Here is a 59,711-nt window from a genome sequence, read left to right as displayed (position 1 = left end):
CCCGAGGGAAGGGGAAGCAGATTGTAGGAAATATCCTGGATCGGGAGAGGTGTGGTTGGGAAGTGTCCCCTCCTCCTCCCTAGCAGTGGCCCACCCCTGACCTCTCTGCACCTAGCTGAACCACTATTGAATCCTGATTATCCAGAAATCATTATGCTCTGTCTTCCCCACTGCCTGAGGAGAGAGCTCAGCTTCTTGGTGATGGGTTACGCCAGGGCAAAGCAGGGTTGGGGTGCAGTGGAGCCTCTTCCAAGAATCAGGCATTGTGAGAGGTCTAGCACCCTTTGTGCTCCTCTTGCTCATTTATGTCAGTCAGCAGCCTCCTACCCTCCTGGTTCTGCTGGCTGGGCCAGGAGCAGGTGGGAGACCAGGAGGCCAGCAGATGCTTGTGTGTAATAGGGAGGGAATACTCTGAGCTCTAGCTCAGGAGTCCCACTCTTCCTGGCTGGAGAAGGGATGTGGGAGGAAGGCAGACGGAGGTCTCTCTCTTTTGCCTCTTGTCAATTACTTTGCCTCTCCTCAGCCTTACCCTCTGGACCACCAGCCTGAGAGGGGAGAAACAGGAGGTCACAGCCCAGAAAACTGGCCTGTGACAGCTTCATTCCTTTCCACCAATGTAAGCCATCTTGAGATGTCTGTAGGAGAAAAACCAAATCAAATGGGAGCCTTGGGTTGCCCATGTGCAGGGGATGGGAGCGGGGTGGGAAGAAGAGATCTCTGTCTGTCAATTCCCTCCCCCTCTGTCTCACTAGGGACTCCACAGATCCAATCCATCCCTGCTAGGTGAGCCTTTCCTAGAAACAAGCACAAACAGGATCTAGAAGGAAAACAAGCACTGAAGGAGGGAGCGAGATGGGCTACCAAGAGAGGAGAGGAAACAAAACATCAATAATGAAAAGGAACAGGTCCTCATAATTAAATCTTCTATTTTAATAAAGGCATTTATTACCATATATATGTAGCAAAGAACCTGGGATTATATGAAAAATGAATTTTATTAGGTAATTGATGATATAAAAATTAATTTAGAAGGTTTACTATAAATGTAGCATGGCACTCTATGTAGCACACGGTAGGTCTGTGTCTACAGGGAGGGCTCAAATTGGTCTCTCAGGACAAGGCAGGCAGGTGTCAGAGTCTTCGAGGTCAGAGGAGTAGCAGGAACAGGTAGGTAGGTTTGAGGCTGGGGCTACTCGTGCCTGACCCCAGGCTCTCTGGCCATTGGCCACAGGGGTCTAAGAGGAGATAGATGGGGGGGAATTTCCTAATACTTGCCCATCCTTGGAAGGAAGGTCTGATTTTCCTGTCAGCAGCACACTCTTCTGCAACAGGGGCATGTGAGCCCTTCCCCTATTCTGGGGGATCAACCTCATGTTGTCCAGGCTCCCATAGTAAGCACCATACCCACCAAGGCATCTTGCCAGCTCTCTTTTACCTTAAAGATCATATTTTGGAATGGGGAGGGGGGACACACCTTTAAGCACTTGGGAAGGCAGAAGGCAGAACTCTGTAAATTCAAGACCAATCTGGTCTGTGGAGCTAGTTCAACCACATTCAAGTCTACACAAAGAAACTTTGTCTCAGAAAACAAAAATGAAACAAAAAGATCTTATCTTTTTTATGGTTAGTGAAGGTTTAAAGTCACTTATTGGGTTTAGCTGTTAGGATAAGATAATTCTTTGAAGAGGATCTATGGGCCTTTTTTCTGGTTAAAGCTTTTCTTCTTGATTGTTTTCAAGCATGAGGAACACTTGTTGAATCATGACAACTCATATAACACATGCTTGTAGTCCCAGCACTGGGGAGCGAAGCTAGAAGAAACCCTAGGACTTACCAACTAGCCAGCCTACCCTAAACTTTAAACCCAGGGCCCCAGTAAGGAAGCCTATCTCAAGACAAGGTGGCAAGCACCTAAGAAATAACACTTGAGAATGACTACTGGCACACATGTGAACAGACACATGCATACATATACACACATGTGCAATAGATATTTTTAAACTGGTAAAGGTAATTAATAAGTAAAATGTCAAACCCATTTGGGGGGGCATGGAGATGAAATCCTAAACAAAACTTTAGCAAACCAAATCCAAAGGTAATCAAAGTAGGGGGTGAAAGGAGGATTATGAGACCATAATAATTTGGGGGAAAGAAATAAATGACATTCACAGGGCTGGAGACTCAGTTTACTTAAAAGCACCGACTGCTCTCCTAGAGGACCCAGGTTTGACTCCCAACAACTACATGGTGACTCACAACCATTCATAACTCCATTCTGGGGAATGAGACACACCCTGCTGGTCCTTGCAGGCACTGAACAGGTATGCTCATATGGTACTTGCATGCCACACACACACACACACACACACACACACACACACACGCACGCACGCACGCACGCACATGCATGTACACAAACACATGCATGTACACACATACACACACGCACACACACACACACACACACACACACACACAAGCAAAACACCCATGGACATCTAAAAAAGACATTGAAACCAAGCACTTGTGTTAAGTTTACAAAGGCCTCTCACCTGACCCCAGGTGGGACTGGTTAAGCATCACATAAAAGGGAACCACAGCTTCATTCTGAGACCAATAACAGAAGGTATCCTGCCAGCTCTAACAGTTTCAGCTACACAGAACACTTACTAGAGCTCTCTCACCAGTGCGACCAAGGGGGGGGGGGGAAGGAATGTTCAAATGGACTGGCTATGAAAAAAGCAGTCACCAATCATAGAATAAATTATTCGAGTCTGGACACAAGAAAAGTTGTGGACAAAAGGACAATTTGACAATATCAAACTGCAATTGGGGAAATGGCAAATTGGATATTTCCCCAACTAATCTATAAACTTGTGCAATCCCAAACAAATTCCAACAGGTATGTTTTTGGTGACATGCGGTAAACATACAAAGAAGTGTGTTTAAAAAAATAGAGAAAATAACTAAGGTGCAAGGGCTAATTCTAGTAAATGTAAAACTTACTGCTTAGAGCAAGAGCAGAGAGGTCAATGGGACATAAGAAATCTAAAACAGGTTAACAAAGTATAAAATAAAAAATAACAAAATTGGCAGAGTGGAGCAAAGGGGAAAGACTTCTGGTGGCACAGGACTGTAATTCCAGCACTCAGGAGGCCAATGCAGGAAAATCACAAGTTCAAGGCTGACTGACCTGGGTACCTTATCATCAAGGGCAAACATATATGAAGGCAAAACACTCATATACATAAAATTTAAAAATACATCCTTTGATGAGGTTGGAGTGATAGCAGTTAAGAGCACTGGTTACCCTTCCAGAGGACCAGAGTTCAATTTCCAACACCCACAGGGCAGCTCACAACTAATGCCAGTTTCCAAGGATCTGGCACAGACATGCAGGCAGAACACCAATGCATATAAAATAAACCTTTAAAAAATCCTTTGGGGGGTTTCTATTGATTAGTTCAACCGTAAAGTGCATGTTTAGCATGCTAGAGGCCTGGGTCATTCCCCAGAGTCTACGAAAACAAACCAAAATATTTTTAGTAAAGCACAGAGAGAAAGCACATCTTAACTCCAAGTGAAAACAACTCAAGTGTCCAAGGGCAAAGTACGTTGTGGTTTCATTCATAAAGGACGGTAACAGGAGCCCCAGCTATGCTCAGTACAAACAACTCTCAAAAACATGTTTAGTGAAAGACACCAAATACTCAGGAATACATTGAGTAACTCCATTTACGTTCATCTTAAACATCAAAACAGGGAAATTTTCATGAGGACGCCTGTTAAGACTACAAAGAAAGGCAAAGAGTAAATATGGAAAAGCTGGGGCACAGTTCCTTCTGGAGGACAGAAAGAAGGCCTGGCTCTGCTCTCTGGACCTCGGAAGTGATTCGTGCCAATAACCATGCTTGGCTACTTTCTTTTGTGTGGTTGCAAATCTTTAAAGCTCAAAAATAAACAGCAGACAGCTAGGAATTTATCTCAGTTGGTAGAGAATCTGCCTAGCATGGTCACAGCCCCGAAAAAGTATAAACCAGGCATGGTAGCACGCAGTTGTAATTCTAGCAAAGAAAAGTAAAAGGGAGTGGACCGAAAACTCAAGTCAAACTGAGTGGAGGGTTGCACATCTTTGAGGCAGAGGCAGGTGGATCTCTGTGAGTGCCAGGCCAGATAGGGCTGCACAGTGAGACTTACTTTCTTCAAACATAACATAGTTCAAGGTTCTCCTCTCCTACACTTGCTATGGAATGTAGGATCCACATGCTGAAAGAGAACTGCTTCTTGCTCTGCACACACATGTACACATGCAATCTCTCTCCCTCTGCTTCTCCCCGTCAACAATGTTAAAATAACAAAAAAAGGCTTATGAAAAGCCTGGTTAAGGAGGACAAGAGTGAGTAGGCACATGGACATCTAAGTTTCACATTCTTACCTCATGAAATCCTCACAGCAGGCTCAAATAATGAGTCCTGCATCAATGAGCAAAGGATCACAGCTCATCAGAACCCTCAGGACCTCTTATGAAAATGTAAATTGGAATGGGAGTGCTAAATAATCAGCTCAAGGGAAGAATTACTTCTGGGAAGTCCAAACAGCTATTTCCTCAGTAATGCTTTATTTCTGCCTGAAGTGTGTTAGCCTTAGTTTTGCTGTTCATAGCCCAGGCCAGCCCTGAGCCCCTAATCCTCCTGCTTACATTCCCTAAGTCCTGGAGTCACAGAGGTATGCTATATATATATCCCTGACCTTGTGGGCTTTAATTTCCTATCCTCCTGCCTCAGCCTATGGAGTGCTGAGATCACAGGAGTATGCTACCATGCCTGGCTAATTGGTTTTAAGTCTAAAGCAAGCATTATAAATGTTAAGAGAAACAAAAACAGATGTTGACTAGATATATTTTTAAAGATGGTTGGCTGTAATTAATTAAAGGAGGTAAAATAAATGTTGCCCAAACATTTCATCTCTCAAAATAAAAATCCTATTTCTGCCCTTCCAAGTCATAAATTTAGCATTGTAGGAGAAAAAAGGTATTTGAAAATAGCTCTTACCACACTACTAAATCTACCATTATTCTTCTCCAAGTCATTTTTTTATACTCTTCCAACCATTCTGGTGTGGGTTACATCTCTCACAAATGAAGTATAATATCACAAGTCTTCTGCCGTGCTAGCACGAGACCTGAGTTCTCTTCCTCATCCCCCATGTAAAAGCCAGGTAAAACAGTGACATCTACCGTCAGCTTGGGATAGGAGAACAGAGACAGAGCCTCAAGTTTGCTGGCAAACCAGCCAGGAAGTCGAGCTCTGGTTTAATCAGAGATCTTATCTCAAAAATAAGGTGACTAACAACAGGAAAATTCCTGATGCTGACCTCTGGCTTCCACACCCCCCGCACACACACCCCCCCACACACACCCACACCCACACACACACACACACACACACACACACACAGACATGCACACATGCACACACACACACTCACACACACACACACTCACACACACACACTCCCCCCACACCCACACACACACAAACACGCACACGCACACACACACACGCACACACACACGCACACACGCACACACACACACGCACACACACCCACACACACACAAACACGCACACGCACACACACACACACGCACACACACACACGCGCACACACACACACATGCACACACACACGCACACACACACACATGCACACACACACGCACACATACACACACACACACACACACACACACACACACACACACATGCATTTAGAAGGAAGTGGAACATGATAAAGCTCATCAGGTAACTTTTAACCCAGAATAACTCAGTAGGTAGGAATCGCTTGTTTCTCTTTAAGCCAACTCATGTACGGAGCTTCCCAAAGAAAGAGCTCGAGTAACAGACAGGCACTGGGTTTCTACCAACAACATCTCTTCAAACCAAGCCCAACTTGATTCAAGCCTGCTCCATTCTCCTCCATGGCAGGTCCTAGGGACCTGAGACATTGACGTGGGACTATCCCTCCTCCACAGAGGAGCCTCGCATTGGCCAGAGTCTTGTGCCACCCGACTAGGAAGTGTTTCCTCAACACAAAAGGAGATATACAAAGCAATGTGCTCTTCCTGTGGGCATTACCATCCTCAGAGAAGTGAGTCTCAGGAAGGCCAACTGAAAAGGTTGGTGGTGAGCTGCTCAATTAATAAGCTAGCCTTACTGCTGTCCCTTATCAAAATCTAAGTAACTTTTTTTCTGAACCTCAGTCTACTAATTACACAGCACATGATGAAGATTTGTAAAAATCTGGCAGCCTTTTCTCAGAATAATGGCATAACCCCAATTCTGATACAACCCCCGACATGGGATTATGTCTTAGTTATTTTCTTATTGTTAGAATACAAAGATAAGGGCTGAAGGAATACAAAGGCTAGGACCAGAGTTCAGTGGTTAAGGGCACTGGCTGCTTTTCTAGCGTTTCTGAGTTCAATTCCCAGAAACAGCATGGTGGCTCACAATCATCTATAATGGGATCTGATGCCCTCTTGTCATGCAGGCATACATGCAAACAGAGAACATAGATAGATAAGTAAATAAATCTTTAAAAACACAAAGATAAAACGAGCTTTCTATTAAAGGACGCTTGTACTAAAAGATCTTTATAATCAGTGGAAAATGTAATGTGGTACAGTCTTCAGTACTGTGACAATGACTTCAAAGAGGTAAGTTTGGTGTGAACCAGGCCATAACATAAATTGATTGAATTTACAGAAACCTACAGCCAATAACAACAGGAGACTCCCTGAGAAGAATGAAAAGAGCAGTGAACTTGGAATAAGACAGATTCATCTACTGGCGCACTTTTTGGGGGCAGTAAGAACAACTATTTCATCAGACTACCCTGGTGTGGGAGCAACACTCCTCTGCTAGTTTCTTCTCTATACCTCAGGAGCCTGAGGGGCTTTTGGAAACAGCATCCCTGATGCGGCCACTGAAATCCTTAGTCACATGGAGTACACCTGGCAGCAGGAAGCAACCGCTGCAGCTTCCACCGCTGCACCATTTGGCATTCTGTACTGAACCAATAAGGTTAGCACTAGCTGGACAAATAGGAAATGAACCATCAGCTTCCTAATCTCCCTTTTTAAAATAGGTTACAGGGGCTGGAGAGGTGACTCGTGGTTAATTAAGAGCATTGGTCACTCTTCGGGAGGACCCAGGTTCAATACCTAGCACACACAGAGTGACGCACAGCCACCCAGTTCCCAGGGATCTGGCACCCTAATGTGGCATCTTCGGGTACAGGAGCACATGTGGTACAGACATTCATTCAGGCACTACCATACACACATAGCAATAGTAATAATAATAAAAACAGTAGATTACAGTCATATTTAAGACAACCTCAATTTAAAAACAGCTTCAGCTAGAGATGCACATGAGGAGTAGAATGCTTCTTTAGTATGTTTTTACATATTCTTAAGATACTTCTAGGCTGGCTGTAGTAGCATGCCTTCAGACAGAGCTCTGGGAGTTTAAGGCCAGCCTGGTCTACATAGCAAGGCTCCGGCCTAGCCAAAGCTATACGGTACATAGTGAGAACCTGCCTCAAAAACAAAAACAAAAAAAAAAAAAACTCACTTCTCAAAACAAAAGGACAGAAAAGAAATTGTTTGTTATGCTTGATGTACAGGACTGGAATCCCTTCTATCTGAAGCTACATGGTCTACTTTCCAATTTAAGCTATAAATCAAGGTCCAGTATACTAAACTCAATTAGGTTTTCAAGTGATCTAGTTTATCTCACTAAAAAACAACATGAAAATTGAATTACAGGCGATTTAGAATCCTCTTCTCAACTGGTCCCTCCATAGCAACTGCAATCTGAACTAAGATTCGCCCCTGCTTTGATTCACACAGAAATGTTATTTTCTGTGAGTAGTTCATTTTAAGAGAATTAACAAGTGGTGATATCGGCATCAATACACAGTGTGTGCCACTTTTACAAAACTTCTACACATCCTACATCTGGAAATTGAAGCCTCACCAGAATGTTGTCCAGGCCTCTTTGAATGATATAATTTCAAGCTATTTCTCATTTATTTTTGTTTTGTTTTTTACATCTTACAATGACTATGCATTACCTACACAATTTCTCTTGTGTTCCTTTCAAAGGGAAAAGATGCAAGCCGGTTGTGGTGACAGGCTGGCAGTCCCAGCACTCAGCAGCCCCAAGTGGGGTTGGGGTGGTAGAAAAAACCATGACATTAGCCCAGCCTGGTATACAAGACCCCACATCTCAAATACGCAAGAAGTGTGACATCCTGAGAACTCAGTACATTAAGAATCTTGAAAAGTTATGTTTTGATTTTCTAAAGTTGAAACTATCAGGTAATTAAAAAATCTGATCTTTATATTTGGAAAAATTACATAACCTTTCACATACTAATGCCAATAGCTCAAAAGCATATTACTTTTTTTTTTTTTTTACAAAATGGACAAGATCAACTAACTGACTGATCCACAGACACAACACAGAATAATCTATCAATATTAAATCTCCCAGATCATAACTGTCCTGATGTTACATAAGAGAATGCCTTTGCTGTGGGTCTTCAGGGGCAACGAGGGTGGTATACACAACTGACTTCCAGGCAGATCAGCAACAAATACAATAATGGTAACGGAGCAAATGATTAATGCTTTCCCCACTCCAGGGTGCTGGGCACTCTGCACTGAGTATACCCCAGACACGTAGAAGCCAATTCTAAACATTCAAATGTCAATGCTGAGTGGAGGGAAATGCCACCAGAGTCGTTTCAACAGCTTTGCATTTCTGTAGGCTTGAAATCATTTCTAAAACAATTTGAACTGAAGAAAAAGCTAACAAGGAAAAAATAACATTAAAAACTGAGCTTTAAGCGGGGGGAAGACCTCCGGTACCCTTCACCTCTTCTCACCTAAAAAATAACACAAACAAAATTAGGCCTCATGTCAACAACTTGAAGCCAGACTGTTGGGGGGAAACATGACAGTATAACATGTCAGTATACTCAAAAATGGTGCTAACGATGCATGTAGGACCGCCAGTGAGCAAATGTGTGCCCGAGAAATACAAAGGCTTACATAGGTGGTGCTTATTCAATTCTCTAGCAGACAGACCAGAGCACAAAGAGACTGAAAAATAATATAAAGGCATGGTAGCCAGTGCACTAATATAAAAGTTAAGGTCCTTTATTTTTTCATACTATCTTCACATCCTGCTGTGTATGGTACACTTCATAGCACATCTCAATTCAGAAGCCATGTTTTCAAAGAACAATACTTGATTGACACTTAATCTAAAAAAAAAATAGACTTTAAAAAAAGATTCTGGACTGGTTGGTGGCATGTACCCTTAGGCCCTGCACTAAGGAGGCAGAGGTGGGTGGCTCTCTGAGTTTCAGGCAGCCTGGTCTACAGAGAATCCCTGTCTGCAAAACAAAACAAAACAAAGCACACAAAACAGACTCAAAAGCTTAAGTTACTTCAGAGTTTGTTTCCCCAGCGGTGCGATGGACAAAGGCACTGTTGCCATGCCTGACCCCTTGAGTTTGCTCTACAGGGCCTACAGGGTGGAAGGAGAGAAGTGACTCGATGCTTTATACTTTGTCCATGACCACCACAGTGGCCTCGACATACAAATAAATAAAGGAATATATCTTTAAACTATTTTACAGAGGGAGCTGGAGAGGCTCAGTGTTTGAAAGCTCTTCCCACTCTTCCAAAGTGAGACCTGAGTCTGGAGCCCATAATCTACATCTAGTGGCTCACAGTCCCTTGCAGTTCCAGCTCCAGAGAATCCAAAACCTCTTATGGCTCCGAGGGCACACACATGCCATACACTCAACACAGATATACACACACGCACAGATAATAAAATACATCTTTTAAAATATTTTAAAGGCTTTCCCCCAACTTTCAAATATAAACGTCAATGAAGAATTTCTTCCTCAACCATTTAAGTCCCATTATGCTGACTGCTTAGTTTAGATGGGAGTGAAAGAAATTCTTCTACAGAAGAGGACCAGACTGGTAACACTTAGTTTAGTTTCTCTGTTGCCAGCAGTGTCTTTTAAAATGCACTTGTAATAGAAACATTACTCCAACACAACTCTACCTTTCACAAGGATCTCAGAAAGCAGTTTCCACCTCAGTTGTCACTCTTGAGCTTCCTGGATACTGACCATCAAAAGATCACTTTCAGACATAGCAGAGGAGATTCAAGTTCTGCCTTTCAGAAGCTTAAACATCCTTAGGAAACTGAGCAGTTTAGGCACACACTTGGGACTTGCACACAAGAGAAAAGGCCCTGGAAGTGCCCAGAGCAGAGAGGTGTTTTAAAAAAAAAAAGGTGCAAAAGATTAATTTAGTCAACACTAAAGATCCACCAATCAATAATTCTGTGCCAAGCAACTTGATCAGGGATTTCTCCAGAATCCCCTTGGCTAATGTCAATAAAGCCTTCTCGAAGACATCATGATTTAAGCCATTCTCATCTGAATTACGGCTTTAGCAATCCTTTGCTTGACAGCAAATAAACAAAGAGTACACATGTGAATAATTTTCTGCCACTCAGCAAAAGGAAAGAGCACTTGAGACAATGACAATGTGAACAAAAATACTGTTCCAAGGAAGTGAGGTGTCCACAAAACTCCATTTTAAAAGAATATGGCAAAAAATTTTTTCATGTTGTTTAGCCAAACTTTTCAATTGTACAGTGTGGCAAACGGTCAAAATTAATCCATAACAACTAATTCTGATATTGGTAGTTCCCCACCTGGAGGCATTAAATGTTAAATGGATTCTTCAAAACTGAAGAATCCTTTGTTGTGAATTTACTAGCACCTAACTCTCTCACACCACTGGGAAGTGAGGTTGAGTGTGAACAATGGTTTTTGACATTGACCCATTAAGTCCCACCCAATAAATAAAACTCAGTTTCCCCACTTCAGTCCCTTCTCTTCTTATCCTGCTCAATGTAGCTATTTCCCAGCATCATCTTACCAGGGGTCACAGACACTGCCCTACCGACTGTGTGGAAGGTGAAAGAATCTAAAAGTTCAGGTATAAACATTCGCTGTTTCTACTAAGGACTGACCTTTTTTCCCACCTCAGTCAAAAAGTTTAAAGCAAGACAAGTACTAAGATTGTTTTGAGCTGTTCCATCCAGAGAATTTTTTTCCTCATTAGATCCTCTTACCAGAAAAAATATTTACATATTCTGTAGAAATTAATTCATTCTAAGCAAGGAATTTTTTTTTAACGGGAACATTCTCAGGTAATGTCTATTTAATCAAATGCAATCTCTGAACAAGCTCAATCTACAGAAAGCCACGGTGCTTTTTTTCTTTTTTAATAGGAGCAGGCACAAGAAGAAATAAACTATACCAGAAACACACATTCCAGTCTTACAGTTCAAGCACTATTTCGAGAAAAGTGAAAATAAAGTCCCACGTCTCCCTAGGCAACAGAGGGTTCTTGAGGGGAGGCTAGGTGCAGAGTATGCCCCAATACATGTTCAACACCCAACATTCTGCCTCTTCCAGTTGCCTGAATTCCTGCCACCCACCAGCGACACTGGACAACTTCACCAGGTTAACACGGGTGGGATGGGGGGGGGCGTGACCTCTGGTGCAGAGAAACCACTGTGATCCTGACGCAAGTAAAATACCCCTGAAAGTTTTCCAAATGTACTGGTGCATAGCTTCCCTAAAGGCTGAACGTTCCTCGGGAGCAGGAAAGCCGGGTTCCCTAGTTTGCCAGACTTGTGCAAAGGGCTGGGAGGCAGAGGAGGGTGCAGAGCGCCCAGCTGCCCTGGCGGCCCCTCCTCTCCCGTCTCTCTTGGCATCTCTGCCACTCGCCAGGGCTGGAGCTGCAACCCTGCTGCCAAATCCACTGGGCAAAGAAGGCTGCAAGCCAACCGTCAGGTGAACCTGAAGCCCAGGCCCCCGACCGCTGCAGGCAAGAGGGACCCTGTGCGGACCCGCCCACTTAGAGCGCCACAGGACCGCAGGGCGCACGGCCTTGGCGAGCAGGGACACGGTGGAGGGAGGGCGCGCAGTGCGGTGTCCTAGAGGATGAAGCCGCGCCGCTGCGCCGCCACAGGTAGGGGACTTGGGTGGCCTCGCAGCCCCGACACCCACACGCCTTTCATTTGGCCTCTCAGGCAACTGAGTCAGCCCGACCTCAGGGCTAAGCTCTGTGCAAAGCTGAGGCGCATGGGAAGGTTGAAGGAGAGGCCACGTGCCTCTGTGCCTAACTTCAAGCCGCACCCCCGACCACGGTCTCATGCTTGCCCACAGATGGTGCTTCCGGACTATGGGAGGCGACCTCGCACTGGAGCTCGCCTGGTTCTCACCTTGATGTAGCCAGCCAGAAGAACAACGGGCGCCCAGAGCCTGAGTAGCAGCAAGACAAGAAGCTTGCCGGTGGCTGCCATCCCTGGCCTGGTCGCCGTGGCCTGGGCTCTCCTACACTCATGCACAGCCAGACCAGAGCATCTCCCTATCAGCATCAAAAACCTTCTGAAGCCGGCTCACCGCCACTCTGGTGGGTTTTAACCGACTTCAACAGACTTCACAAAACCACGCCCTTCTTCAACAGGATCCAATACAAGCAGGCATAAGTAGCCTAACTTGCCGCCCCTTGTTTAACCAAGGCCCAATCAGAGCATGGATGCACAGTCTCCCCTCCCCGTCCAGCGCGTGCCCCCGCATGGCCCCGCCCCAAGACACGACAGCCCCGCCCCCGCTCTGGACTCGAGGCTGGGGAATCAGGAGTATTGGGGGCAGACCATGGGCCGCTGTTCCTAAGGCCTGAGGCTCCTGCGTGGTTATCTATTGGGGTGGCTCTACATCATCCACCTTCAGCCTAGGGATTCAGGCACGCCCCACTCCCCCGTCCCTGCGGGATATTTTCCGATTCCTTTGGGTACAGCTCTCTTTGGAGCTTCTGGAAAATGTTTTAATTAAAAAACAGGATGAATTGTTGGGAGGTCCGGACAGTTAGGAGGGGCTTAGTGAATCAGTTTCAAGGATATCCTGAAATTGTTTTAAATTGCTGAAGGAGCTTTCCCAAAGGATACAATGTTTCAATCTACCCTCCTGTTACCCTACAGGGGGGAAGGCTCCATCTACACTGCTACAGCTTTTTCAGGGAAGCATTACTTTTTTGGGGGGTGAAAGGTCTCCAATTGTAGCCTGCTGGGGAAAGAGCTCACACACCACCGGTTAGTAACCCCTTTTCTACCCTCTGTAAGGAAGTGCAATAAACTCCCTGAGGCCCCACAGTGAACTCTAGCCTCATACCTCAGTTTGTCACTGTGACTTTGGGAATGGAGAATAGACCTTGTTTACCACGACCCAAGGGAAGGAATTTTAGCTACATGTGTTTAGCTCAGTACACAGTCCTTAAGTAAGTGCCTGGTTCAGAATGGTAGGATCATTGTTTAGAAGATTAGAAAAAAGGGACCAGAGATGGCAATAGGACAATAGTAGCTCACTATTGAGCAGCGATTTTTAAATTTACAAATTTCTTTTGTATACATTCTCTGGTTTCATATTCATATGGACCCTGTACAGCTCAGTTACTTCATTCCTAGGAAAATAACCTAGGCTGAGAATAAATATTTTAAATGCATTTGAGGGATTAGTTATTTACTTACATACTTTGAAGTTGAAGACACAGCCCAGAGATCAGCATGCCCTATGCGAGTCCACCGCCTTCTTCATAGTCCTTGGTTTCCCTGAGACACAAGTCCTGCTGTGGAACCAGGCTGTCCCTGAGTTTACTATAAAACTCAAGCTGTCTGTTCCTCCTGCTTCTGCCTATTAGTGCTATGGTTATAGGAGTAGTCACCATATCAAGAAAGATAAGACAAATTCTTTTAAAATATAATGTAAATTGCAAACATATAGTAATTTTAATTGTGCGTTTAAAGTAGACTAGAAGAAAATAAGCCAACATGTTAATTTTTCTGGATAATAGGATTAAAACAGTTGCTTTAGTCTTCTCAATATATTATATTTTCTATAAGAAGCATGTATTCCTCTTATAATGCAGGGAGTAATGGATCCCTCCTCTTTTGTCTTTCTGTGTCTTATTAACAGTCCATCGTTAAGTAGATATGGTACCTGCTATACTCTCACTTAAATGACTAATGCTTCCAGCAATGTAATAGCTATAACACTTTTAAAACTTTCTCAGGCTAGTCATTATAATTTTTTTTAGAATGAATTCCTTAAAATCATAGCTAGCCCTGCCTCATATATACATATATATGTACTGTTTCAGTATAAAGAGAAAAGTCTGCTCAAACTGACTTAAACAGGACTACATGCTGCAGTGTAGCTCATTGGTTCAATCATGGGTTCAGTCCTTGGTACTGGAGAAAAATAAAAAGAAATCCTATTTATAGACTTACTTGCTGAAAAAGTCTTACCTGAAGGGGAAGAAAACAGGCTTGATTCCCATCAGCATGTTTGTTTACATCTAAAAAAAATAAAATTATTACAGGGACTGGAGAGAGGGCTCAGCAGTTAAGAGTACTGGCTGCTCTTCCAGGGGACCCAGGCTCAGTGGGCCCAGCACCTACATCAAGGCCCACAACTGTGAGGAGCTGTCCGAGGAGCTGTCCTCACAAACTCCATTACAAGATGGCACCGGCATCCAGCAGAACGCACCTAGTAAAAAGGGCAATACGCAGGCGCCTGGTAACTTCCCTACTCAAAGGGACACGTACGTTTTGGTACGTCATCTGGCATAATTGGCAGCGACCAGTCAGAGAGTGACACATCCTAGGCGAGGATAGTTTCCTATATAAGGGACAGTTATTCCTCACTCTCCGTCTCCGCATTGTAAGCTTATGCTCTCCCTCTCAAGACGCATTAAAGCTTTTCTGTAGTAGGATCCTGTGTGTGTCGCGTCGTTCCTGCTGGCGAGACGTAGCGCGGGACATCTGGTGCCGAAACCCGGGATCGAACCAGGGACCTTTACATGCCAGCAACAGTGCAGGGCAAGCTACGATGGGGAATAATGTCAACCTTTCCACTCCCGATGCCGGTGATGTACCACTAACAGGGATTTAGGGTTGGCCTATTTACCTAAGGATCCACAGGTTGAACGACTAAAAGAAAATAGGACTATTCCCCTTAAGGGCAGCCTTTGTTTTGGCATATTCAACAAAACATCTTTTGATCTCCCTTGCATTATGTTATGTAATCAATCTTCTGCTTGGTTAAGGGAGGCCACATGGGAAACTGGTGAGGAGGATATTTATAAACATTTTATAAACGGTGTATACGGATGGGTCAAAAACAGGGGTGGGAGCATATGTGGTAAACTCCCAAGTATTCTCACGACAATATTTTGAAACCTCACCCCAAGTGGTAGAATGCCTAGTGGTCATGGAGGTCATTGAAAAATTCCAGGTTCCTCTAAATATTGTTTCAGATTCCTCCTATGTGGTTAATGCTGTTAATATTCTTGAAACCGCCGGTATAATTAAAACCACTAGTAAGGTGGCAGATATTTTCTGAAAAATCCAAATTATCCTATTAAATAGAAGATTCCCTGTATACATTACTCATATACGGGCCCATTCTGGACTCCCTGGCCCAATGAGTTCAGAGAATGATTTGGCTGACAAAGCCACAAAAATGATAGCTGTGGCCCTGGCCTCTCCTTTAGAGGCCGCTAAAGCCTTTCATGGCAATTTCCATGTCACCTCAGAAACTTTACGCCGCCGCTTCTCTATAACTAGAAAAGAGGCACGTGATATAGTCACCCAATGCCAACAGTGCTGCCAGTTCCTCCCAGTTCCTCACATCGGGGTCAACCCGAGAGGAATACAGCCATTGCAAATCTGGCAAATGGATGTTACTCATAATTCTACTTTTGGAAAATTACAGTATGTGCATGTATCTATAGACACATGTTCTGGCATTCTACATGCCACCCCACTTACAGGAGAAAAAACAACACATGTCATTCAGCACTGCCTTGAAGCATGGAGTGCTTGGGGAAAGCCAAAATGTGTAAAAACTGACAATGGCCCCGCCTACACATCTCAAAAATTCCGTCAGTTTTGTGCTCAGATGCAGGTTACCCACCTGACGGGCCTGCCCTACAACCCTCAAGGACAGGGAATCATAGAGCGTGCTCATCGGACGCTCAAATCATATTTAATAAAACAAAGAAGGGGAATTATGATAGAACTCCCCCCAACACCCCGAGTGGCCACTGCTCTGGCCCTTTTTACCTTAAATTTTTTAAATCTTGATGAAGCTGGACAAACAGCGGCTGAGTGACATTGCTCAGAGCCCAAGGGGACAAAAGAATTAGTCAAATGGAAGGATGTATTAACAAATGAATGGAAAGGCCCGGATGCTGTTTTAATAAGATCCAGGGGAGCTGTCTGTGTTTTTCCACAGGACAATGAAAATCCCATATGGATCCCAGGACGACTTACTCGGAGCATCACAGCAAGTGATCAAGAAGGGACTGGGACTCCTGCACCTCCTCACTCTTCTTCCATGGATGCCAGCAACAGTGCAGGGCGAGCTACGATGGGGAATAATGTCAACCTTTCCACTCCCGATGCCGGTGATGTACCACTAACAGGGATTTAGGGTTGGCCTATTTACCTAAGGATCCACAGGTTGAACGACTAAAAGAAAATAGGACTATTCCCCTTAAGGGCAGCCTTTGTTTTGGCATATTCAACAAAACATCTTTTGATCTCCCTTGCATTATGTTATGTAATCAATCTTCTGCTTGGTTAAGGGAGGCCACATGGGGAACTGGTGAGGAGGATATTGTGGCTAACGCCACAGTTCTCTATGGTGGTGGCCTTACATTGCGTTAATGGTAGCTGCACTGATCTTACGCCCATGGCGATGCTACTCGGAGGAAAGGGCGAAAAGGGACGGTTGTCATTTTCCTGGACGGGGAACATCAAACCTGCTGCCTCTGTCTGGACAGCTACTCATATAAAATATCGCAGTAGTTACCCGCATGCCTCGCTTTATCCCGATCCCTGTTGATACCCCGGGGACCATGACCTTATTTAGAGGAAAAAGAGATTTTGGTACTTCTGCTATTATTGCTGGCATTATTGCTACGACAGCAGTCGCTGCCTCGGTTACTGCCTCGGCATTGGCCTTGTCAAATTCAGCACAGACAACCCAAACTATCAATGATTTATCGGCCACCATCTCTGTGGCTCGGGACAGACAGGCCTCAGCCAATACTCAGATATAGGGAGGCCTTATGCTTGTCAACCAACGTATAGATCTGGTCCGAGAGCAATTAGACATTCTATGGCAACTGGCCCAGCTTGGCTGTGAGCAAATACTCCCAGGCCTTTGTGTCACCTCCATATAATATGACAAATTTACCCGAGCTGCTAATCTGTCTAAGAGTCTTTCACAGCATCTGTTACAGAATTGGACCTCGGAGTTTGAACAGACACTTCGGGAGCTGAGAGCGACCATCATTCAAGTAAATTCTACCCGACTGGACCTGTCTTTGACGGAGGGATTGTCGTCCTGGATCACCTCAGCAGTCTCTTATTTCAAGGAATGGGTGGGAGTGGGACTTTTTGGAGTGATCCTCTGCTGTGGATTAGTGTTACTCCTCTGGTTGCTTTGCAAATTGAGATCTCAAACAAGAAAGGACAAAGTAGTGATCGCCCAGGTGCTTGTAGCCCTTGAACAAGGAGCGTCAGCCGATATCTGGTTGACCATGCTCAAGCAACAGGTCGCCGGCTGGACAGCTCTTGCACTCCTAGAACTTCGGTTCATTGCACAGGATTAGAGTGTCCGGCTTGAGCAGCCCATGAGGGGTGACGAGATTAGCATCGCACAGGGAAGTTCTACCAAATATGCTCCCTGGAAGGCATGTCATATTACATGAGGGTTTCTGCCCCAGTTTTCCCTCCCTCGAAAAATGGCAGTGCGACGGGTCGGGAGTGCCCTGGGTCCCAACAACAGCCTAAGGGTATCTCTCTTGTACAGGTTCGCCAACTTTGTACGAGGATATGACCTCTGTCTTCACCCTCCTATATCAGGTGTCCTGTTTGCTTAAAAAAAACAGAAAAGGGGGAGATGTGAGGAGCTGTCCGAGGAGCTGTCCTCACAGATGTGAGGAGCTGTCCGAGGAGCTGTCCTCACAAACTCCATTACAAGATGGCACCGGCATCCAGCAGAACACACCTAGTAAAAAGGGCAATATGCAGGCGCCTGGTAACTTCCCTACTCAAAGGGACACGTACGTTTTGGTACGTCATCTGGCATAATTGGCAGCGACCAGTCAGAGAGTGACACATCCTAGGCGAGGATAGTTTCCTATATAAGGGACGGTTATTCCTCACTCTCCGTCTCCGCATTGTAAGCTTATGCTCTCCCTCTCAAGACGCATTAAAGCTTTTCTGTAGTAGGATCCTGTGTGTGCCACGTCGTTCCTGCTGGCGAGACGTAGCGCGGGACACACAACCACCTGTAACTAGTTCAGGGGATCTGATGATGCCGTTTTTTGGCCGCCTCAGGCACCAGGCATACACAGGCAAAACACGTATACCAATTAAATAAATACACGATCAAATAAATAGAAAAATATAACTTTGTTACATTTAGCAAGTGAGTGTGTGTGTGTGTGTGTGTGTGTGTGTGTGTGTGTGTCTCAGAGCACATACTCATTTATGGTGGACATGTGAAGGTTGGAAAACAACTCCAGGAATGGTCTCTCCTTCCATCATGTGAGTCCCCCGAGTTGTTTTCAAACAGTCAGGTTTCTCTTAGTAAACACGTTTACCTGTTAGCCCCCTCCCCACAAGTCCATCTACATCTATTCTGATCCCCATGTCCTCCTGATGTGGCCCCTCTAGGAGTGGCAGTGCCTGGTGTAGCAGTCTGTGGTCAGTTGCAGGCCCTGTTTTGTATCCTTACAGGAAATTGTACTAGAGAGTCGGCTTCTTCACAGCCTTCTGAAGAAGTCCTGAGATTTTTTCTGGCTGATCAATTTAGGTCCCATGATTCCCCCCAATTAATAGCCAGGGTATGGGGTGGGAGTGAAAGGTGGGGATAGAATGTACTCTGTATCTTAAGCCATCTAGGCACTCTTTGGAATTGAGGGAGACGCTGTGGGGGAAGGGTAGATTCAGGATTGAATATCAAACAGACTCATTGGGAAAGAAAGGAATAGACTATGTCCCCGCTCAATCTCAATATTCTGCTGAATTTGGCATTTAATGGTCTAACAAACATCTCTCCTGCAATCCTTGTCTTTTAGTTTTACTCTGTGATCATTGAATATACATGATTTAAGTAGAGCTTATGAAATTCCCGTGCTTAAAGCACCTTAGTAAAACTTCAACTTGAAGATAAGGCAGAATTTTTTTTTAAATTTGGTTTATACGGTCAGCAGGTTATTTGTTAGTTATTTTTATATTAAGCCATTTTATTATGTTTTATATTAAAATATTTTTATTATATGCATAAGGGGTGTTTTGCCTGCATGTATGTCTGGGCACTATGTGCATGCCTGATTCTTTCAGAGGCCAGAAGAAGGTGTCAGATTTCCTAGAACTGGAGTTACAAATGGTTCTGAGTCACCATATGGGTGCTGAGAATTGAACCCAGATCCTCTAGAAGAGCAGTCAGTGCTCTTAACCAAGAAACCATCTCTCCAGCCCAATTGTTATTTTATTTTATTTGCGAGTGTGCAAGTGTGTGTGTGTGGGTGGGGGGAAGAAGGGGTGGGTGTGCATGTATAGGCAGAGATAGAAAACAAAAGGGAAGAAATGTGTGTGTGTGTGTGTGTGTGAGTGTGTGTGTGTATGTGTAGACAGAGATAGAGAGAAAACAAAAGGGAAGAAGTGTGTGTGTGTGTGTGTGTGTGTGTATGTGTAGACAGAGATAGAGAGAAAAGAAAAGGGAAGAAATGTGTGTGTGAGTATGTCAGTGTGTGTGTGAGTGTGTCAGTGTGTGTGTGTGTGCATGTGTGTGTGTGTATGTATCTGTAGACAGAGATAGAGAGAAAACAAAAGGGAAGAAGTGTGTGTATGTGTGTGTGTGTGTGTGTGTGTGTGAGAGAGAGAGAGAGGAGAGAGAGAGAGAGAGAGAGAGAGAGAGAGAGAGAGAGAGAGAGAGGAGAGAGATCAGCATCCAGTGTGCGAGAAACATATTCCAGCATCAGCTTTTTAAATCTCCTGATACATTTTACACTGCCGAAGCTTCAGGAGACTTGAGCTGTTTCCAGTTTGACTGCAGTAAGACAGATGTGACTCCAACTGGGGAGAGCTGTAGGTTAGACAAGTGTTCAATTCCCAGCACCCCACAAGGCAGCTGACAACCGTCCCTAACTCCAGTTCTGGGGAATCCAACACTCTCACACAGAAACACATGTAGGCAAAACAACAACACACTTAAAAATAAATAAATGTGTGTGTGTGTGTGTGTGTGTGTGTGTGTGTTTTAAAAGAACAGCCTGTGAGGTCTGATAGGAATTATTTGCAAATGATTTGCATGGAGAGCGGTACAGGCAGACTATGAGGCCCGTGTAAGAAGAAGCATACACGTTTGGTGATGACACAGAAGGCTTTGGGAGGTAAAAGTATTCTGTATTGGTTGTCCAATATGGTCTCACACACCTATTATCCCGGCACTTGGGAGGTTGCAGCCGAGAGAATCGGGAGTTCAAGGTCATCTTTTGAACTATAGAGCAAGTTGAAGGCTTGCCTGGACTAAATGAGAATGTTTCAAAAAACAACAAAAATTCTACATTTTTATTGTGATTATACTTCTTAAAGCTTAAAATTGAGACACATCATCTGATAATGAGATGAAATATTCTAAGATGTAGTTATTTGAATTTTATGAGTATGAGTGCCCTGTTTGTATGTAGTATGTGTGTGTGCCACATGTATGCCTGGTACCTGTAGGGGCAAGAAGAGGGCCTCAGATGCTCTGGAACTGGAGTTATAAATATTTGTAAGCTGCCATGTGGTTGCTGAGAATAGATTCTGGGTCCCCTGCAAGAGCAGCATGTGCTCTACCCACTGAGCCACCTCTCCAGTCTGAAAGGAGACACTTTAAATCAGAACACTTAACCACCATGCGTGCTTGACAGTTAATATATTTCCCCAATATGGTCCTTGTTTGTAATTGCTTCTATTATTGTGTATTCAGCAACTTTGGCCTTAATCAAACACTTCCACTAAGGGGGGAATCAATGAAATGAATAATGAATGTTTGTAGATCTGCAGGCTATCTGGGAGTGAAAGACCCCCAAACTTGGGGAGACTCTCGCTCCAGTCACGGGTTGGGGTACACCCAGGAAACACGAGTAGCCAGTCTTGATGTAATGAGCAAGAGGCAGTTTTATTTACGAGATCTCGGGCTGACACGTATCCCACACAGGAGATTGAGTCAAGCCCCGAGCCTCTCTAGGCAGGAGCTTATATAGGGAAAACCAGGGGTTTCGTGTGGATACACATAATCGGCTTATACACAGGGTGCACAGTTACTTTTGGCACGGAGTTACATCAACAAAGCATACGTGTAATCTAGCATCTCAGCAATGTTGGCAGGGCAACTCATCTCACTGCAGCAGGGGGATGACCCATCCTCAGGGAGTGAAGGAAGGGGAGGGGGTTGCTCCAGATGGCCAGTGTCCTTGGGAGCTGATAGTCGGGCTGGTGAGCCCTATCTCAAATTCTCTCAGGCATGTCTGGACTTTGTTTGAGAATAACTTTTTGAAATTTAACTCTTCATTCCCCTCTACTTGTTGTGAGTAGTTCTAATCTTAGAACTACATGGAGAGCTCAGCTTCATCTGGCATAACAGCTTGGTACTGTTGTCTTAACATGAGGACATATACAGTGCTAATCCGCTCCCTGAAAAAGCTAAAAGGCGATTAATGATGTAGGGCCCAAAAGTGAGCGAAAGGAGGAGGATAATCAAGGGACCAGCTAAGGCTGACAGCAGGGTGGTAAGCCATGGGGACCTATCGAACCAGCTTTGAAACCAGTTATCAGTGGTTTCTCGTTCTCGTCGTCTCTTGTCCAACCTCTCCCTAATTTTAGCCATAGAATCTTTAATGGTCCCGGAGTGATCGAGGTAAAAACAACATTCTTCTCTCAAAGCAGCACATAGCCCTCTTTCTTTAAGGAATATGAGGTCTAATCTTCTCCTATTTTGAAGGACTACCTCTGAGAGGGAGGTTAGGTATTCTTGGAGGTCAGCTAAAAAGTCTTTAGGATTCCAATCTGAACACTATCTAGACCTATACACCAAGGTCATGACTATCTTAGAACTTTTAAACTTATGGTACCTGAGCCACAGTCCCAAGAAGTGTTAGGAGTATTAACATATGTCATGTTACATCATTTGTAATAGAAATCAAGCCTCTCTCTATATTTTTCTCGATGGAACCCAGGGCAAACATGAAATTCTTGTTTCTAAAGCACACTCCTCAAGTGAGCATTATAACAACCTCCCAGTCACTTATCTGATGTGTAAGTCTAGGGAGCTTTTTGAAGATCTGAGTGTCCCTCTAGGTCCCAGCTCTCAGCCCCAACAGCTAGTATGCGGCTGGTGAGGGCTGAGAATTGACGGCTGTGAGGGTGGTCAGCAGCACCAGGTACGGTCCTTTCCAGCGAGGCTCGAGTGTCTAGGCTCCGTGTCATTGTATGTAGCTACAGTCTCTGACCTGGAACGGATGAGATGTCTCGGGGGTCCCCAGAGCATAGGCTGCTGCCAGCTGTGAGCAGATTTCTTTCTGTATCACCTGTAGGTCTTTTAGCCTGGCACATAAATCATTATTACTATGACATGTTGGTTCAGTAACATTATCTAATACAGTCAGAGGATCTGAGGCCCCATATATGATCTCAAAGGGGGTAAAGCTGAATCTGGAGGGGGTATTTCTTGCTCTGAAGAGAGCAAGAGGGAAGGAGTGTCACCCAGTCTGTACCATTCTCCATGGTCAATTTGAACAGGGTCTCTTTTAGAGTCTTATTTATTTATTTTACCTGTCCTGAACTTTGAGGTCTGTAAATATAATGTAATTTTCAATCAACCTCTAAATACTTGGCCACACCCTGGCTTACCTTGGCAACGAAAGTAGGGCCATTGTCTGACCAGATTACCTTGGGCATTCCAAATCAGGGGAAAGATTTCTTCCAGTATCTTCTTGATGATTGTAGAGGCCGTCTCTTGTTTGGTGAGGAAAGTTTTTGTCTATTCCTGGAAAGGTATCTACAAGCACTAGGAGATACTTGTGATCATATTTTCCTGGTTTTATCTCAGTGAAGTTCACTTCAACTTTTTACTAAACTCTCTAGGTCTCTTTGTCCTGTTTTCCTGTTAAGCATTTACTTACTGACATCTTTCTCTGAGGAATATAGTTTTTTTTATCAAGTGTGTCATTGTCTTTTTTTTCTTCTTTTAAGCAATTTGGGCCTTTTCTTCTGTTGTACATTTTAAGTGAGGCCATCCCTTAGTCCAATCCCAGTTCCTAGTGGCTGTCTCTTGTAGGCCTGTAACCAGGATAGGCTCCTGCATAGCCATTTTCCGAGCCACTTTATCTGCTTTGTTACTGTCCCATGCCACTGAATCTCTTCCTTCTGATATCCTGAGCAATGAATAGTACTCACAGTTGTTGGCTTCACCAGGGCATCCAAGAGATGGTAAAGGCATCTGCAGTGCTGATGTGCTGGGGGGTGGAAGTTCAGCCATCCCAGATGACATTGTGTTGTCCACCATGGCAGCACCCACTTATCTCTGACCTTCATGAAGAGGACTGTTCCCGTCTGTGAACAAGGTCCTCGGCTTTCAGCAGGGGTCAATCAGCCAGTCGCAGAGGTCTTTCCTCCACCCATGGGCTTCTGCCAGTGCTTGACACTTGTGCTGTGGTGGCTCCAGGTCAGGATTGGGCAGCAAGGTGACCAGATTGCCCCCAACAGGTGGAGAATCTAGTCCATGTCAGCTGATCAGTGATCCCATCCTCTGGGACACTCTAAAACATCAGCCACTCTATCACAGTTTAAGTCTTGGATTGGGTGATAATTGTCAGAGCCCGGCTGGCAGGAATGATGTGTTCCAGGCAGAACAGCACTAAGCCACACACACACATCTCCCAGCATCAGGTACTGGTGCACTGAGACAGGTCTTAAGCTCCACATACACAGTCTGTAGATATGCATACACATGGCCTCACCCAGCCATTTTAGCCCACGTAAGCCATTTTGGAGAGCAATTTTCTCATGAGCAAGGGATAGGGGCAGTCAGGGATGACCATGAACTAATGGGTGAGTTACCCGGCCCACACCAAGGTCCACTGTTCTTCGGGCAGTCCATAAGTATTGTTCGTTGTCAGTAGCCCCTTGCACTCAAGGTCTTTGGATATTGGCCCACTGGGGGGGGGGCATAAGAGCACAGAGCATTGGGTCCCTGTATCCACACTTCACTTCTATCTCTGTACATAGCCAGCACTCTAGGACCAAGAAGCTCTCCAGTGGCCCCTCTTGTTCTTTCTTGGGCAGTCCCTGACCCAGTGTCCTTTTTCTTTGTATTAGGCACACTGATCTTTAGCCAGGAATTCTCTTCTGTTGCCAGGTACTATCTTCCTAGGTTCCCTAACTACTGTGGCCAGTATATGTTCCTCTCTTGTCTCTTTTCTTCCCTAGCTTCCTGCTTTTTTTACCTTCTTCCCTCTTTCTCTTCCTCAGTCTCTCTGTCTGTATCTTCTTCTACAGCTATTAGTTGCTGTCTACTTTTGTGCACCGACCCTGAACCATATATCAACCTTATTTTCTCTGCAACTTACAACAACTCTCTCAGTGACTTAGCTTAACCCTTCAAGTTTCTGTAACTTTTTCTTTATATCTTTTTCTTACTTTAGCCAAATTGGTGGGGCATTTTCTAGCCCCTCGGAGACCCACCCTTGGAGCCTGGCGGCAGACCTGGAGCACTCCCTATCTTCAGGGGTATTCAAGTCAACAGTCAGGAGTGAGGGCCTTCCATCCGTGTCTGGAACATTCTTTCTGGCCTCTAGTAGGATTCCGTCTTTCCTCAGTGGTAAAGAAGACTTGTAATAGTTACTAACAAGCATCTCAGATGGGATGGTGAGAAAACAAGGGAATCTTGAGAATAGAGGTCCACTGAAGAGGACAAATAGCATTTAGTCACACAGCTAAACCAGGAGGCCTTCTTGGGACAAAAAGGCCGTTGTAGAAATAAGCACAAGCTTTGTTCCTGTGAAACAGAAAGGCAAGCAGAGAGGCAGCTGATCTGTTACCGACTGTCTCTCTGGACTTAGATTTTACTTAAGAAGTACCTCCCTTCAGTGTCAGCTCAGTGGCTCTGTCTCTCAATAAACCCAGCCTCTGAAGGACACTAGGCTTCTAGTGAGAACTAATAACAAAAGGATGGAGAGAGGGTTAGAACCTGGGTGTTAGATACTAAGTGGCTGACAAAAGAATTGTAACCAGTTCACCTGGGGCTATCAGGACTGTAGTAGTAGTCCTTTACCAAGCTGTCTCACTGGGTTAAAGGCCCATGGAAAAGAAAACATTAATCCTGACCTTGGCCACAGCCAAAGCCTGAATTCTAAATTTTGACTGGCAAAACAAAGTTCTTCACAGTTTGTTGTAGATTCTTTGAAACTATTTTAGGGGCTTCTCTGCCCCCCCAACCTGGGGCATTTTGACCACAGGGGCAGGAACTGGCTGCTGTGGGGATAGGATCAAAGGCACTCTCCATGTCAATGATGACTAACAGGGAAGGTTACTTAATGTTGGAGATCAACTCCTCTCTTGGAATAGGGCCAGCATATAAGGCAGGCTCCCTTAAAGAACTTCTCTTAATGAACACTCTCCTTTTGTTAGCAAGTGTTGAAGGTCTGGCCACTGAAGGCAGCAACTGGAATTATTTATTTATTTTTTTCCAGGGACAAAAGTCTCATAATACAACCACTAACTCTATGCTATCTTTGTTGCTGGGCTCCTTACCTTGAAACTCCCCTTACGCTGACTTGGCCAGAGCTGCACTGCTGCCCACGCGCAGCCTGTAGCTTGCTAGCAGGCCTGCATGCTTGCCACCCTCAGCCCCTACATTTTCCTACTCTGTGCTGTCCCTTCCTTAGAAGCTGTGAATGTTTAAGCAACAGGGAGAATTTTTCTTCAGGATCTAAGGTAAAGCTTTCAGGTTCTTGTTAATGCCTGCTTCAGACGGATCACTCGCTAACCTGGAGTCCTTCATACACAACGGTTAACAGCAGCTGGGCTGGACAATGGGAGTAAAGAGAGGGGCAGCTCTCCTTGGGGAGGAGGCTCAAGAGAGAAAGATAAAACTCCCCGGCAGAAAACAATTTCTCTCAAGCAAATTATTTTTAACTTTTAAGTTAAGCACCAAGAGGACCAAGTAAAACTCCTTGACAAACAAAGCAAACAGTTTCATGATTTCAATCACAGTTGTCAGTCCAAGATTTCAAACACAGTTGTCAGTCCAAGTCCAAAAACGAAACAAAAGCCAAAAAGACACTGGACAATACCACAGGAAAAAAAAAAAAAACCAGACAAACAAGACCAAGACAAAGCATCCTATAACCAATTTCCACAGATGCCTGGTACCTTCAGTACCTGGCCAAACTGCAGCTTAACCTTAGCTGCTTCTGGGATACCAAACACAGAAACAGAATACAGACAACAGACACTAACACATCCAAGCACACTTGTCCATGCCTATACTTAAATAGGCAGCTGTACGCAACCTCCGAAGTCAAGTCACAGTCAGATCTTTTCGACTGTCAGTCGCCGGGTTCTCCCGACAATATTCGGCTCTTGGAACGTCTCCCAGAGCTGGGGCATCCCCACTTCTGCTATCTAAAAAAAGAAAACAAAAAGAAAACGGCTATTCAGAGTAGGAACCCAGTACCTACTCACAGGCGTCTGTCCGGGGCAGGAAACCCATCCGCCCAAGTACACTCAAATACAGGGTGGGAAGCCCATCCACCCGAGTGCACTCAAATTCGGGGTGGGAAGCCCATCCACCCGAGTGCACTCAAATTAAACCTAGACCATGGCACAATATACAGTACGTAATACACAACACACACACACACACACACACACACACACACACACACACACACACAGCGGCCGCTTTCAACACTCACACCAACGTACCTCCAAGAGGCATTCGAGTATCCGGGGGTCAGGCTCCTATCCCGGACGAGCCCCCAATGAAAGACCCCCAAACTTGGGGAGACTCTCGCTCCAGTCACGGGTTGGGGTACACCCAGGAAACACGAGTAGCCAGTCCTGATGTAATCAGCAAGAGGCAGTTTTATTTACGAGATCTCGGGCTGACACGTATCACACACAGGAGATTGAGTCAAGCCCCGAGCCTCTCTAGGCAGGAGCTTATATAGGGAAAACCAGGGGTTTCGTGTGGATACACATAATTGGCTAATACAAAGGGTGCACAGTTACTTTTGGCACGGAGTTACATCAACAAAGCATACGTGTAATCTAGCATCTCAGCAATGGGGGCAGGGCAACTCATCTCACTGCAGCAGGGGGATGACCCATCCTCAGGGAGTGAAGGAAGGGGAGGGGGTTGCTCCAGATGGCCAGTGTCCTTGGGAGCTGATAGTCGGGCTGGTGAGCCCTATCTCAAATTCTCTCAGGCATGTCTGGACTTTGTTTGAGACTAACTTTTTGAAATTTAACTCTTCAGGAGCAAAAGCTGGAAATGTCTCTTTGCTGTGGCCCAGTTCAGCACAGCAGCTGTGGTCCTGAGTCAGGAGACTTGGGTACAGACAGTGGAGATTATTTCTTTAAATTTCAATGCTCACGTGTTCAACAGTAAACATTCTCATTTAGTAACAGATGAAACTTAAGAGGCCAGGAACTGCTGAGAAATCGCATTCATTGAGCAGTTTGAAGAGAGAATGAAAAAACCCTGAGATCAGAAAGGAAGGGGAACCATGGAAGGAGGAAGCATAGTTTACTTATGGAGGGTCAGGCCTTTCCAGTTCCCTTCTGCCCTTTGGTTCTTTCTGAGCTGTGATCTGAGGATAAGGAAGGACCCTGGCACACAAGAATCTCAACCCCCTATCCTTCTGGAAGTCTGGTTTCACAGTTGCTAAACAAAACTCTCTTTAAAGTCTGGGATGAAGCTGCAGGAAGCCACATGATTGACACCTGGGAACAAAGCCCAAGTGCCAGGAGCCCAGGGAAGCTCCATAAACCACCTCTGCTTGCACTCCTTGGCCCAAGTACATTGAAAGGAGCAGGAAGTCCAGACCATATCCAATGAGGAAGACAACCATTCCCAAGTTGCACACATCCACAATTATCACTATCAAGATGAGCAGCTCAATGAAAACCAAAATCTTAACACATGCACCCAGGATTAATACTGAGTAATTAAAGGTGGCTACTTAAATAAAAACCTGGGATCCACCCTCTCCCAACAGCGGCCACCAGCAGTCCTCATTCTTCCCCATCAGAGCCATCAGCCAACACTGGGATAGTTCTGTTTTCAGAACTAGAAATTCACACACACTAACTTCCACCACCACTCCCGGCCCCACCTTCTGGTGGAAAAAATTTATCCTACCTTTAAAACAAATAGCAACCAAGTGCTCAGTTCTATGTAAAGTATGAATATTTATTTCAGGCTTTAGATCTCAATCTATTCCAAAAAGCAAAATCTGATATCTCCTCAGCGTAGCTGCAGCCTCCATGTTGGATGGTCTCACAGAGGCAGCACACTTCATCGGACTTAGCGAGCGTAAGTCCCTGATGCCCACCTCAGCCCAGCCTTAGGAAGGGAAAGAAACAAAACTCACCACCACAGGGCTGAAAAATGCACACGCACTAATGTAAAGGAGCAGCTAAACCTTGGCAAATTGGCTTTTTTTTTTTTTAAGTTTGTTTTGTGGGTTTTTTTTATTTTATTTTTTTTTAGGTTTTGTTGTTTTTTTTTTTTTTCTTTTTTCCCCCATTTTCTTTTGCTACCCAATATATGCAGCACTTGTGGACTCCCAGTGGGCTCCCAGCTTTAAACACAATGTCTTAAACAGACAAATTCTTCAAGAATCTAGAAACAGACAAAGGTGTTTTGCTGTGAACACTCTGCAGAGATGGGGTTTTGAGGGGTGGTGGCTGTTGGTTCAGAGCTAAACAAAGAATTCACAGCTGAGGAATGCCGAATGGCTGAGAAACACCTAAAGAAATGTTCAACATCTTTAGTCATAAGGGAAATGCAAATCAAAACAACCCTGAGATTTCACCTCACACCAGTGAGAATGGCTAAGATCAAAAACACAGGGTACAGCAAATGCTGGCGAGGATGTGGAGAAAGAGGAACACTCCTCCATTGTTGGTGGGATTGCAGACTGGTACAACCATTCTGGAAATCAGTCTGGAGGTTCCTAAGTAAATTGGACATTGCACTACCTGAGGACCCAGCTATATCTCTCTTGGGCATATACCCAAAAGATGCCCCAACATATAAAAAAGACACGTGCTCCACTATGTTCATCGCAGCCGTATTTATAATAGCCAGAAGCTGGAAACTACCCAGATGCCCTTCAACAGAGGAATGGATACAGAAAATGTGGAACATCTACACAATGGAATATTACTGAGCTATCAAAAGCAATGACATTATGAAATTCATAGGCAAATGGATGGAACTGGAAAATATCATCCTGAGTGAGGTAACCTAATCACAGAAAAACATACATGGTATGCACTCATTGATAAGTAGCTATTAGCCCAAATGCTTGAATTGCCCTAGATGCACAGAACGCATGAAACTAAAGACAGATGATCAAAATGCAAATGCTTCACTCCTTCTTTAAAAGGGGAACATGAATACCCTTGGCAGGGAATAGGGCAGCAAAGATTAAAACAGAGGCGGAAGGAACACCCATTCAGAGCCTGCCCCACATGTGGCCCATACATATACAGCCACCCAATTAGGCACGATGGATGAAGCAAAGAAGTGCAGGCCGACAGTTACCATATGTATATCTCTCCTGAGAGACACAGCCAGAATACAGCAAATACATAGGCAAATGTCAGCAGCAATCCACTGGACTGAGATCGGGACCCCTGTTGAAGGAATCAGAGAAAGGTCTCGAAAAGCTTGAAGGGGCTTGAGACCTCATATGAACAACAATGCCAAGCAACCAGAGCTTCCAGGGACTAAGTAACTACCCAAAAACTATACATAGACTGACCCTGGACTCCAACCTCATAGGTAGCAATGAATAGCCTAGTAAGAGCACCAGTGGAAGGGGAAGCCCTTGGTCCTGCCAAGACTGAACCCCCAGTGAATGTGATTGTTGGGGCGAGGGTGGTAATGGGGGGAGGATGGGAAGGGGAACAAGAATATAGAAGGGGAGGGGGAGGGATTAGGGGGATGTTGGCCTGGAAACCAAGAAAGGGAATAACAATCGAAATGTAAATAAGAAATACGCAAGTTGATATAGATAAAAAAAAGTTAAAAAAAAAAAAAAGAATCAATACAGTGATGGAGGGAAGAATGCAAGGATTCAGACATTCTGTGGAGGGAAATTCCTCTCCAGTAAGGTCCATAAAAAGGACCAAACTGAGATCTGCAAGAGGAGTGAGTCATCAGGGGCTGTTTGCTTCCCACCCCATGAGTAAGTTTTTGCTGGGTGGCCACTGTAGATCCCCACTTGCTTCCCTCCCTTTGGCCTGAGACGTCAGGGCAGTACAGGGAACTGAAGGAACATGTCACGACTCCTCATTTCCAGAATCATCATCATTATAACATTCGGCATCTTCTTCTTCCTCGTCTTTGTTATCAATGTCGTCATCATACAGGTTGTCATAAAGCAAATCTGAGCTGTTGTCATTGGAAGGCACTTTAGTTTTGATGCAGTCTTCTGCCAGGGTTGTGGGGACCTTCACTCCATCCTTTTCTGCTTCAGCTTTCATGGCTGAGGCCTGTTTCCTGGACAGAGGACAACATAGGAACATTTGTAGAGGTCTGTCTATCTAGAGAGGGTCTCAGGCTAACCCACGTGGCTTCGCCTCTATAATCCTCCAGCCCTTGGATGGGAGTGCTGGATTATTAGGGAAAGCCAGCACACTTGGATTAGGTGAGTCTTATAACTGTGCATAACCAAGACTCCCTGTCACTCACATGTCTCAGGCCACACAGAGCAGACATCTTGCATCACGCCAAGGCTCTCAACCATCAGGCACCTTCGTGTCATGGAGAGTCTTTGCCCTAACACTTCAGCCTTGTTTGCAGCAAGGTCTCCTTCGTTTGCTGCTGCAGAGATCAGGCTAGCTCGAGAGCATTTCAAAGCTCTGTCCTCTGCCTCCCATCTCCTGCTAAGGGTTGGGGATTGTGGACGCATGTGCACTACTGGCTCTATATGCGGGTTCTGAACTCCTGCACACGTGAGCCAGAGGCCCAGCATGCTTAGTGCCTTGCATTCATGCAGCTGATTACTAGGCCAGACTTTCCCCTCACCCTCTAGGTTCCCCCAGTCACTGAGTCTCCCTGTGTCTGGAGTGGCAGGGCCGAATGCTAGGTAAGAGGTCCTGCATCAGAGCCATGCCCTGCATCTGTGAAATGTGCAGGGCTGTGGGCACCACCTGACCTTCACCCTTTTCCTGCTGGGTTCTGTTTTCCATTGTCCTGTGAGGGCTTAGCAGGTAACAGCTCTGCCACAAAATGCTGCCTGCCTAAGTGTAAATAGCTTCTCGCCTAAAGTACAAAAACAGCCATTGAGACTGGGGAGGCATGGCTACTGGAGAAACTGAAAAGAACACCACTTTCTAGAAGCTTCAATTTGTTGCCAGGCCTTGCACATGGATGTTCTTGTAGCTCCTACAGGTCTTTACAGTTTACACTAAATACCTTCGATTCTTGATATGATTCACTCACCCCAGTGGCTGACCACTAAACACAAGCAGGGCACAGGGATGGACACTGTAATCCCACTACTTGGGAGGCAGAAGCCAGATCTCTGTGTTCAAGGCCAGGCTGGTTTAAACTGCCTCGCACCCATGCATGTACACACACACACACACACACACACACACACACACACACAGAGAGAGAGAGAGAGAGAAAGAGAGAGAGAGAGAGAGAGAGAGAGAGAGAGAGAGAGAGAGATACACACACAACCAAAACAAGCCCAGAAGTTCTATACTCCTGTCCAGTGAGTTCTCTTTACTTATTTTTTTTTTACTGTGCTTTGTTTCTGTTTTGGGTTCTCTTTCAATAGCTAAATTCATCAGGTTACTACTCCATAAATACAACTGAGAATTGTTTTAAAGTACGCAGAATATTGAAGTTTGAACTTAACCCCTTAGATCCAGAATGCCTTACCTAATGATCTCAGCGTACTCCTTGTCCTTTCCTTTGCTGTCCCTCCATTTCCTGAACATGACTGAAGCATCCACATTGGCTGGGGAAAAGGTGTTGGGCTCATTAAGCAGGGAGATTACACTCAGCACGATAGTCCTGAGAAGGAAAGAAGAACCCACAGTGAAGCTCCACGTCCATCATATCCACAAGCACAGTTTTTAAGAAACTACAGTTTTAAAGTTTTTCCCCTTAAAAAATTTCTGATGCAAATTTGAGGTCATAATATTTGATGACTTATGAAAAGTGGATTATGCAATTTTGTTTTCAGGGGCCAGTGAGATGGCCCAGCAGGTAAAGGAACTTGCCACCAAGCCTGATGCTCTGCGTGGATCATTGAGTGAAAAGGACAGAGGACGAGAATGCCCCACAAGCTGATTTATACTTCCACGCCACAACATGCAAATATAAATACACACAGTAAATGTCATTTCTTTTCTTAGGACCAGAAGCCACTTCAACCACCAGAACTCCAGGTAGGCCACCCACACAGGACTACTCTGTGTCCCCAGAACCTCCCTGCTGGATCAGAGGCTCGAGAACTCAGCCCTGAACTCTAGTGGAGACCCCCCAGTTCAACGCAGGCCACAAATAACAGAAACCAAGAAACAAAATACCCATCCAACAAAGACAAACTCAGAAATCAAATGCTGTGCTCTAACTGGACGTCTGCATAGAAGAATGCATATGGGTCCATAGCTACCACCCTGCACAGACCAAAATCTACGTGGATCAAAGACCTCAGCATAAAGCCAAACACACTGAACCTGACAGAGGGGACAGTGGGGAGAGCCTTAGGAGACAACTTCCTCAACACAGCAACAATAGCATGGGTGCTGAGATCGACAATTAGTAAATGTGACCTCATGAATCTGAAATTTTTCTGTAAGAAAAGGGACACTTTCAATAGGACAAGACGGCAGCCTACAGGAATAGAAAAGATTTTCACTAACTCCACATCCAACAGCGGGCCAATATCCAAAATTATATAAAGAACTCAAGAAACTGGACATCAACAAACCATATAATCCAACTCTGGGACACAGAGGTAAGCAGGATTCTCAATAGAAGAATCCCAAATGGCTGAGACACACCTAAAGAAATGTTCCAGCATCTCAGCCATCGGAGAGATGCAAAACAAAATGGCCCTGAGAGTCCACCTCACACCTGTCAGAATGGCCGAGATCAAAACCACAAGGGATGGATGGCTCAGGCTGGTGAAGATGAGGAGCAAGGGGAGCGCTCCTCCATTGCTGGGGGGAGTGTAAACATGTATGACAGTTCCTCAGAAACTGGGACTAGATCTACCTCAAGACCCAGCTATACCACTCTTGGGGATCCATCCTTCCAAAAGGACACATGGTCAACTATGTTCACAGCTTTATTCATAATAGCCAGAGCTTTATTCATAATAGCCAGAAGTGGGAAACAACCCAGATGTCCCTGAATTGAGGAATAAATAAAGAAAATGTGATACCTTTATATAATGGAGTATTACTCAGCTGTTAAGAAAATGATATCATGGAATTTGCAGGCAAATGAATGGAACTAGAAAAGATAATCCCAAGTGGGGTAACCCAGACCCAGAAAGACATCGTGGAACGTACTCGTCAGGAAGTGCATATGAGCTGTCAAGGGCAAATATGCTAACGTCCACAGACCCAGGAGGCTGGCTACATAACAAGTAGGGCTCTCCCTAGGAAGGGAAATAGGAAGGGAGTAGACTCTGCTGAGGAGGGAAATAAGAGGGATCAGGGCACGGTGGGGGACACAGAGAGCACAAGGAGAGACTGCAGGAACTGGAGAGCATTTATGGGGTGATGTGGCAACCTAGTGTAGTGCAAGCTCCCCGGACCCACGAGGATGACTTTAGGGAGGACTCCTAGTAACGGAGGATACGGAGCCTGAACAGACCGTCTTCTGTAACCAAGTGGTGGGCCTAGGACACCAACCCAGCCACAAGACCTTCCACCTACAATCTGTTCTTCCTGCAGATGCACCTGGGTAAAGGTGGCACAGAACTGGTGGGAGTGGCCAACCAATGACTGGTCTTCTTTGAGGCCCACCCCACAAGAGGAAGACTATGCCTGACACTAACTGGACAGCCCAGAGACCTATGATGGGAAAACAAAACAAAAAACAAATGATTCCTAGTGATGCCTCACCTACTTCTCATCAAAGTGGCTTCTTGGCAGCAGAGGGGACTGATACAGAGGCTCACGGCCAGACACTAAGGGGAGTGCTAGTCCAGACTGGAGGTCTCCATCAGGCTCCTCCCTCACGAACCCCATAGAAATGGGGGAGAAGGAAATATGGGAGCCAGATGGGTCAAGGACACCAGGAGAACACAGCCCACAGAAACATACATAGAGGCTCAGAGAGGGAAGTGACAATTACAATCTGCGTGGGTATGTGCCAGGTTGTCTGTATGTTATGGTTGTGTAGCTCAGTGTTCTTGTGGGTCTCATCTCTGACTCTCTTGCCTGCTCCTGGACTGTGATCCTCCCACTGGGCTGCAAGGAGGGTTTGTGCCTGGTCTCAGCCATTATACTTGGGAGGTCTGGTCTTACTCTGAGGAGAGAGGTGTCTGTGTGTGTGTGTATGTGTGTGTGTGTGTGTGTGTGTGTGTGTGTGTGTGTATGTGTGAGAGAGAGAGAGACAGAGACAGAGAGAGACAGAGACAGAGAGAGGGGTGTGTTTGTGTGTGTATGAGAGAGAGAGAGACAGAGAGAGGGGTTTGTGTGTGTGTGTGTGAGAGAGAGAGAAACAGAGACAGAGAGACAGAGTGACAGAGAGACAGAGAGAGGGGTGTGTGTATGTGTGTGTGTGTGTGAGAGAGAGAGAGACAGAGACAGAGACAGAGAGAGACAGAGAGCGAGAATAAATTAAAAAAAGAAATTCTCAAATATGTTTCGGGGATAGAGAGAGGACTCAGTGGCTAAGAGCAAGTACTGTTGTTCTAGACCCAAATCTGCTATGTAGCACCCAACACACACAACCCTACATCAGGCACTCACACAGTCGCTAACTCCAGCTCCTAAGGATCTGAAACCTCTGGTCTTTTTGGTCACATGCATATACCCACAGACAGATACACAAATGCATAATTAAAAATCAAATAGATTTTTTAAAAAACCTGTTTTCCAGCAACCATCTGGCTAAGCCACCTAGCAGGCAGGGAGGAGTCGATGTGTGCAATCTCAACACACCTGAGGTGCAGGAGCCAGATCGAGAGCCTGGCTCTCACAGAAACCAAGGGAGTCACAAGGGAGAGAGGGAATGGCATGTCTGCTTTGAGGCCAGCCTGGTCTACACAGCAAGTTCTTAGCCAGTCAAGGCCATATAGTGAGATCTTGTTTCTAAATAAATATTTAAATACATAAGTAAGCGAGTGAACTAAAGAAATAAACAGAAAACAGCCTGGCCTTGTGTTTCCCTCCCCAGGCCATACCCACCCACCCCGAAGAGCATTGAGAAAGCAAAAAGAGCTCGTTCTTAAAAACCTGAGCGTAACCCAGGGATTGGTGGACGGGGTTTACAGGTTTAGTATAATCTGTCAGAGGTAAACTCCACATAGTGCTGCTGTCACTGACATCAGCTCTATATTCTACCCTGACTCTGCTAATTAGAAGGATCTTTGAAAAGGCAGACAGTAATACCAAAAGATAACCCAGTTAATACTGTCCTTATTGTATATTTCAACATGGAAAAGATATTTAGAGAGGACATCAGGGAAAGAATCCAGTTCTAACTGGAAGCAACACATGGTAAAAAAAGTAGTTTCAATGGTTGACATATTGGGTCTTTCTCTTTATGCTGCTAAAGCAACTGTGACATTTTAATGGTGTCGGCTGAGCAGTGCTGGGATGCTGTTGCTGATGTTCCCAGGACATAATGCAAAAACAAGGATTCCCTGGTGAACTGCACAAAAGTGCAAAGTCTAAAAACTAAGACTGAAAGGCCAGCCTGGTCTACATAGTAAGTTCTAGGATAGCCAGAGCTATGTAGAAAGACCCTGTCTCAGAAACATCAGCAGCAGCAACCACAAAAGCCCCCTAAGATTGGGGAGGCATGCCTCTGGAGATCAAACAGCTCTCACGAAAGACAGGTAAGCAAAAAAGTAACTTAAAAATTTTGCATGAGTGTATGAAGTGTTGTGTGCATGTGTGTGCACACACGTCACATAGGTATAAAGGTGTCTATGTGAAACCAGTCTTCTCCTTCCAAAGTTGACATGAGCTACACAGACATAGCAACCTGAACAAACTACCCTGTCTCTCCAAAAACAAAACAAAACCCCTTCACTGTGCCCATTTTGCTGACAAATGCTTGCAGCAGACCCTGGATCTCTCCCTTTCAACAGGTTGTAGAAGACCAGACAAGAAACTCATACCCGCATCTGTGGCTGCTGGACTGGGTCCCCCCATTCACACCTACCAAGACCACTTTTCCACTGTTTAGGAAAGGGAGAGATGACAGGTACTTCTGGAGAGGACCTCAGAGAAAGCAGCTGTCAGGTCAGGCCATGGCAAGAACCAGAGTCGGTTTCTGGCCGTTTCCCACAAACAGGAGACAAAGGACCATTCACCAGCATTGTCCTCATGGGGTTCCTGGACTTCAGTCCTTCAGAGATGGCAAAACCATCAAACTTCAGTAGATAAAAACTGGATTTTTTTTCTTGTTTATTGCTCTACTCAATTCCCACAACCGTATGGACTCCAGCTCTTAAAAGGTTCCACATACTCTTTAGGTGACAAAAACCCACCCACTCACATGCGAACAGTCACAGATGTGAGCACAACTAGACCGGATTCAGAGTTTACTGACAGTGCCTCGGTCAGGCAGGTTGCTAAACGCTGACAGTTCAGCAGCAGTGCTGATTGGAAGATCACCTGTCCATCTGACTGTCTTTCACAGGTGGCATCATTACATCTGCTGAACATTTGGGAGGCAGAGGCAGCAAATACATGGCAAAGCAGTCTGCAGAACAAATGCTTGGCCAGCCAGAGCTACACAGGGGACATAGCACTTCCACAAGTAACCCTCAAACAAATCTAGCAATTTACCATCTTTAGAAAGAACCTCCAGGGCTGGAGAGATGGCTCAGTGGTTAAGAGCACTGACTGCTCTTCCAGAGGTCCTGAGTTGAAATCCCAGCAAACACATGGTGGCTCACAACCATCTGTAATGATTTCTGATGCCCTCTTCTGGTGAGTCTGAAGTACAGCTATAATGTACTCATACATAAAATAAATCTTTAAAAAACCTTTAAAAGAGAGAACCTCCAAAGCGTGCTGGTGCGTGCCTGTAATCCCAGCATGCAGGAGATGGAGGCCCGAGATCAAGGTCAGCTAGGCTAACAGTAAATCCCTGGGTTTATTTTAAACAAACAAAACAAACAACAACAAAACGAAACCTTTGTCTCAACAAATAACAGAAACAAAAAAAAAAAAAAAGAGAGAGAAAGATTCGCCATTGTTGCGAATCATGAGTGGACACGTTCCTGACTTGGCTCCCAAAGACCACCAGGTAGTGCCAAGCAGACAAGGCGGTTTCAGACTGAAGTAACAACCAACATCATGCAGCACAGAGACACAAGACCCAAGAGAGTAACCAGCTCTAAAGCAAAGGGACAAAGGCCTCAAGCACCCTAGGGCGTGACTCCAGAGCTGCCCAACAACAAAACAGCCTGGTGAGAGCAGAACACACCTCCCTGTTAGGATAAAGAGCACTCCTCCCCTCTCTCCCTTCTCTCCAGAGAGGATCTTACTGTAGTCTTATCTTCATTGTGTAGACTGGGCTGGCCTTGAACTCACAATCTACAATCTCTACCTCTTGAGGGCTACGATTAAAAGTTTGTGCCACCACAAGTAACCGAGGAAAAATAGTGTGACTTCCTGGTAAACAGGAGGAATAGAGCAGCATCCAGGAAGGGATGTAATGATTAAAAATCTCGTTCCAGGCTTTCTATCAGGGCACAGGCTTATTCCCCAAAGTAAAGAATCAGAGATATGGAGTCAACACTCAGCCTCTAAAAAGAAGCACCACCAATACAGGGAGACCACTTCCTCAAAGCCAGGGTGTGCACCAGCCCTGCCTGAGTAATAAGCACCACACTCACACTTCAAGGGATAACCAGGATGGGGGTGTGTGACCAACTTTAAATGAACTCTTAAAGACTTATCCTCAGGATACCTCAAACTCCACAGGACCAGACTGGAAATGTAACAGCGACCTACAGTGTTCATCCCTACACTAGGTGCGGGAAACTCACAACAGAAGCAAGCATGGCCACATCGCTGTAATCCCAGCGCTGGGGGGCAGAGGCAGGTGGATGTGTGTGAGTTCAGGGCCATCTGGTTTATAGCATCACTTCTGCTGGGGAGTTCCTGCAGGTATCACAGCTGGTGGAAACTGAACCTCAAAGAGATGAGGATGAAAACTCACTACAACCTTACTTAGTCAGTGATGCTGGACCAAAACTTCCACAAAGTCTGATCCTGTGGCTTAATCTTCTTACACAGTTGAACACAGTAAAACCTGATGTAAACCAGGGGTTGGGGTGTGGTCTCCACATGACAAGTCTCACAGCAAAGCCTTGGGGACAGCTACATAAAAACTCCTTTACGGATGCCCGACCTCGGCAGAGCACCTGAGACCTTCACTCTGAGGATCAAGGCTACCGACTGGGAACAGGACACGGGGCCCAGAGAGGATTCGTAATAACCATAGGGTGGATTCTCATGATGGAGAACGCAGGGTACTTGGGTTTCTTTCGTAAGGATGAGTCCTCCTCACTGAAGGCAAAGCCCAGGATTAGAGCCGAACACACTCTGAGGATTTGGGTGGAGGCTGGCTCCTAACAGGATAGCAGGGGCCTCTGTTTCTCTCACTCCAGGATTCTGGGTAACCAGCCATCGTCCTTCTGTCCTCTGAGGAAAGCAGGCCTGTGCGCTCCACCCGCCTGGTTCCTGCAACGCTTCCTTTAAGTTTTGCCTCCTAACTACCCTTGCACTGGGGCCAAGGAGAACGAAGTGATGCTGCCCTGGTGAGGACAACAGCTGCTAAGTGACTAAGGGGTGTGCAACACACAGTCAGAACACAAGCGGGGAGCACAATTTCAAACTTGTAAGCTGTTTGTTGCTAGACTTTCTCAATCCTTTCAGACCACAGCTGACCATGGGAAATAAAGTACACTGTCTGCTCACCTGCAGCTCACAGTAGCCTGGGAAGCAGAACAGGGCCCTCTCAGGCTGCCTCCTAGACACTTGATGACCTTAGAGTGGAATAAATGAAACTTTCCCTACTTAGTCTGTTACCATAGTCCCTATTCAAAGCCTTTGCTATAAAGGGTTCTTCTCAAAGCAAAGAAGTAGAATGCATTTAAACAAAATGTTTAAAATATTTTTCATGTACTCAGCATTCAGATTAGATGTGCCATGTGGAGTGGACTGGGGCGACACACGCATGCAGCTGGCAGCTATTCTGCCCTCTGGCAGGGGAAGCAAATTGTCATCCCCCACCTGACAGCACACAGGGCCCCAGGCAGCTCCCTGACAGGTGCTGTGGAGCCGCTTTGCTTCCTCACTGACTCACGACTTTCAGCACCAGGGGAGCATAACAGAGACTGCACCTCACAGAAGCAACAAGTCTTTACCTTCTCTTTGTCTGCACCCCACCCCCCTAAGACAAGCTCTTCCTGTGTGGTGCTGGCTGCACATGTATTATGTAGAACAAGTTGGCCTCAAACTCACCGAGATCCTCCTGCCTCTACCTCCAGAATGCTGGGGTTAAAGGTGTGTACCACGACACTGTCCACGAAGTATATTTCTTACTACATCAAAACCATAACTAGTTGGGCTGCCTAAGCTCCTCAGAATCACCCAGGTGGGGTTGGGAAGTTGGATGGAAAAAAGGAGCCTGCTACCTGATGAACAGAATTGGTTCTTGATGGAAAGAGAGAACTGATTTCCATAGCTCTGGCCTCGGACCTCAGCACCTGAGGTCGGTCGGTCTGTCTGTCTGTCTGTCTGTCTGTCTGTCTCTCTCTCTCTCTCTCCCTCCCTTTATATATACATAACACAATTTAAACACAAAAGTTAAGGGATCTAATAAGGAGTAAATTCTAATGTAAGAAGAAGAAGCAGGGGCTAGACAGATGGCTCAGTGGTTAAGAGCACTGATTGCTCTTCCAGAGATCCTGAGTTCAAATCCCAGCAACCACGTGTTGCCTCACAACCATCTGTAATGAGATCTGATGCCCTCTTCTGGTGTGTCTGAAGTACAGTTACAGTGTACTTATATATAATAAATAAATAAATCTAAAAAACAAAATAAATAAATAAATAAATAAAAAAGAAGCAGATGAGGAAAATCAGAGTCCCAACCAGCACTGCTCAGGGAGTCAACACTTCAGACTGATGCAGGTGCATGTGTCAGTCAACTAGGAACTGCACACATTCCAGAATCAGGTGCTCCCCTATCCCAACTCCATCTTCAGTTACCGTCACTACAGGCCGATGTGATGAGTCCACTGCCAGCACTGTGCACATCCTCCCTACGCCCATGCCCCATGCCCTCCTATAAACCTGAGCCGTCACAGCTGCTCTCTCTCTTATCCCCACTCAAAGGCCATCACCTTTCACATCCCCCAACTCTCCAATAAATCTGTTGTGTGAGGTCTGTTGCATGATGTGAATTCTGCAGTATTCCTTAGCATGCTGGTCACCAGGATACACTTTTACCTTAAAAGCCGTCCAACACACCCTCATGCAATAGCAAGAGAGAAAGTCACAAACGCAGGAAAGATTCTGTTCACTGATTCAAACAGAATGAGACACACCACATATACGCCCAAACGAAGTTTCAAGGAGCAGATGTCTGTACTCCCTGTGTATTTGGGAGGTTGAGGTAAGAGATTTACTTGAGTCCAGGAATTTGAGGCTGGTCTCAAAAAATAGCCAGGTTAGTGGTGGAACACACTTTTAATCCCAGCACTGAGGTGGCAGAGGCAGGTGGGATCTCTGAGTTCCAGGACAGCCACAGGGCTACAGAGAGAAAGAAACCCTGTTTCAAAAAATGAGCCCACCAACTAACCAACAAATAAATGAAAGCAAAACACAACACAGTTCACTCCATAGAACATCTTACCTCACATTCTGAGGAGGATTCCACCTTTCAGAGGGCAGCTCTCCACTCTGTGGGTCATCTACAGGCGGATGAAGGATTGAAATGCATACATCTCCATTCTACAAGACAATGATACAATGTTCAGTAAAATGTAAGAGACTGATACAAGCAAGGTGCAACCCCACACATCTGCAACCCAGGCAGAGGCAGAGGCCCAGCTGGGCTACTATACAGTCTCTCTCTCTCTCTCTCTCTCTCTCTCTCTCTCTCTCTCTCTCTCTCACACACACACACACACACACACACACACACACACACACACACACACACATGTGTGATTTAACCCCATGCCTTGGTAGATATGAGAGTTTGAGGCCAGCCTGGGCTATACAGCAAATTCCAAACCAGCTAGGGCTACAGGTAAGAATCTGACTCTAATAAAACAGAACCAAAAAACCAAAAATGTGATGAAGTTTTTTATTAAAATTTCTCCATGCTCAATTTCTAAGTTGAAGAAGAATTAAATATTATAAAATTTTATTTGGACCGGGTATGGTGGCACATGTCAGCACTCAAGGAGACAAGAGGCAGGATGGTCACTCCAAGTTTGAGACAGCCTGATCTATATACATATTATGTTCCAGGCCACCTAGGGCTATTATTCCTCAAGCAGAACAAAACATATGGGGTAGTGTCCAAGATAGATGTCTGTCCTGTCTGTAGCATCATCTTTCTGAAACAAACAGAACAAGCAAGCAAGCATGGTACCTGCTAAGTACACGGTTACCAACTGACCGCTGTGCTATACGATCTGCATAATGCATAAGCACTGTAAGAGCGGATCTAACAAGCACAGTCAATACGTCAAACACACAGCCACAGGGAGGTATCTAAATAAACATATACTCAATAGAAAACAGGTCAGTAAAACAGTCATTTGTTTCTTTTCTCCCCCTACCTTCCCTTTTCCTGTTGTTTTTCAAGACAGGTTTCTCTGTGTAGCCAAGGCTGTTCTGGAACTCTGTAGACCAGGCTGAGCTCAAATTCAAGAGACCCACCTGCCTCTGCCACCCGAGTGCTGTGATTACAGGCGTGGCCACCACTGCCCGGCAAGTTATTTGTTTTTTAAATCTCAAGGATGGAGATAAGAGTTAAAAGTTTTCGAACTGATAATATATATATATATATATATATATATATATATATAATGTGAGGTATAAAAATTATTATGTATAATCAAATTAAAATACATGCAGACGGCTAGACGGTGGTAGCATAAGCTTTTTATTCTAGCACTTGCAGAGGCAGGGGGATCTCTGAGATCGAGGACAGCCAGGGATACACAGAGAAAGCCTGTGTAGAAAAACTAAACAAACTACTTCTTTGTATGTGTGAGTAGCCTGTGTGAGGGAGTCAGTGGTGACCACCATGTCATTTCCTCTCTGCCTTATTTTTTTGAGCACTAAGATAGTCAACTACACGGCTTAGCTAGGAATCCTCCTGCCTCTGCCTACACCTCACTGGAATTAGGTCTACACTGCACTGTCTCACTTGGCTTCTCACAGGAGCTGGGGACGGGAGCTCAGCCCTCATGTCTGCACAGTAATCACTTTCCTGAGGCATCACCCAAGTGCAAAGCACTTTAAAGTGTGTGTGTGTGTGTGTGTGTGTGTGTGTGTGTGTGTGTGTGTTGAATTTCTTAAATTATATGTATGTACTGGGAGGAACAGAGGGAGGGAAAACTGTAGTTGGGATGCACTGTATGAGAGGGAAAATGTCTCTTTGTATGAAAATGTCTGTCAATCAGCTGGTCTTACTATTGCTGTGACGGAACACCGTGACCAGAAGCAACTGGAAAGGGCTCATTTGACTTACACTTCCTCAGCACTGTTGGAGGAAGTCAGGACAGGAACTCAAAGGAGGCAGGAGCTGGTGCTGAGGCATGGAGTGGTGCTTCTTAACTGGTTTGTTCCTCATGGCTTGCTTGGCCTGCTTTCTTATGGAACCCAGGAGCACCAGTCACCCCCAACACAGCGAATGGGCCTTTCCCATCAAGGATGCCCTGCACACCAGGCCCAGCCTGACTGCCGCTCTGGGGCCACTGCACGTCCATAGCCTCTGGGAGCTGAGCAGAGATGAGACAGTAGAAGGCTCGCTAGACAGTGACGTGCAGAGGGGCTCCTAGTGGCAAAAGCTTCTGGAGAGCGTTCTCTTCCCAGGCAGTGTTACAGCTCTTGTGTGACAGATGCTCTCAGACAATGGAGTAATTCTCACACATCTTTATTGCTATTGGCTTGGTCTGAAATGTTTAGGGATGCCTCGTCTCTATGTGGAGGCACTGACCCTCCATGACTGATGGCCACAATTCTCTCCATGGTAGGCTGTGGCTATGAGACCAGGGCCTGGTGACAGGAGCAGGAGAAGCTCCTAATGTTTGTCCCTCGTGGGTCCCTGGGTCTTCAAGCCCACCTCGATCTTACTAGGCTTCCTCTCACAGTCCACTGCCCTACAGTGTCCAGCAATCAAATCTTTAAGACAAAAAATAACATGGAGAAATGGCTTTGATATAGGACCTAAGTTCAGTTCCCAGCACACGCATCATGCAGCTCACAACCACCTGTAGCTCCAGTAGGTCTGATCTCATTGTCTTCTGCAGACCTGCACACACAGGTGTACACACGTACACACACACAAACACACACACAAAGGTGTACACACAAACACACACAGGTGTACACACAAACACACAGGTGTATACACGCACACACACACAGCTGTACACACGCACACACAAACACATAGGTGTATATACGCACACACAGGTCTTCACACGTACACACAAACAGGTGTACAAATTCACACACACAGATGTACACAGACACAGGTATACACACGTGTACACACACACACACGCACACACACAGGATTACACACACAGGTGTAGACACGTGTACACACACAGATGTACACACACACTCTCATACACACAGGTGTACACACACAAGTGTACACATGTATACACACGTGTACATACTCACAGGTGTACACACACAACTGTACACATGTACACACATGTGTACATACTCACAGGTGTACACACACAACTGTACACACACACTTGCACACACAGGTGTACACACACACACAGGTGTACACACACACAGAGTAAATTTTTTTTTAATTTTCATTTTACTTTTATGTGTTCTGCCTTCATGAACATCTGTTTACCACATGAGTATAATGCCCATAGAAGCTATAAAAGGGTGTAGAAGTCACATACAGCTGGCTGTGAGCTAGTGTGTGGGTGCTGGGAACTGAATTCAGGTCATCCAGAAGAGCAGTGCATGCTCTTAACTGCTGAATGTCTTCCCAGCTCCAGAAATTACAAACAAGCAAGTAACCAGACCACCTGCTGTATCTGGTTGAAAGCCTGAGGCTGAGGCAGTTCTAAGTTCTCCTAAGGAAGCTACTCTGCTGCTTTGTTAAGAGGACATACTGCCTGTCAGGCTGCCTCCCAGGTAACCATAGTTATGCCCCAGACTGATGCTGCTGTCAGCTTTGGTCAGAAAAGCTCCCTTCTGCAGTAGGCTCATAACTTGTCGCCTCAGTCACAAACAGGGCATCTACATCCCCCTCCTCAAGTGCTCAGCAACCACAGGTCAGCAAGGCGGTAAGCAGTCTTGGGAGCCTGGAGCTGACTACTGCACATGACACGCAGGTGTTCTCGTGCACTCACAGCAGCTGTGAATACTTTCATGTGCCCTACAGGAAAACACCTGCCAATATCCTGTCACTCAAAGGGCAGAAACTCAACAAGCCCCACCCTTCCTTGAGCTTATAGTTAATGGCTATTAGGGAGGAAGAGTTTCTTCAATGCTAAAATCCTGGTGTCACTAGTAAGGTGCCCAGGCACTGTCAGCAAACACATGCAACCCATTTACCAAAACAGAAACAAGGCAGCAACAATAGCAAGAAAAAGTGGACAGGGTAGAAAGAGGAGCAGTTGGAAGGAGGAAAAGAATGAGAGAACCAAAGTGGGACAAGAGGGAGTAATGATAAAAAATTATATCCATGTATGAAATGTATGAAACCCATTCTGTATAGTTAATACTTTTTTGGTTTTTTGTTTTGTTTTGTATTGTTTTTTGAGACAGGGTCTCTTTCTGTCCTCAAACTCACAAACCTACTCTTTGGTTGGTTGGTTGGTTTTTTCGAGACAGGATTTCTATCCTGGACTCAATTTGTGGACCAGGCTGACCTAAAACTCACCTGCCTCTGCCTCCCTAGTGGGTGCTAGGATTAAAAGTGTGCATCATTACCCCCAGCCACAAAACTACTTTTGTAGAAGCAAGAACGTATCCCTTTAAAAAAAATTTAGGGCTAGAGAGATGGCTCAGCAGGTAAGAGCACTGACTGCTCTTCTGGAGGTCCTGAGTTCAAATCCCAGCACCCACATGGTGGCTCACAACCATCTGTAAAGGGATCCAATGCCCTCTTCTGGGGTGTCTGAAGACAGCGCAGTGTACTCACATACATAAAATAAGTAAATCTTTAAAAAAAATCTTTAGATGAATTTTACTTACTAAACTTTGGTCTTATCATCATGCCTTGGCTAGCTAGGAGTTCTATATACACTAGACTGGAACTGAACTCCTTGAGATCCATTCATCTCTGCCTACTGAGTGCTGGGATTAAAATTCTATGTTACAATGGCTGGCTAGAGTAACTGGGTTGGACATGGAGGCACACATTTGCAATCCTAACACTTGAAAAGCAGAAGCAGGTGAATGGCTCTAAGTTCATGCCAGCCTAGTTTACACAGTGAGATACAGATCTGTCTGCTATCACTACAGTAAACTGTTTCAAGTAAACTCAAAAAAGCAAACAAAAAGTCAGAAAAGTCTGGGAACTGCTGGGCTGGAAGTAGAAATCAGTATTAATGTGCCCCAGCACCACAAAAACCACACTCCAGTGGTGCTTGTACATTCACAGGACTATGAATTAACGTTTTTAGAAGCTTTCAAGTTCTATCACACCACTTTAAAATACTCTGCTTGGTGTTTTCCCCACTCCTTACCTCCCCAGACTTCTCACTACCATCTTGCTCTTCTGTTGAATACCTGGACCTTAAATACAAATGTAACCATACAATATGCAAGCCTTTCTCTGACTTCTTTCACTTTCCTGCATGTTTCAGTTGCCTCTCCTTTGTGACCCCCTGCGTGGATGTGGTGAGCTGGTGCTGTGGGGACACTGGTGTGCGCAGTGCTGAGCTCTACACTTGTGTGCTCGCCTACAGCGTGTGCTTCTTCTCCCTTACAGCAGAACTGTGGGTTAGATGTGAGACCCGTGTTTACCTTTGTCTAAGAGCACGTCCACTGTCCTGTGCCTTACCGGCAGTGTGTGGCATCTGCAGTCCTTGTTCCTCAGATGCAGCTAGCCTAGGCTGGTGTGATGTGTCCTTCAGTTCATTCAATAATTGTCAGGTTCTCCTTGTATTTTCCTACAGGTTGTTGCCCAGTCGGGCCTAATCCTCTTACCTCAGCCTGAGTATACATTTGTGGCTAACTTTGGCTACTTTTCAACTAGGTTAATCTTCTTACTACTGAGTTTTTTGAAATTCCTTAAAGAACTTTACAGACTGAGCTGGCCTCAACTGCAGGAGCCCTCTTGCCTCTGCCTCTAGAGTTTATTTCTGAGCAGCTTTTGAACATTTTTATCATCTGTTGTTGTTGTTCATGGAAATGCAACTATTAATAAGTGTGCTACTTCCCACTTGTGCTAATCTTAACAGGGAGGAGGTCAACTGCTCTGTGGACAAGGATTGACTAATGTGGATGTTGGAGGGGAAGGGGAATCACCCCTGGACAGGTTGTTAAGAAGGCTAGCTGAGCAGGCCCTGAGATATAAGCCAGAAAGACTTTCCCCATGACCTCTGCATCAATCAGTTCCTGCCTTGGCTTCCCTCTCTGGACAGTGACCCAGAAGATGCAAGCCAAATAAACCTTCTCATAGGAATCTGTGGCGGTTTATCACAACAGAAGCCATAGAAAGTACACCACTCAACGAGTGTGGTGTCATGACCGGGCATCACAGTTCCTGCCTACAATGTCAAACCTTGGGAAACTGAGGAAGGAAGAGTGTGAGTTAGAGGCCAGTGTGGGTTCCAGGCCAAAAACTCCAGTAATTACACACGTTCTCAATCCTTGGTAACAAGTTTCACACTCTACTTCTCTCTCGATGTCGATTTGGTCCTACCTCTAGATTTCATTTCTCTATAAATTTTATGGGCATCTTGCTGAGAGAGAGAGAGAGAGAGAGAGAGAGAGAGAGAGAGAGAGAGAGAGAGAGAGAGAGAGAGAGAGAGAGAGAGAGACTTACTTTGATTGGAGATTTATGAATCATTTATGCCAAATACTCTCTGCCCTCTTACAGTTGTCTTTTATTAGGAGCTCAGCTGGTGAAGCACTTGCTGTGACATCGTGAAAACCTAAATTCAGTCCCCAGTGTGCACATGAAATGCTGACTGTTGCTGGGTGTGGTGAGGTGGTGCTGATGCACAACTTTAATCCCAACACTCAGAAGGCAAAAGCAGAAGACCTCTATGAGTTCAAGGCCAGCCTGGTCTCCAGGATAGTCAGGGCTACACAGAGAAATCTTCTTTTGAACAAAGAAAAGAAATATCGAAGTGTCATTTTTAGATAAAATAAAAAATAAATACATGAACAGAGTTGAGTGTCATGGCACTCCTGCAATCCCAGGGCTGATATAGAGACAGGTGTATCCCTGGGGCTGGCTGATCAGCCACCCTTAAGCAGTTGGCAATACTCAGGCCCCATAGAAAGACCCTAATTCTAGGATTATATTCACCCCCTACACCCTTTCTTCTTTTCCCTAATGCTGGTTCCCTTCCTATTTCCTACAGTCTCCATTCTAATTTTATGTCTGTCCGTCTCTTGCTTGATTACTGTTTCTATTTTTAAGATTTGGATATGTATGAGAAAATTTTTGTTTTGTTTTTTGTTTTTCAAGACAAGGTTTCTTTGTATAGCCCTGGTTGTCTTGGACTCACTTTGTAGACCAGGCTGGCTCACAGAGATCTGCCTGCCTCTGCCTCGAGTGCTGGGAATTAAAGGTGTACAGCATGACAGTGGCTCAAGAAAACAAAGTGTTTGTCTTTCTGAATTGGGCCTATTTTGTTTACTCATTTCTGCTCATTTTCCTACAAATGACAGGACTTTACTTTTTTTTTTTTTTTGGCTAGATAATATTCTGTTGTGAGTCTACAGTACATCTTCTTTTCCCCATGTATGTTTCTGCTGTCTGTCTGTTTTGGAGTAGGATCTCACTACATAGTCCTGGCTGGCCTAGACCTCTACAAGTAGATCAAGTGGCCTCTATTCAGAGCTATCCCACCTCTCCCTCTGCCTCTGCCTCCGCCTTCAGAGGTGCAGTGAGATTAAATGTGTGCACCACCACGTCTGGAACTGGCACTGACCTGCTGCCTCTGCTTCTCAGTGCTAGGGCTTACACTTTGCTGTGTGTTTGAGACAGAAAGCCCTATGTGACCTGGGTACTTGGTAAGCCCAGGATAGAATCCTCTTGATTCCATCAAAATGCTCTAACAACAGAAATGTCCTACTGGGTCCAGTTTATGTGGCATTGGCAACTAATGGGCATCTAACCTGGTTATGTACCTAACTGTTGTGAAGTTAAGGGAAGTGTAGGCAGGCAGGGATCCAAACTGTATTTAACCCTGAGTTTCCTGGGTACATAGCAAGCAACTAGCTCACATCACAGTTCCAATTTTTTGAGGAACGTCCATGTTAATTTTTACACCAACGCACATGCCCAACCAACAACCATACGAGTTACTTTTTCTCCACAACTCTGCAGCCGTGTCCTTTTCCCCTTCCTGTCTCTTTAAAAGTTTATGTGTATGGGAGTCTTGTTATATTATGTCTGGGCAGGACATGGTGGTATACATCTTTAATCCCTGTACTTGGGAGGCAGAGACAGGTGGGTCTGTATGAGTTCAAGGCCAGCCTGCTCTCTATATAGAATCCCAGGCTAGCCAAGGTGAATACTACGACCCTCTCTCAAAAAATAAAAAGTTCTGATTATGTGATAAAAATGTACATGTATGGGGCTACAGACATCTCTTGGTAGTTTAGAATGTTTGATGTGGAGCTGGAGAGATGGCGCCACAGTTAAAAGATCACTGACTGCTCTTCCATAAATCCTGAGTTTAACCCCAGCCACCACATGGTGGCTCACAACCAACTACGATGTGAGCTGATGCCCTCTTCTGGCACACAGGGGTACATGCAGATAGAACACTTATGTAAAATGAATAAATAAATCTTTACCAAAATAAGGGAAAAAATGAATACTTAATGCCAGTTACTGTAGAAGACCTGAGTTTCTCTCACAACACACACAAAGTGCCTCACACCTCTCTGGTTTTAGGGGATCTGATGCCCTAACATGTCTGCACGATCACGGTCTATAAGCATATATGCAGGCAAAACACTCACATACATAAAATAAAAATGACCCAAGGCAGAGTCTGTTTGGTCCTGGACATCCTGGTACTCTCTTGGTAGAGTAGACTGAGCTCAAACTCAGATCCACCTGACTCCTGAGTGCTGGAAACTAAAGAGATAAGAGATGCACTATCGCTCTCCAGCTATAATAAATAGAATTTAAAAATGTGTATTTGAAGGATACCATTTGTCCCTTTGAAGAAAGAAAAAAGCTTGTCTGAGCCACGAATCCCAGCCCTCAGAAGTCAGAGCCAGGCAGATCTCTGTGAGATTGAGGCCAACCTGGTCTACAAAACGAGTTCCAGGACAGCCAGGGCTACACAGAGAAACAAGGACAACAACAGTGCACAGTTCTCCGTCCATGGCGGTTCTCATGTGTATGAGTGTTTCCTGTCCGTGTGCTGGGTGTGCAGCCGGTGCTTGCGGAAGACGTAAGTGTATTGTATCTCCTGAAGCTTGAGTTTCAGATGGATGCTGGGAATCAGACCAGAGGCCTCTGCAAGAGCAGTCGGTGCTCTTAGCTGCAGAGCCAGCTCTCCAGCCTTTTATGGTCCTTGTTAAAGGCCAGAGAGTAAAATGAACACAAGATAAATGTCAGCCTCCTTGGAGAGCAGAGTGAGCTACAGACCTGCAGCCCCACAGCTGAGAGTTCTCCCATCACAGGGAGCTGCACCCTCAAACCCTCAAACTGTGACTCATCTGTAGATTCTTCTGTAATGTATTTTGTTTACAGCAATATAGAAAGCAACTAGCTTGGGCAGTGATGACAATTTTTGGGGGGAAATAAAATAATAAATAGGGCGAGGAATGTAGTACACAAGTGTAAGCCAGCCACTGGGGAGCTGAAGCAGGACTGCCCTGAATGGAAGCTGCCTAAGCCACAGTGTGCATGTGTGTGTGAGTGTGCATGTGTGTGTGATGAGTATGTGTGCGTATGTGTGTGATGAGTGTGTGTGTGCATGTGTGTGCTGAGTGTGTGTGCATGTGTGTGTATGTGTGCCATGAGTGTGTGTGATGAGTGTTTGTGATGAGTGTGTAATGAGTGTGTGTGTGCATGTGTGTGTGATTGTGCGTGTGTGTGCATGTGTGTGTGTGATGAGTATGTGCATGTGTGTATGATGAGTATGTGTGCAGGTGTGTGAGTGTGTGTGTGTGATGAGTACGTGTGCAGGTGTGTGAGTGTGTGTGTGTGATGAGTGTTTGTGATGAGTGTGTGTGAGTGTGTGTGTGTGATGAGCGTTTGTGATGAGTGTTTGTGATGAGTGTGTGTGTGTGTGTGTGTGTGTGTGTGAGTGTACATGTGCATGAGTGTGCACAGGGTGACGCAGGATAATGAAAACAGCATTAAGGGTCTACAGTGAGCTCTTTCAACAGCCATTCTCAAAACAAGGCCAAGAAGCCTCAGCCCTTAAGCACTGGCTGCTCTTCAGAAAACCCTGGTTCATTACCAATACCGCACGGCAGCTCAAGGGACCTCACACCTTTCTTCTGGCTCCACAGGCATTGCCCATATGTGGCAACAGTCATCCACACCCGCAGACGTCCATAAACATAAAAAGATAAAAGACCAAGATCCACAGCCGAGTACAGTGCTCTCACCTACGAATTCTCAGGATCTGGAAGGCAGAAAGAACAGGCAGAGGCAGGACTACAGTGACTTCACACCAACCTGGGCTACTGAGACCCTGTCTCAGTCTTACTCTCCCCAAACCCGGAGCACCAAACAAAAGGGGTGTGTGAGGATACAGCGTTGGGGTACATACTTTAACTCCCACCACTGGGAAAGCCTAAGCCAGGACTCGAGGGTGTGCATTACCCAGGGCGATGCAGGGAGACACTGCCTCAAAATATCCAAAGTGTCAACTGTTTCTGAAACCTCTTTATCCTTTAAACTTTGTCTATGAGTGTTTGACTTCCTGTGTACCTGTGGTGCACATGTGTGCTCGGTGTCCATAATGCCAGAAGAGGGCACTGGATCCCCGGGAACTGGAGGTACAGACACATGGCTGTGAGACACTGTGTGGTGCTGGAAACTAAACCTGGATCTTCTGCAAGAGCAACAAATGCTCCTAACCATTCAGCTATCTCTCTAGCCCCATGTAACCTTTTTAAAATCTAAAGTTGCTGCAAAAATCATTTTTAAAAGTTTATGTCAGTGGCTTTTAATGTGGCTAAAACATTTAGACAATGAGAACAAAACATTCAAATAGTGCACCAAATCTTAATTTTTTTAAGAATTTTATATTTAGAATGTCCATGAGTTTAACAACAATGAGATAGTTAATAACGTCTCTGGTTTATAAGGTCATAAAACTGCCACAGTATAACCTGTGTATGAAATCCTAGTGCATTTTCTTTAGTCTTGTCAGTTGATTCCTAGTTAGGATAAATCATTAAAGCTAGTATTACAGAAATTACAAGTTCTATAAGATAGTGGATATTTCTATCTTCCACACAGAGAATAACTCGATTTAGTAAAACCAACATAGTGAACAAGAACAATCAAGAAGTGAAGCAGAAAAGTGATTCCGTCTGTCTCACGCTCGAAGCTTTGCTGCCCCAATAACACCGAGCAAAGGCTGGGCCCAGGGATGTGCCCACTGTTGCTGCGATAGGATGTTCAAGTCCAGCACTGGCAATGTAACAGTGGAGAGAAAGGGAGAGGGAACGGAAAAGTTAACACAAATGACTTGCCAGTTCCAGGATTCAAATATATGTCTTTTCCAATTATATCTCACTACTATCAGACAGCAAATGCCTGGCTTGTTTTGTCCAAGCTAGCCTTTAGGTCCTGGGCTCAGGCTCTCATGATAGCAGGCTTTCCCATGCACTGTAAGTTGAGGTTCTAGGGTGGGGTAGGGTGAGGGTGGTAATGAATATTTTATTTAAGTCATCCTATCTATAAGGTTTGTAGTCATTTGCATAAAGACAACAGTCCAAGTAGATTCCAGTTGAATGCTTTTGAGCACAGTAAAACATGTAACCAGAAAACTACTTAATAAAAAAAAGAAAAAGAAAAAGAAAAAAAAAGACAGAGTCTCACTATCTAGCCCTATCTGGCCTGGAACTCTCTAAGCAAACCAGGCTAACTTTAAATTCACAGAGATTCACCTGCCCTCCAAGTGCTAGGATTATAGTGTACAGCAGCATATCCTGCAGCCAATACATTTCTTAACTGTAAATAACAGTACAAAATGGAAAGGAATCTTTTTTTTTCCCTCCAGAAGAGAGCAATACAGATGGTTGTGAGCCATCATGTGGTTGCTGGGAATTGAACTCAGGACCTCTGGAAGAGCAGACAGTGCTCTTAACCTCTGAGTCATCTCTCCAGCCCTATGCAGAAAGGAATCATACTGGGTAGTATAATCACTGATGGCAAACCCACATTGAATTTATTTTGTATTTAAAGATCCATCTTTAACCCTGCAGATAGAGGAATTGGTTCTAAGCATGAGATTGCTGGTGTTACAGACATTGCAGTACCCGCCCCTGGAGATTCGAACACCGAACGAGAACAACAGGAACTCCACCTGGATCCTCTGCAAAAGCCGGGTGCACTCTTAACCGCTGACTCATCTCTAGGGCTCCAACTAAATTTCCTTTTGTTCTGTGTTTCTCCCTCATTTTTATAACTTTCATAAACATAGTATTTTTAAAAGAATTAAATTCACAATTATTACAGTAAAGTTTACAGCCTTTTCGGCCATAACAGTACTTAATAAACTATAATCAAAGTTTGATCCCCACACACCCCCATACAGGGTTTCTCTGTGTATCCCTGACTATCCCAAAGCTCTCTCTCTAGACAAGACTGGTCTCCAATTGAGATCCACCTGCCTCTTCTAGGATTAAGTGTGTGTGTGTGGGGGGGGGTACCACAATTCGAACTCCATCTTTTGCTGTTTGACACGTCTGGATTTATTGGGGGAGAGGTGCCATGGTGTGTGTAGACCAGAGGACAACTCTGAAGAGTCAGTTCTCTCCCTCCACCATGCAGCTTCTGGAAACTAACTCAAGCTGCCAGGCTTGGTGGCAGGCGCCTGTTCTGGTTGAGCCTTCATGCAGTGCCTTAGTGTTATGATTATGTTAAATACTAAGAGAATATCACAGGCGCTGTTTCTGGAGAGGTAACCACGCATCACTGTTGTCCTGTGTATTCTAGCTAGAAAAACAAAAACAAAACTGTGCGTGCCCAGAACCCACTTGGGAAGCCCCGAGGACAATGAAAGACAGCCTGAAATCCATCAGGAAAGTTGTGTCAAACCCAAATTAACCAGGAAGTGCAATGAAGACACCTCACAGGAGAGGGTAATGCACAGATTACTCCAGTACTGTCAGGATGCAGCCCGAAGCTAAGTATGTTTCATGTTTCAACCACCAGTTCTCCTAGAAATGCTGTCTTCAGGACATTAGCTTGTTCACAGAAGAACCTCACCTTGGATTTATTCCAAGAGGCTCGAATGCTCAGCTGTAACCCCTGACAGGAAGCCAGTCCAAATCAAGTGGATAAGTTCTCCGCCCCAAAAGCCCAGTCTGCGCACAGCAACAGGTAACCCTCGCTATGAAGGCTGGGGACAGGCACACAAATACATTTATATGACTTTATTAAACTTTTAAAATGCAAATGTTAACACACGAGCATTATAATCTTATTAGTAAGCTATTAAGGCTTAATCTTTAACTGGATTATAATTACTACATATTATCATTAAACCAGACACTACAAAGTAGGGGTGCAAAAATCATGAATATTTCCCTGTAGTTAGAGCAAAACACACTTTTCTGAGATATCCAATCTACTTTAGAGGTGGGCGGGGGCTGTGGTGTTCTGACTGGGCCCAGATCCTTGTGCATGCTAAGCAGATGCTCTACCACTAAGCCCCCCTCTTTAGTCCAAACCACTTCTTTTCTGTGTGCTGATGATCAGACTCAGGGCCCTGACTGGTAAAGCCCTAACCTCTTGTTAAAGAACTAATCTGAAAAAACAAAACCAGACAGTTATGACAATGTCTCTTACATCATAGATGTTGGGGTGCCACATTTTGGTCAAGAATCTGAAGGTAGGTGGTGAATATGGGTAGTCAATAGGAAATTTAATACGTGCCTGAAAGAGAAAGACGATATGCTAATAAACAAAGCATTATTCATTTGCCTAATAATTCATTCTTTTATATCCCAAATAAACAAACTTCCTTTCTAATAAGAATAAAGTATGTTCTAGTTATTAGCATGTTCTTTTAGCATCTCATCAAATACTGATATTAAATACCCCAACCCAGAAGAATGAAAGGTAGGCTGTGCCCAGTGCTGAGGCTGCTGCTGCCTGGCAAGGAGAGACCCAGACCACGGCATACAAACGTGCACTCTGCAGCCACACCCGTCCTCATCTTCTGGCTACTGTTCTTATGCCAGACAAAACAACTGATACGGTTTTCTAGTAAAGATTACAGAATCAATACATTTTCTTTTTATTGCCATCATGCAAACATTATCCCCCCAATCAGAAACAATGCTGCTGCCCCCTTTGGACATCCTTTCCTTCCAGGGGTTTTCATTACACACTTCCCCTCCCACACCGAGCCTCGAGACTCCAGTTTACCTTCCAAAGCTCATAGTTCAAGCTCATACGCATCTCCCAGCACTAAATAAAGGTTTTGAAACTTACATGTAAATGTGTTATCTATGTACTGGATGTTTGTGTGTACACGTACCATGTGAGCCTGGTAGCTGTGGAGGTCAGAGAGGGAGAGTAGGCCCTGGAACTGGAGTTATGAATGGCTGTGAGCCACCTCATGGGAACTGGGAACCAAGCCTAGGTCTTCTGCAGGAGCAATGAGTGCTTTTAACCATGAGCCGGCTGAGTAGCTGGCTACTCTTAACACTTTCTTTGAACAGGCTCTGAATGCAGCTCAGTAATGAACACTTCCCTAGCATTCACTCCCTAGCCCTAAGTTCAATTTGAAGAACTGACAAGAAGAAAATTTTGAAATGTGGGTAATAGAGAGGAAAAAGCCAACAAGGTATAACAATGTATGTACCACAATGTGTGCATTTATGTTAACAAAAGATGACTCAAAAGGAAATTTTAGCATGTAGACATATGAAATTCTATATTGCTTTGCCTGTATCACATCATAAACATTTTTTAATTATAAAATATTCTTATGCTGGGCCAGCCTGGGCTACTTAAGATTGTCTCAAAACAGAAAGGGGGTGCAAAAAAAAAGATTGTCTCAAAACCACAAAAAGCTAGCCCAGGTGGGACACATCTGTAACTTGAGCATTTGGCACAGTGAGTTGAAGCCAGCCTGGTGCTGCTTTAGACTCTACAGAAAAGTAAGCACTTGTTTGGGCAGTGATTACTTAATAAAACTGGAACTGTGCATAGATTAATGTGGCCCCTTTCCAAAAAGATACCCAGTTTATGATGTAGTCCATATCTTATAACAAATAGAGCAATGTTCTGAGTGTGGTTATCAATGTTAACATAACCTGATTATACACACAGAGATGAAACCTTTTTGGAACCAGGCTATACCTATCTATGTAGCCAAGGCTAGCCTCCAGTTTGCAGTCCTCTTGTCCATCATGTACTAACTAGGATTATGGGTATTCACCCAAACACAGGAATTCTTTCTTTCAAAAAGTCGTTTTCTTACCTTGGGATATTTAGGTTATTCCTTGCTCTTTTGGTATGATAAATATCTTACAATATATGTTCTTGGCCAGAATTCATATTTAAAATATTATGAAATATAAAATAAGGGCCTGGAGAGACTGCTCAGTGGTTAGAGCGCTGACGGCTTCTGCAGAGGACCAGGGTTCAGTACCCAGCACTCAGGTGGCTCACACCGTCTGTAACTTCAGTTCCAGGGCATCTCACATTCTGTCCAGACTTCCTCACTGCATTTGTGTTGTACTCAGACATACCTGCAGGTAAAACCCTCATATACATAAAATAAAATAAACTGGGCTAGTGAGATGGCTCAGTGGTTAAGAGCATTAGCCATTCTTCCAGAGGTCCTGAGTTCAAGTCCCAGAAAGCACATGGTGGCTCCCACCCTCTGTAAGGTTGCCCTCTTCTGCCATGCAGGTGTACGTGCAGCAGAGCAAACAAACAAAGAAGAAGCACATTTTAAAAAAAATTAAAAAAAATCTTTTTCAAAAATCCAAAGCAAGGAGCCTTAGGAGTTCCATCATAAAAGCAATGAAGACGCTGTATAAAGACCAGCTACTTCACAGGGCTAGGAAATAACCAACACCAGGCCTGGCAGCACACATCTGTGGCACACGCACTCAGGGGGTCAAGACAGAAGGGCTGGCCTTCTTTCTAGAGGCTAGTCACAAGAGAGCAGGCCTTTCCAAAGAACAACTCAGTCTAGTCCAATCTGCTATTGCAAAAGCTTTACAACAAACATTTTATAAATTCAATATAAAAAATTATGATTGGGCGGGATGTCGGTGTGTGGGCAGGCACTGGAGAGAACCTGCTCAAACCACATGACACCCACATCCCACCCTTGAGAACTGTCATTTATCTGCCCCTTCTACAAGTTTTCTAAAAACCTCTACTTTCTGAGAGATGTCTTATTTATCTAATTTGAAGCAGGGCCATCATGTAAACAGTTCTCCTCGTGGCTTTTGCTGAAAATTACTGCCTAAAACTATGTTCAAAGTTACCCTAGTCAGAGCGCGCGTGCACACGTGGTTTCTTTGAGACAGGGTGTTTCTGTTTAGCCCTGGTCTCAAACTCACAGAGATCCAGCCTGCCTCTGCCTCCCAAGTGCTGAGATTAAAGGCATGCACTACCATGGCCCTGCTTAAGTGTTTAGTTCTTTAAGAATTAAAGTGCCTAATAAAGAATATAATATATTAGAATTGTTGCCCGAATTAGCAGAAGAAAAAGAAATGAGTGAACAGGGACCAGCAAACAGAAGCCTAAATTAGCCAAAGTCATAATGAACCATAACATGGGGCCTGAGATACAGCTCAAGACATCTCTGGCTTCAGACTCTTGGTTGTTTCTCTAGTATCTCAGAAATGGAGTGAGGGAACTGTGAACTGAAAAGTAAGATCAGGATCTCAATGCTAGAAACAACAATTTTTTAAAAAAGATTTTAAATACTGAACCTTGACTGAAGGTAGGGCCAGCGTCCCCTTGAGGTGTGGCTTTATGAGGAGGTCAAAGACTCTGCATTCTGAAGGAACTGAAGATGTTGCTCCTGGTCAGCTGGTGCGCTTATGGGAAGGCAATGAGCAATCTGGACTGACAGGGTTTAAGAGGTTAAAATAAAACCAGAATTAAGGAATCCAGACAAGCAGGTCAGTTAAGCCATCAGCTACCAGCCACCAGGACATAGTGACACTTAGTATTGCAAAGGGTATCTGAGCTGGAGTCCAGGAGCTCAGGGGTTATCAAGGTGGCTGGCTTCATCTCCAGATAAATGGTTACATAGGAGGGAAACTGGAGCAGCCAATGACACTTTGTAGCACTTCTCTTTGCCCTACTGACACTTTAAGCCACATCTACACTGGCATGCTCCTAATTCTGACAGACAGTTCTGATGATTCTCACTTCATTTTAATAGTCCAGACCCTCAACTTTGGTGCGATGCTGAGCAGCCTGTTTACTAGTTTGTGACCTCATTCCTCAATCACAGGTACTAGACTGCATTCCACCTCTGACTTTTCTTCTGGAAATATACTGAGCAAAGAGTAGCTAGGTCAGTGGGAAGTGGACTTGGCTACCATACACAAGGCCTTCAACCTAAAACCTGGCACTGTCCACCTGCCCCCGAATGTTGTAAAGTGTGTTCAGCTTCTGTCCATCATGAATAGGAAGTACTTCCTGGAGGCTATATTCTTTCTCCCAAACCGAGGATCTCTATGGACCTCTTTCCACACAATCACCTAACAGACAAACACAGCTGAACATCTGGGTATGTGCTTTGAGTAGGGCAAAATGTACTTAAGGCACACAAGCTTAATAAGCTACAGAACCAGGAATGTAAGCTACTCTGTGTAACCCTGGGAAAGTCTCTGAAACTCCCTTCAAACCTTAGTTCTACTCCTTACCCCCCTTTATAGAACTATGGTAGTGAAATCTCACCAGATTGCTGTCCATGTTATAGGATGGGAAGACGGCTCAGTGGGTACACTGCCTGCTGTGCAAGCATGAGGACCTGCATTAGGGTCCCCAGCAGCCACACAAGCTGAAGCTCTGTACTGCTGGTAGATAAGCCAGATCCAGGATGATTCTGGGGTCCTTCCAGCTAACCAGCCAGGCTGAATAACATGGCCAACTCAAGTTTCAGGGAAAGACCCTGTCTCCAAAGCAACGTAGAGAGCAATGGAAAACACCCAACTCCAGCCTCTGGCCTCTACACAAGCATGCACATGACAGCATACCCAGAGACACATGCAGACCTACACCACACACAATAATGCATGTATTAATCAAAATAAGAAACTGACATCCACTGGGCATTTCCTATGTGCTGGACACTTCTATAATATATTACATATGTTAACTCATTTAATTCATAAAATAAGCCTGGCTTATCATCAAAACCTTATTAT

General features: G+C 44.9%; 1 protein-coding gene across 1 annotated transcript; it reads right to left on the bottom strand.

Annotated features, from left to right (window-relative positions):
- Window positions 1–30,712: 30,712 nt before the first annotated feature.
- LOC148004562 (ubiquitin-conjugating enzyme E2 R2-like) lies at window positions 30,713–58,335 on the bottom strand. The gene is made up of 5 exons (XM_087559462.1): window positions 58,263–58,335; window positions 55,150–55,236; window positions 41,608–41,705; window positions 32,422–32,556; window positions 30,713–31,029 (listed from the first exon to the last, which is right to left on the bottom strand). Exons 2-5 carry the CDS (start codon window positions 55,171–55,173, stop codon window positions 30,810–30,812), a joined length of 477 nt encoding a protein of 158 aa, XP_087415588.1. The 5' UTR covers window positions 55,174–55,236; window positions 58,263–58,335; the 3' UTR covers window positions 30,713–30,809.
- Between the last annotated feature and the right edge of the window lie 1,376 nt (window positions 58,336–59,711).

The sequence above is a fragment of the Rattus norvegicus genome, chromosome 7, assembly GCF_021556685.1.
Source record: "Rattus norvegicus strain SHRSP/BbbUtx chromosome 7, alternate assembly SHRSP_T2T, whole genome shotgun sequence".
In the NCBI taxonomy this organism is placed as follows: Eukaryota; Metazoa; Chordata; class Mammalia; order Rodentia; family Muridae; genus Rattus; species Rattus norvegicus.
The sequence above is the reverse complement of the archived record's forward strand: the minus strand, read 5'-3'. Positions and strand labels throughout refer to the sequence as shown.

Bases quoted from the DNA above. Each gene is read 5' to 3' on its own strand.
- LOC148004562 (XM_087559462.1), bottom strand. From the start codon at position 55,173: ATGTGGCACCCCAACATCTATGAT. The intron at 41,706-55,149 runs GTAAGAGACATT...ATTGTCTTGTAG, and splicing joins GGCACCCCAACATCTATGAT to AATGGAGATGTATGCATTTC. The intron at 31,030-32,421 runs GTAAGGCATTCT...TCCTCTGTCCAG, and splicing joins GAGTACGCTGAGATCATTAG to GAAACAGGCCTCAGCCATGA.